Genomic DNA, 65,251 nt, shown 5'->3' on the forward strand with positions numbered 1-65,251 from the left:
AGATAAATATTCATGCTCAATGAATAAATATCTTTCCATAAACTTAATCTCTCCAGAACATTGCATTTGGCATACACCACAGTAGTTACGAATGAATGACCAGTTTCTAGGAAATTTAACTGCAAAGATAATTATTGCTCAGTATCAGAAATGACCTCCACATGGACATGCTCCTAATGAAGATCCATATATTTCCATTCTGATTGTAGTTTGCATATTGCATACCCAACCTCCTCTTGTAATTCTGGATTTGATTAACATCTTGAAATGGCTCCATCAAAGCAATAATAGAGAATTTGTGATATCTATGAAGCATTTGAATTCTGTGGAATGAATTTTGGGTCCTTACAGACCTCATTTTCCAAGATAAAACTTTTATCGTCATTTAGAACTAGTTCACACACCCCTCGCAGGATTTACCCTTGTAGGCAATGTCTCCCCTTTATTTTTACCTTTAGAAGTCTTTGAACTTGTTTGTGCGGATAAACCGACCTTCTTAAACACTTTCTCTACATTCTGCATATTACCACTTTCCTCTCTATCTTCCACAGTCTATATTTGTTGTAACTCCTCTACCTTTTTAACCTTCTCCTGCACTTGATGAGTAACTAAATCATGTAGTGTTCTAACATGACTTAATTTTATACAGGGAACTGCCAAGTCCTGAGTTGCATTATTTTTCAACCCTGTTGATGTCAATAATAACAAGTTACTATTTTCTACATCTGGGTAAAGTCCTACACCCTGTTTATCTGATTGAAATTCCAATAAATTATCAATCTGTAATAGCTCTTCATAAGTTGCTTGTGTCAATTGTTGCTGAGTATCCATCCTCTCTTGTTGGACCAAAAGATCTTTATTTTCTGAATTATTGATCTTTTCCTGAAATATTACAAACACTGACTCCACAACATTTGTGTCATCATTAAAGAGAACCTCCCCATCATACTTAATTAATTCTGCCTCTACTCCTCTCTCTTCTACTTCCTCACTCTAACTTATACTAGCTTGATCTTCACCAGGTGATATCAATTGGTTGCTACTGTTGCATGTTTCCCCAGATGTGGTCTTTTTTAGAGAGCTGTTGCCATGAATTGTTGCTGTTGTTGTCTTTGTTGCGGAGGAATTACTACTGTTGCTTGTGTTTCCAAGTGTTGTAGTTTTTGCTAAGCTGTTGGAAAGAGATGTTGCTGCTGTTGTCTTTATTACTGAGGAGTTGTTATTGCTTGTATTTCCAGATGTGGACTTCTTTGGAGAACTGTAATAGGAGCTGCTGCTGCTGCTGCTGATGTTTTTGTTGCTAGAGATCCATGTTGACATAAAGTTCTATGGAAAGCCTTATCTACCCAATCGTTAGCGGTACCTGTTTTCTCAATATCTTGATCACTTACCCCACCATCTTTTTCATCATTCTCTTTCTCATGCTCTCCTTGTGTCAACACCTCAAAAGGGTTTTTTATGTTGATGGAATTACTTATCTCAGTTGCTTTCTCGTTTACCTCTATTGCCTCGTCACTGATATATTCCCCCTTCTTCTTTGTAAAAAATCTATTGGTAGGGTTCCATCTACTAATCATAATACCTCTCTTGCCTATAGATTGATCATGTTGTTGTTCTGATGGTGCGTCTTTATGCTTCTCTTATTCTGTAAGCAATTCCGGATGTAGGAGTCTACATTCATCTTGGTTATACCCTTGTAACTTGCACATCATACAGTAAGAAGGAAGGGAGTTATATTATATTTTTACTTTCACAAATCTTTTCACTGGACTAACTTCGTTTTCTATCTCCATTTGAATAAACTCAAGTTTTTTAGCAAGTAGATCCAATTGTAACTTCACTCGTTCATAGCTAGGGTGAGTCTTATTTATAGTTGCAAGATCCAAATGTAGTGCTTCCCAACAGATGAAGCCAACGAAAATAGATCTTCTTTTACAAAGAAAGTAGGTAGAAGATCAGGGAAGGAAATCCATGCAGTAGCTTAGGATGTTTCTTCACTTGCTTTGAATTTTGCATCATATATGAACGGGCGCATTTGATATGCATACCCATCATTGGCAATTGTGTAATAAGCATTCTTAGACATGATATTAATGAAATCTTCCATCAGCTCAAACCTCATTAAAACAAGTCTATTCCTTAAAAAACCAATTACACAATCTCCTTTGATGCCACATTGTTTCCGAATTAAATACCTTAATTCAGAAAGCTCAGGCCATCCGTATAAGAACTTGCCTACAACAGCATATTATAGGTTTTCTATTATATTCATTCTATTAACTTCTTGTTCAGTTCATTTAACAGATGGAATACCATCAACAGAGGCTGCTTTCTTCAGTGAAATAGGTTCTACATCAATCTTTGCCTTAAAGACTTTACCCTTACTACTATTTGTAATGATGTCTGCATCATTCCACAGTGAAGATGATTCAAAATTGATGTGGCTTGGATTTTGTGAAGGAATATTCTTGGAAGGTAAGGGTGGAAATTGAGATGTGGATGTGGGAGGGTGGCTGGCCGCCGGCCAGATTCATACATGTAATTGATCGAGAATTTTAGGTTAAAAATATTTATTTAAATGGCGAGATTCATATTGGCTTTCTTCATTTCTGAGTTTAACTGTATAAAAATTTGCTCATAGATCTATCAGTATCAAACCATTTTGGAGTTTCCAAGGATCGATTAGTTTATTGTGCGAAAATAGGCGATTGAGCTTTTTCTGGGAACCTTGATTATGACTGAGTTCCGCCACGTAGTGTAGAGTCTGGCCTTATCCTTCGCAGTTAACTTGATAGCGTCCTCCTGAAGATCGATTTGTTCTTCATTTTGGAGAGAAGCCAGATCTAAGTATTGATTGAATGAAGATGGAAGCTTATTTCGAAGTGCTTTGCTATACGTATTCTTTTGGGGGTTATCAATTGCCATTTGGCAACCTTGTTCGTCAGGGGGGGTCTGTGGTGGGGAGGGTGGTGGTGTTTCAACTGTCATGGCACGTGGTCATTCGCAGTCAAATTGGTGGATTTAGAGAGGGACGGGTTTATCTCTCTTCTCGATTTTTTGTTGGAAAAGTTACAAATTTTTACTCCATCTTCAACTTGAACTTCAAAAATTCTAAATAAAGTGAATAAAATATTTATAATATCATGAAATAGATGTATTTGAGATCTAATTTATGACTATGTATTTGATATATCAGAGTTTTAAAGCGGTTGTGCTTGTATGTTTGGAATAAATTAGTTATGGTTTTCCTAGTTTTTAAAAACTTAAAAGTATAATTCATATTAAGAAGAAGTACAATAAGACTAAATATTTTTTGGAAACAGTATGGCCAAACATATATTCTACTCCAACTTCAACTTTGAAACTTTTAAATAAACTGTATTTTTATTTTCATTGCTTCATGAGTATTTTTTAATAAGAGAGCTCGGATCAAATCGTCATTTATAAACATACTTGATTTGAACTCTTGGAATTGAAATAAATTCGGGAGCGAGTAGCGGTATCCTGATGATTCTTTCTATATAATGAATAAGAAGACATTTTTTGACATGTTAAGTGAGAAAAAAAATTCATGGTGAAATATCATGGTGTATGTTGTTTACAAATGACAAGTTTCTGGTTGAAAAGATTCTAGTCAGTGTAAACGCTACGTTGGAGGTTTGAAAACGGATTAAGGTTTAAGGGGTTCTGATTGAGCATGACCACGATAAAATACTTGAAGTGTAAATTTAGTGATATGACGCATGAGATGAATGTGGAAGTGTGGTATATAATGGTCATTCAAAGGAAAGAAAGCTTCAAGCATCTATTATCCAAGGAAATGGGAAAAATTGAGGAGATGTCGATAATCTCTATTAGTGTAAGGTGAGGTGAAATGGATGCTCAAATCTGGAGGTTTATGTGATAGAAAGGTGCCACCTAAATTTAAAGGCAAGTTCTACAGATAGGTGGTTAGACCAACTTTGTTGTATGAGACAAAGCATTGAACTGCCAAGAAATCTCATATTCTGAAGATGAAAGTTGCAAGAAATAAGAATGCTCCAATGAATGTGTGGTCATACTAGTAAGTATAAATATAGAATTGAGGATATTCAGGATAAGGTAAGAGTGATATCGGTGGAGGAAAATATGCGAGAAGCGAGACTGAGATTGTTCAACAATATGAAAAGGAGGTACACTAATGTCCAATATGGATGTGAGCGAGGTTGATTATGGATGAATTTTAGGAGAGATAAAGATAGACCAAATAAGTATCGTGGAGAGATAATTAGAAAGGACATGATGCAATTTTAACTTATCAATGACACGATCTTAAATATAAGGGTTTGAAGAATACATATTAATATAGAAGGTTAATAGGTAGCAGGGTGTTGTCTTATTGTCTGTTAATATTAGTATTTAGTAGTCATAGAATTGCTCTTATAATTTTTTGTACTTCGATTTCTGTTAATATCTTTTATTTCTTGTATTTCATAATCTATTAGTGTATTATTTTGTTGTTGTTTTTGTTCTATTACTATTTTCTATTTTTGATATTATTTATTATTTCTTGTACTTTCATTACTACTTTTTTCATATTGCATTGGACTATTTTTTTTTTTTAGCCAAAGATTTATAGAAAGAAGAAAAAAAATACAAGTAGCAAACATAAGTCTATAATTAAGCTAAATAGCAATATTTTTATAAAATTTTATAGCAAAAATAGAAATATTTTCAGTGGGGCCAAGCTATTACAACCTTTTTACAGTTACCATGTGTAACTTCTTTTTTTTTTTTCACGGCACTACATTTATCCCTTTTCTTTTTTTAATTTATCTCTTATTTTTTTTCAATATTTCTCCAATTTTTCAGATTTCAATTTCAGCTATTTTCTATGCCTACACAGTCGAAGAAATTAGTGAGCGTTGAAGAGGTTAGGTCAAAGCATCATAACGATCCAGAAAAGATGACCCAAATTATGAAAGAAGAAGAATTGAAAAAAGTTTCTTCTCCAAAATCCCTAAAAATTCAAAAATCAGGGAAAAAAGAAAAGCTAAAGAAATCGGAGCAAGCAACAAAATTTCACGTCCAGTTGAAAAATCTTCTAAAGATGATACGGAAGAAGATGAAGAAGAAGAGGTATTATATATGTATTTTAATGCGGTTGTATTTTGTAATGTATGAGTGTTTGTATATTTTACTAATGCATTTAGTTGGTGGGTATTGATTTGTATATATATACAAATCTTGTTGTGTAAATATACATATGGCCATGTAAATGTATTTGTACTTACATATGTATATGTATTTTTGTACAATGTTAGGTGTGTATTTAGACGATATTGTGTCCTTTGAAATGTGACATATGCATTTGCATTATTTTTTCTACAGTGTCAGATATGTATTTTGTTTATTATATATTGTATATGTATATGTATATAGTTTCTGGGTATTGTGTAGTACAACGTTAGATATGTATTTTGTTCAGTGTTAGATATGTATTTTATAAATTTTATATGTATATGTATATGTAAGTATATGCATATTGTATTTTGTTGTGTATATATATTACACTCGAAATATACAAAGTAAACTCAAAATATACAAATAAACTTGAAATATATAAGTACACAAAAAAATACAATTACACTCTGAAAAATATGCAAATACACTAAAAAATATATAATTACAATCTGAATAACAAAATCGACACTCTAAATTGAATATGTAGCAAAATTGAGTTTGACCAAAAAATAACTCTGAAGTACATTGAAAATACACTTTGAATTGAATAATTTTAAATGTAGCAAAAATGAGTTCGAACAAAATAATAAAATTGACTTAATCTAGTGAAATATATAAGAAAGATCTCAAGATTAAGTTCGGACTTGAATATTTATATCAACAAATATGATTTATTTTGAAGATCATGAGGGAAAGAAAATATACAGTGAAATTAATTTTGAATTTTGAATTGAGTTGTTGAAAATAAAGTATGTATTCATTTAATAAGAATTATTTATGAAAAAAGAATCTTTAAATTTAAATTTATTGCGTAATTGTAGTGGTTAAATCATTCTTTATTTATCTCAACAGATTTGAGAAAAAATAAAGAGCATTAATCTATTTGTATATGTATGTTATGGTAAAAAAAGCCTAAAATACAAAATATAAGTTACTATATCAGATAATTATGAAACTGTTGCTATGAAGCGCCTAATTATTGGCTTAAGTTCTCTACTTTTGATTTTTTTTTCCTAAAAACAACCTTTGAAATAGTAGTAAGCTTTGCTCATATTCTACCCTCCACAAACTTTACTCTTTGGGAATACATTAAATATAGTCAATCTTTTCCGAGAAAATTGAAGGAAAGGTGTCATTTAAGTCTCGAATGAAAGATTAGTGACATTAACCAACTTAAAAGGTCAAACATAATTAGGAAACTTGATTAAGTTAATTGTGGACTTGATTAATATTTTTAAAACTTTCTAATCTTTTCAAAAATACAAATCAACCTATACCCCTCTCCTCTTCAAATTAACCGTCTCTCCTCTCTCTATCTCGACAGTTTCTCCCAACCAATAGTTTTGCAAATTTCTCCTTTCAATCTCCGGCGACTTCAACCTCCGACGATAAATAGTTGGATTTTGAGTTTCTTTTTGACTTTCAACCGTTAATCGACGTGACAACCTTACTCTCCGGCCACAACAACTTTGAGTTCTTCATTGTCCCTTTTCTTATTTCACAGATAAAAAATTATGGCCTTTTTAGTCTTAAAGAATAAGAGGAACTTGAGTCAACTTCTCTTCTAGTATTGATGAACAATTTCAATATTTGTTGCTTTAATTTGAAATGCGGTCTAAATAAAAGCCTAATTTTTAGTATTTCTTCTCTTCTCTTTTCGGAGTAAAATATGAATTTTCGTTGTTTGTTGCATTTTTTGAAGTTTGATTTTTATTGTTTGTGTTTGTAAAAATAAAATAATAATGTTGGTATTTTTGGGGTTGCCCTCGTTGCTGGGTTAATTTGTTCTTATTCTTGGTAAAAATGGTGATATTGTTGTTGTTCTGTTGAACAAAATCATGCTACTATTTTTTTTTGCAATAGATTAACCTTCTGATGCAACAGATTAACCATCTAATGCAACAGATTATCCATCTGATGCAACAGATTAACCATCTAATGCAACAAATTTACCGTATGATGCAACAGAGGAACCATCAGATAGAAAATATAATGCAACAGATTAATCATCAGATAAGAAATCTAATGCAACAGATTAACCATCTGATACAATAGATTTACCTTCGGATTAAAAATCTGATACAACAGATTAACCATATGTTGCAATAGATTTAACATTGGATGCAACAGAGGAACCATCTGATTAAAAATCTAATGCAATAGATTAACTATTTGATGCAATAAATTTACCATCTGATGCAACAAAGGAACCATCGGATTAAAAAATCTAATACAAAAGATTAATCGTTTAATGCAACAGATGAACCTTTTGTTGGATAAAATCCTATAAACTATTCAATAAGACTTGTCCAAGACTTAATTTTTCCAACTAATTATTCATCTGTAACGATAGAAAACCCTTCTGTTGGAAGAAATCTAAATAATATTGACCGTTGATAACTGTTCTAACAGATCACTCATATGTTGCAATAGATGTGTGATCTGTTGCACAGACCAATCATCTATTTCAACAGATGAGTGATCTATTTTTATTATTTCCAACAGATTACTCATTTGTTACAGCAGGTTAGTTATATGTTGCAACAAATAACCTACCTAGTGCAACAGATGTATAATCTATTGGAACTGTTATTTTACTATTGTGTATGTTAGATTTATTGTTATCCTTTTTAATGATGCATTAATCAGTTATAATCTATTGTATGTTCCAGTTAATTTTAGATAATATGGCTCCCAAAAGAAAAGAAACTGAATCAAGTCCAAGTAAAGGAACAAGTGAAGCAGCTAGGCTACATCCACTATTCTATGAGCTTACTTTACAAGCGTTATCTCAGCAGGAGCAGAAGATGATGAACACGGGAAGGAGGAATGTTTCAAAAGAGATGATCCAAATGCTAATAGCCCTTTTACCAAAGAGTTAGTCAAAACCTTCAGCATTGATAGTTATCCTATGAGAATATAGTGCGATGGTGCCACAGATTTAACGGGTGATTTTGTGGTTAAGTCAGCCATGAAAAAATCTTTTAACGCCTTTAGAAAAATACTTTGAGAATAAAATTTGGATGCTTATTTTAGGGACAGTTGCTTTTTTTAATATCTTGATTTTTTGGAGGACAATAATTCTCATTTCCAAATAAAAATGATATATGATTTTCTCAAGCGTAGGTTTATGTATGAAAACAAAGATACGATGGATGAGGTGTGGATAAACTACTGTGGCATGCCTATTTATTTTGGTTAGAAGTAGTTTGCCATAGGTACTGGACTAAAATGTTATCCTCTTTTTTCTTCTCAATTTATACATATTCTAACCCAAAAAAGCACCCCACATACCTAAAAAAGGCAAATGCAAGTTGAGTGATCGTGAAGACTTGGTGTCCATTTTTGGTCCAAGCTTAAAAAAGAAAATTTTTATAGAAACGTTTAAAGGTAAAAGACTTTCAAAGAAGCATAAGCAATCATTTTGCTTGGTTTGATTTTTACATAATATTCTTTGGGCGAGAGATGTTAACAAAAATATACCACTTGGTTTAATAAAGCTCTCTGGGGATCTTGAGGCATTTAAAAACTATCCTTGGGGTTATAAAAGCTTTAAAATGACTTTTAAATATTTGTTGACTCCGTTAACGCCAAAGACAGACAACTTATATGGCTTTCCATGGGCTTTCATGGTAAATATTTCTTTTTTTATGATATGATTTGTATTTTTCATTCAATAATTCTTTTGATTTATTGGTGTTATTTCATAGGCTTGGGCATTTGAAGTCATTCCTTATTTGAGACAACAAGTGAACTACCAGGAAGAAGTTCCCTATCCAAGAATTCTAAGATGTTTGTCGGCCAAAACTGATAAAAATACAAAAAATTATTGATCTCTTCAACTCCATCAAAGGAAGAAGTAAGTCTAATTCTAATTAAGTTATTATTTTAATTAATAATTTTTTAAAATGATTTCATCATCATTCTAATATATGTACTGATTTACTTTAGATTGTCCATCCGTGGCTTGTTCCGGCCAATAGAAAGTTGAAGATGCTATTTTTTCTTACTTTATGGTCTGTGCAAACTTTATCGGATCCTAAGGTCATTGATAGAATAAAAAAAGAATTGTTTGGAGCAATAGCCATCACAATAAAAATAATTTTGGAGGGTGAGCTTGTTGTTGTTGATGATGGTAGTGGTAGTGGTTTTGATGTTGGGGCTAATGATGCTACTCTTATAGTTCTTAAAATAATAAACCATTATGATTATGATCATACTAGTTGTACAGATGTTTCCCCTTCTAGCGAATGTTTTGCATGCAAATGTCAAGACTGCAAAGCGAAATATTATAGAGTGATTAATACTATTAATACATTAACTGCTTCTGTAAAGAAATTGAAATCTAAGAGAGGTGTCATTCTATCAAAGAGAATTTCATATCCATACCCTCCATTAGAGATTAAGGTGGCTAAGAGGAGAAAGAAAGAAATTTCCAAGGCATCACCAAGCATCAAAAAAAGTAACATTGCAACTCTTCTATCTTTGTCTTACACATTTGATCAATGTACAAGATAGACACATATCTATTTCAACAGATGATATATCTGCTAAAAATTATCAAACAAATATTTTCATCTGTTGCAACAGTTGTATAACCTGTTGCATCATATATGTTATCAATCGCAACAGTTGTCTAACCTATTGCATCAAATGTGTTATCTGTTGGAACATATGTTCGTCTGTTTAAGCAAATCAAACAGGTCTTCGTACTATTTTAATTTGTACCAACAAATGAGTCATATATTTCAGCAGATGGGTCATCTATTCGAAATTATCATACAACTCCTTCTTACCTATTTGAATTTGTCCCAACAGAGAATCTATATATTGCAATACATAGATAATCTGTTGTATATCTGTGATTAGAATTGGAAATTTTATCTTTTTAAGTGGATGTCACAGTAGAAGCTACTACTGAACAGCATAATATCACAGTTGATAATGCATAAACTGCTTCCAAAGAAGAAGAAAAAGTGGAGCCTGTCCATTCGAGAGAACAGAAGAATTACCCATTTGAAGGGTTCAACATCTCGGACGAGGCTCTAAAAAACTAACAAAGTTGATCAACGACTATTCAGAATGGATTACCGATGGGCTATTAAAGCATTATGTCGACAGGTACATAAATCATTTTAAAGATATTGATTTATACAATTCTTGTTGTAAAAACATGACATTAACATATATAAATCATGTAAAAAATAAATTAACAAACACTATAAAGTAAACAAATCGAGTCTTAGTTTTGATATGTTCGACTTTGTTGTTGCACATCCCGGAATGAAGGATTAGTTCTATTTGATGTCACAACCCCAAACTTGTTGGAATGATGAGGTTTAAATGCCATACATATAACTATTAATTAATACTTTATTTAATTGCATCTGTGTATTAATTTTATTATCACGTAATCTAAAATATTTGATAATATATGCAGCACATCGATGTTATTTTTTATTACCTCTAAAAGAAGGCCAAGTTGCAAACACAAAAACAATAAAAATACACGACAGATAATTATTTGTACAAAGTTTACATCAATAATGCCTACGATAGGTATTGTCAACAACAACCAGAAGTTTTCTGAATTGAGGAATGCTTGATCAACATCATTAAAGGTTTTAGTATTCCAGCTAATTTGGTCGATGAAGTGTACATCCCAATCAATTGTGGTGATGAATTTCATTGGGTGTTGGCTATCTTCGTTCTAAAAGAGAGGTGCATCTGATTTTATGACTCGATGTTGGGAATGAGATGTTCTGGGCCGTCGTCTGAGATACAAAAGCTGCCTAAAATATTCCCTACTTACCTTGATATAAGTGACTTCTTGGACCTAAAGGTTTGTACTAATTAATCGACAATTGAAGCATACCGAGATAAAATGAATAATCCATTTGATGTAGAATATGTTGAATGAGTTGCTCAACAACCCATTGGTAGCCTATAAGTATCATGATTTAGTTTCATTTCTCAAATTTCACAATGCTTACAGGGTCAACTTTAAACGAGTATAAATTCTAGTATATCTAAAATTTTGGGGCTTAAGACCCACCAAATTATAGATAAATGTGTTCTCTTTCTAACGCATCCGATTTTGCCTTAATTCAATACTCGAGAAAAAGGTTATGAGCAATTTCATGATGAGACAGTAAGGGTTCGTGATAGTAGTACGACACGGAGCTTATCGCAGAGATTATCCTCCGCAACGTGTTGATGCTTTAAATTCGGCCATTTTTTGTTTTTTTACTTAGGAGGAAGGGTATTGAAGTATTTTCACCTATAAACAACTACTAAACACTATATTATCTTATTTTCATCTGTTTTCACAACATAACATCAATTAATTTACTCTAAAAAATCCTCTCTCTCAAATTTTCCTTTTCAAGTCAAGGATAAGGTTCAAGGAGGTGGTCATCAAGGGTCCAAAGGGAATTTTATTCTTCCAATTTTCTTGTGTCTAAGGCATGTACCTCTTTCCCTTGAATTTATAATTTCATTAATGGCATAAATTGATAATAAATTCATGATTTTGAATGTGGATTTTGGTAAAATTGAGGGCTTTGACATGATTGATCTTTTAATTTATTTTCCATGGTTATTTATGTAATATTCTTGTTGATTAATAATTTTAAATATTGTGGGATGAATATGATTGGTGATTAAATTGAGGGGTCATAGTTAACCCCTAATTTGATGATTTTGCCTTGATTATGGTTTTGGAAATTGGATGCCCTCAATGTGTTTGTTAAATTGTCAATAAAAAGGCTTTAGTCACATAGTTTGGTTTATCCACTTGTAATAATGCATTGACATAAAAAGGATAATGAAGTATGCAAGTTTTCCTTGAACAACCTTGGTGGCATGGATAAATGGTGGAATTTGAACCTTGTGGGTTAATTTGATTAAGTGGGTTCGAGTCCTAACGATTGATTATTGAATACCTTTTTGACCTGTGGGTTTGAGTCCCAAGTTAGTTGAATTGATAACATGGCATGATGATCATAAATTTCAAGTGGTGTTGGTATGATGATACAACTGGGATGCCATGGTGTGTAATTGGTTTGATAAAAGAAAATATATGTTAAAGATTTTAATTGGGCTTAAAAGAGGGTTATGTAGCTAATCATAGAAGGTGGAGGTCCCAGAGGGATCGATACTGGAAATCGTGCTAGCCGGTGCAGGGGTCGCTGTGGCTTGAGATTTGAGTCCCCTAGCCAATGACTAGGTGGTTCGAGTCCACCTTACTATTACAATTATTATGATCAGAGGGTTCGAGTCCCACATATCACATTCATGATCGGGTGATTAAGTCACCTTAGTATATGTTGGAGGGTTCGTGTCCCTCATACATATATATATAATCTTTCTCTGATTCGTGCGGCTACATGCATTGGGGCCCGACCAGGGGTTGAGAACTGGGGTTCATATAGCTCGTGGGTACTATTATTATAATGGTTAAGCTACACAGTTCATGTTTTAAAGTTCATGCTAAGCCTCATTTCTTTTCCTGGCATATCATATGAATAATTATGTACGTATTACATATGATGTTGTGCATTTGGTTTTACTGGTTTTCATAACATGGATCATGACATTATTTTATTTCCTTATCCCTGAGGTACATGCTAGTGCTCCAACCGCTAATCGTCTTTAAATGTTGTATCGCTACGTGATGCAGGGACTGTCCATACTACTACTACTACTCCTGCATAGTGACTAAGTGATCATGGGATAGCTCGTGAGTCAGACTGGAGTGTGAGCTTTCATACTTCAAAACCCCATTTCATGATTTGGTTTCCTAAAGTCATACACTTTTCTTTAATCTAGTTTTGGATTTTGTCAGGGGCATGTCGCGACACTTTATTTGTACTCGATTTTTTTGTTAGAGGCTTTGGGGATGCTATGGGCTTGGGTATTCTGTACGTTTCAGATGTTGATCCTTTACATAACCTTCTTGGATGTCTTATTACATTTGTCTTATATTGATGTTCATCCATTGCTAGGTGTTCTTAGTTAAATTGAAATAGGCTTAGGGGACGATCTCCGGTCCTCAGTAGACTTGAAATACCCGTCACAGCCAAGCCCTAATTTGGGTCATGACACCAAATATCTAACTAAGCATCCAAATGGTATCATCCCCATTACATTTTCCAATTCCAATTCCAAGGCTGACACCAATATCGACACCACCCATGCCCAAAGTAGTCACACAAAGCCTCTAACTGAAATCCAAGAACATACAATCGGGACATGCCCCCGATCATAGCCAAAACCAAAGTCTAAGAAAGAAACATAAGGATGAAAAGAAGTCCATAGCATGATATAAAGTATTTTAGAATATGGAAACTCACTACTTCAATCCAATACAAAGTTGTTTCTGAATCCAAGATCACTCTGCAAGAAGGGAGTAGTATGGCCGATTACTGCATCGAGTGGGGATACAATGCCTGAAGATAGGTTAGCGGGTTAACGCTATCATGTACTCAGGAGTAAGGATAAAATAATGCCATTATTCAAAATTAAAGTAAATAGTCATATGCAATCACGTACACACATATATATATATATATCATGCGAGGAAAGAAAATTGGGTTGTAACACCCCGTACTTTTACCTAGCTTAAATTTATCCCAAAAATCTCAAAGACTTGATTTAAATATGAACACATGTTTATACATGTGTAATTTTCAAGATTTTGACTTTTCATTGTGTAAAAAAATTGAATAAGCTTTCCATCTATATAAAATTCGCCCAAATCCGACACCCGGTCGAAGAGTTATGGCCATTTTAATAAGACAGTGTACCAAGCCATCAGCGCGTCGCAGAGCCAGCCAAAATGGAAGTAGTCAAAAACCAATGAGCCTCCGCAATATTGATGCTTCGTGCCACAGCTTAATTTCAGAATTGTCCTTTTTCAGTGTTCCAACGCGCTACCACCGCGTCGTACTGAACTTCTAGGTCTCAATAAAAGTGGTAATATGATATTACAACATCGCACCACATGCAACTTTCCAGTTGTCATTTTCCAGTGGCTTGGTGCAATAGTGGCGCATCGCACTAGGGGTCCAGATTGGGAAATTTCACGAAAAATTAAAGTTGCGTCGAGGGTTAAAATAGTCTTTTCCCATGATTTTATGTCTCCCAGATGTGGAATTTAAGCCCTAAAAATGTTTAAACCCTTCATTATTCACTTTTCCCCAAAATCAAATGGTATTTCTCTCTCTAGATGCAAAAACCCTAGTTCAAGAAATCAAGAACAAGTCTAAGGATTTCCACCAAGAACCTTTAAGAAAGAATCATTCAAGGTATGCTAGATGTTCATCCATGGATCCTTACTTTCCATAGAGCCCAAGAATCCTTTTTCAAAATACAAGTTTGGATTTCATGAATTATATGTTTGAATTTGATTGTATCCATGTTCATGATGTTGTTTAGGTTTTAATTCATGATTTAGATTACAAGTTCCAAGAACTAATCCCAGTATGTGTTGAATTATATGATAGTCATGATAAACCCTTCAATTTGCAAGTTGATTGTTGTAACCACGTTAACCTTAAGTGTTTATGATTTAATGAACTAAGTATGTTTCTTATGTGTTTGATTAATTGACTATGAGAATGAAATAATGCCATCAGAGCATGCTAACATATATTCCCCATCCATATACAAGTTAATGCATTACAAGTGTTTGATGAAATGTCTCTATGAATGAATTATGACCAAGTGAACATTGCTATATTATTCAAGATTATTCTTTGCTTTACTTTTTATGCTATCGAGTCTTGGGGGTATTTAATACCCGGCAATTTAGCTGTTTATCTGGAGCCAGTGTCAGTTACAAAATAGTATCAGCCATGTCACAATCAGTAGTACTCTCATTCCATTACAGAACTCAGTAGAAATTAGTTAGTTATAGAACTTAGGAAATCTCAGTAATCTCTGTATTAGTCCAGTCCATTATACTCAGTTCAGTCTCTTTCAATTGGGAGTAGGATTAGTATCGAGCGAGCCTAGGGATGGGGGCACACCTGTTAGTTAGGTCTGGGTCCCTAAAATCAATCACTAAGTTTCAAAACTACGTAGCCAGTGTAGGTTATGAGATGTCACCCGTTAGATAGAACCGACATACTCAAGGATCACCCGCTAGTTAGGACTGACTCCATAACAGTTTTCTTTACCAGTGGTACGGTACTGACACCTTTCCAATTGGGGTTACAGATTGGACCCCAACTAAGTTACCTTATCTTATTTGGGGCATGTTGGTTAGATGATTACCTCCCACAGTTTAAGTTTCAGTCTTCAGTCTAGAACTCAGTTCAGTTCTATAGGATCAGGATCAGGACTATCAGATACAGTCAATCAGTATCAGTAATTCAGTTATTAGTAACTTCAGATATCAGTTTTACAGTTATCAGAAATCAGTACTTAGCTTAAAAAAGGCTCAGTTATAGTATGCACGTACTCTTATATTCAATTACTCTATACCACTTAGTTATTGTTCATGCATATGAACCCTTGTATTCATCCTTACCTCATTTAGCGTACCAGTATATTCCTACGTATTGATCGCATACCCGTTTCTTACGCTATGATGTTTTATATCATAGATTCGGATGCTCAGGTTCCTGACCGCGCTTAGCCAGATTTAGCCAGCAGTAGCAGATTTAGCAGTGAGTCCTCGTCTATCGAGGATATGCTTTTTAATTCATTATTTTAGTTTAGCAGTAACTCAGTAGTCGGAGTTAGTTGGGGGCTTATCCCATCAACTCCACTTACAGACAGTTCAGTTAGAGGCTTTTTAGACTAGACTTTCAGACAGTTTTTGATTTTACAGATGTTATATTTTATTAGTATTTCAGATATTTTGAACGTTATGGCATTTTAGCCTATTTTTCTGCATTAATTATAGTATTATTATTCAGTCCTTACTACAGATATCATTCATGGGTTAGCTTATGGTCCTTCGGGGTTGTAAGCATCGTGTGATGACTAGGGGGTAGTCCTGGGTCGTTACAAACTTGGTATCAGAGCCAAAGGTTCAACAGTGTCCTAGAGAGTCTGAAAGCCATATTTAGTAGAGTCTTGTGCATGAGTGTGTAGCATGCCACACTTATAGATAGGAGGCTATGAGATGTTTTAGGAACAGTTTCCCTTCTTTCAGTATTAATATTGTGCAAGTGAGCATGAGCTTAAGTTACACTCTCAGTCTAATTTGCTTCTTTCTTTTGGCCATTCAGGCAGATCCCCTGGACGAGTATGTATCTCATGTAAAATTTAGAGCCGTATTCACTACTCTAGCCAATTCAGTCGCATCCCAAAATAAATGGCCAGTTGCTGTTTAGGACAACACAGTGGCCAATACTGCTGCAACCAGGATTTGGGACTTTACCCGAATGAATCCTCCTTTCTTTATGGGATCTAAGTCAGAAAAGGATCCACTGGAGTTCCTCGATCAGGTTCAGAAAGTCACAAATATCATGGGAGTGACTTCCAGTGAGAGTGCTGAGTTAGCTGCCTATCAGCTACAAGATGTAGCCCATACATGGTTTAAGCAGTAGAAGGTAGATAGGGGTACAGATGCAGAGCTCATAGAGTGGGAAGATTTTGCTACTGCCTTCCTAGATGGATTCTTTCCCTTAGAGCTGAGAGAAGCCAAAGTATTAGATTTCATTAATCTCAGACAAAGTGGTATGAGCGTAAAAGTGTATTCCCTCAAGTTTACTCAGTTAGTCAGGTATTCTCCCCATGTAGTACCAAACAATAGGTCTAGAATGAGCAAGTTCATATCTAGAGTATCAGATAGTGCGGTTAAGGAGTGTAGAACAGTGATTTTGATTAGAGAGATGGACATATCTAGGCGTATGGTCCATGCTCAATAAATTGAAGAGCAAAAGCTTAAGAAGAAAGAGAAAGAATAAAAAGGCTAGAACAGGTAGCTTTAATTTCAGTCAGCCTAAGTTAGAAGGCGGTAACCGTTCCCAGTTTTGTCCAAAGTAGTCAGTTCTAGCTTCATACTCAGCCAGTGCTTCAATCCCTAAGTTCAGGAATGACAGTCATGATGGGGCGCCAGGCGCCAAAACCCAGGGTAGTGTGAGCAGTAGTAGTACCCATCCACTTTATGAAGAGTGTGGTAGACATCACCTAGGTATATGTAGAGCAGGCAGCAAAGTGTGTTTTAGATGTGGTAAGCTAGGCCACAGGATACGGGAGTGTAGAGTAATGGCTCAGAGGGGAAAAGATTTGGGTTAGCAGGGCATCACTTCCAGTACCACTAGTGGTCAGTGCAAGGACATATTTTATGCACTCCAGTCTCGCTATGATTATGGAGGTTCTCCTCATATAGTTACGGGTACATTATGAGTCTTTCATCTGTATGTTTATGCTTAGTCAAATTTCGAGGCTTCTCTTTCTTTGTAACCGTTATATAGTTGTCAACTCGGTATCAGACCCAAAATATTAGCAGAGCCCTCCTCAATGTCTACCTCAGTCTCTAGAAGTAAAGTGGTGGCAGTTTCGTTTAGAGTTGTTGATTAAGTGGTTCACAACTTTAGAATAACGGTTTTAAGCTAAGAGGGAGATGATATAACAAGTAACCAAGTCAGGCTTCAAATTTTAGTAGTAATGTCAATAATGTTAGTACTCATGCCTTATATGTCAGCTCTATGATCGTAGATCATATTCGTGCACATTATTGAAAACCATGCATGCTTACAGTTCAAAGTATAAGGAGTTTCAATTCACACTGTATTCAGTTCCAATACAGTTTCAGTTACAGTGTCAGTCCAGTAATCAAATCAATAACTCAGTTCAGTTAGGTTTGCTTAATCCTAGCGTACAATCATCAGTTATTTAGTTACCAATATTTCAATACTTCAGCTTCCAGACTATTTCAAAATTATGTTATACACTTGGTCTTGCATTTTTATATAATACAGTTTTCGCGAATTCATGCTCAATTATCTCATGTTACTCAGTCAGTCCTTATCTCATATGCATAATACTCTATAGTTTTGGTCTAGTTATTTAGACTAAGTATAGTTCAATCTTACACGCCCAGTATTCAGCTATCAGCTATTCAGTTAATCAAATAAGTTAGTATGTTTAAGCATTCGTGCTCAGCTCTCATATGAATATTTTTAGTAGTTGCAAGTGAAGTGTTGTACTGATGTATAGTGTATTATTGAGAGAGTATTTGAAGAATATGTCTAAGTTTGAAAATTTATAGTTACAGTGTATAAGTCTTAGTAACTTTATTTTAAGATGGTGTTTCGTAGGCCTCACCTCATGTTACAGAATTTTAGCCAAGTTATAATTTTGACCCAGTTTATGTATCATGCCTAAGATTCAGATCCTAGATATTTAGTCACGATTTAATCTGTAGGTTCCCCGTGCATTGTCTTATGCTTTTTCTTTGTATCTCAGCTAAGTCAGCATTCCCGAGGGATATAGTGTCCCAAGGGGGAGATGCACAATAACCCCCGAGCTATCATGATTTAAACCTTCTATTTTCTTTCCACGTAACTAATCCAGTTAGAATAATGGGTCCTCATAGTTTACCCTCTAGTTCCAGTCGCAAGCTATGTACTCAAGGGCTCTGTTCAGTTAACGATATTCAGTTCGTGTATCATGTTTCAGACTTATTCATGTTCTTATATTCCTATTCATACATGTTCAGTAAATGATCTTAGGCTTATCAGTGTTCTCAGCTTAAGGTAACATTCTTCCTTAGATCTACTCAGTTCCATGTTTAGGTACAACCATAATCTTATTATCAGTTATCGTTGTTTATTCAGTCACGACTTCATTAATTAGTTCAGTCATGTATTCCATGCATCATATATGTATGTCCAGCATATAAACTCAGTCTATCAGTAGCCCTCAGCTTAATGAGTTTCATTCGAGGATGAATGTCCCCAAGGGGGAGATATTGTAACACCCCGTACTTTTACCTAGCTTAAATTCATCTAAAAAATATCAATGACTTACTTTAAAGATGAATACACTTTTATGCATGTGGAATTTTCAAGACTTTGACTTTTCATTGTGTGGAAAATTGAATAATCTTTTTATCGATATAAAATTCATCCAAATTCGACACCCGGGTGAAGAGTTATGGCCATTTTAGTAAGACAGTGTACCACCTGAGCCATCAGCGCATCGTGGAGCCAACCAAAATGGAAATTGTCAAAAACCGGCTAGTGAGCCTCTGCGATATTGGCTCTTTGCCCCACGACTCAGTTTCAAAATTGTCCTTTTTCCAGTGTTCCAACGCGATACCACCGCGTCGCAGTGAACTTCCAGGTCTCAATCAAAGTGGCAACACGATATTACCACATCGCTCTACCATGTAATTTCCCAGTGGCTTGGTGCGATAGTGGCACGTCACGCCCTGATCAGGAAATTTCACGAAAAATTAACCTTGAGCCCAGGGTTAAAATAGTCTTTTCCCATGATTTTATTTTACTCAGATGTTGGATTTAAGCCCTAAAAATGTTTAAACCCTTCATTATTCACTTTTCCCCCAAATCAAAAGGTATTTCTCTCTTAAGAGGCAAAAAATCTAGTTCAAAAAATCAAGAACAAGTCTAAGGATTTCGTCAGAGAAGCTTCAAGAAAGAATCTTCCAAGGTATGTTAGATGCTCATTCATGGATCCTTACCTTCTATGGAGCCCAAGAATCCTTTTTAAAAATACAAGTTTGGATTTCATGAATTCTATGTTTGAATTTGATTGTATCCATGTTCATGATGTTGTTTGGGTTTTAATCCATGATTTACGTTACAAGTTCCAAGAATTGATTTCAGTATGTGTTGAATTACATCATAGTCATAATAAACCCTTCAATTTGCAAGTTGATTGTTGTAACCATGTTAACCCTAAGTGTTTATGATTTAATGAACCAAGTATGTTTCTTATGTGTTTGATAAATTGTCTATGAGAATGAAATAATGTCATCATAGTATGCTAACATGTATTCCCCATCCATGTACAAGTTAATGCATTATAAGTGTTTGATGGAATGTCTCTATGAATGAATTATGACCAAGTGAACATTGTTATGTTATTCAAGATTATTCTTTGCTTTACTTTTCATGCTATCGAGTCCTGAGGGTAATTAATACCCAAAAATTTAGCTGTTTATCTAGAGCCAGTGTCAGTTACAGAATAGTATCAGTCATGTCACGATCAGTAGTACTCTCAGTCCGTTATAGAACTCAGTTAGTTACAGAAATTAGGAAAACTAAGTAATCTCAGAATCAGTATCAGTCCAGTCCAGTCCATTATACTCAGTTCAGTCTCTTTCAATTGGGAGTAGGATTAGTATCGAGCGAGCCTAGGGATGGGGGCACACCTGTTAGTTAAGTCTGGGTTCCTAGAAGCAATCCCTAAGTTCCAAAACTACGTAGCCAGCGTAGGTTATGAGATGTCACCCGTTAGATAGAACTGACATACTGAAGGATCACCCACTAGTTTAGGACTAATCTCAGGGGTCACCCGCTAGTTAGGACTGACTCCACAACAGTTGTCTTTACCCATGGCACGTAACTGACACCCTTCCAATTGGGGTTACAGATTGGACCCCAACTTAATTACCATATCTTATTTGGGGCATATCGGTTAGATGGTTACTTCCCACAGTTTTAGTTTCAGTCTTCAGTCTAGAACTCAGTCTAGTTCTACAGGATCAGGACTGTCAGACACAATTTATCAGTATCAGTAATTCAGTTATCAGTAACTTTAGATATCAGTTATACAATTATCAGAAATCAGTACTTAGCTTCAGAAAAGCTCAGTTATTGTATACACATACTCTTATATTCAGTTACTCTATATCACTTAGTTAGTTATTGTTCATGCATATAAACCCTTGCATTCAACCTTACCTCATTTAACATAGCAGTACATTCCCACTACTGATCGTATACCCGTTTCTTGCACTATGATGTTTCATATCATAGGTTCGAACGCTCAAGTTCCTGACAGCCGTTAGCCCGATTCAGCCAGCAGATGCAGATTTAGCAATGAGTCCGCATCTATCGAGGATATGCTTTTTAATTCATTATTTTAGTTTAGCAGTAGCTCGGTAGTCGGAGTAAGTTGGGGGATTATCCCATCAACTCTACTTACAGACAGTTCAGTTAGAGGCTTTTCAGACTAGATTTTCACACTACTAAAAAATGCCAAAAAGTGACGGCCGGCATCACTTTTTTGGGCAAAAGAGATGAATTTCTGTCGCTTTTTTTCCGTCTCAAAAAGGGGCATTATTTTTCGGAAAACGACGGCCTTCGTTGCTTTTATTACAACGAAAAACGTCGCTTTTAGAATTTTTTTTGGTTATTTTTTGAAAAAGCGACGTTGTGCGTCGCTTTTTATTCTTCAGGTGAAGAACATATGCTGAACAAAAGCGACGTCGTGCGTCACTTTTTGTTCAACACATGAATAAAAAACAACGCTGTGCATTGTTTTATTGAAAAAATAATAATTTTTTTGAGAAAAATTGACACCGTCTGTTGTAATTTGAAAAAAGTAAAATATTTTTTTTTAAAAAAAGCGACGTTGGTCGTCGCTTTATGTTCTTCATAATGAATAAAAAAACGACATTGGTCGTCGCTTTTAGTTCTTCATAGTGAATAAAAAGTGGCGGCCGTCGTCGCTTTTTGTTCTTCATAATAAATAAAAAAGGATGTTGGTCGTCACTTTTTGTTCTTCGTAATGAATAAAAAATCTACGTTGGTCGTTGCTTTTTGTTCTTCATAATGAATAAAAAATTGTCTCTTTTCTACTTTTTATTTTAATGCAGAAATCTGCATTTTCTGCATCCCACCTTCCAAATAAAAATGCAATTGAATATATACATCCCTCAGGCAACACACATTATTACAATAATTATACAACACACTACATCAACAAATCATTTAAGCAATTCAAATAAAAAACACTTAAACAATGAATCCAACAACATTCAAAATACTTAAATGCTCCTAAAGATTTTTCACTAATTAAAAGCTAAGTTCAAAAATATCTAAAAATTATCTAAAAGTCAAGTTCAACAACATAACACTAAGGAGTAGCTCCAACAAGCTCCTCATCACTCTCTATTTCCTCTTCGCTACCTGAATCAGGAGTAGCGGCTTGTGTCAAGGCACATCTAAAATGTGCAATCTGATGTGACATAGCAGCATGTCTATCAAAAATTGCAGAAATGGCCTGATCGTGCTTTGCCAACCAACAACACATTGTCTGAAAATCAATTGACTAGTGTTATATGATTATATATATATATATTAAAGATAACAAAATAATAATTAAATCTAATATATCTTAAACTCTTGAAATATGGCTTGTTTAGAGACTATTGGAATGTCCCACCACTCGTGGCAAGGATATGTAAAATGTCTCATAACGCTCTCCCTTATAGCCACATTAACTTCTTTTGATGCGGGATACCACCTGTAAATAACATAATAAGTATGTAGGCTTGAATATTTTATTTATGAAAAAAATAAACCTATGAATTGTAAAATAAACTTTCGAAGATCCATCAAGCTCGATAAACACTCTACCAAGCATGTCCGTATCTCCAGGAATTAGACCAATCAAATCTGCATCAATATCTTCTTCTACATGAGGAGGTGCACTAATTTCAAGTCATGAATTCACATTGTCAAATGATTACACTTTACTAATTTCAAAACACAAGTTCATCTTTCAAGTAACTACACTAAGCCATTTTCAAGTCACTAATTCACTTCTCAAGTAACTACATTTGATTAATTTGAAGTCACTAGTACATATTTCAAAACATTAGACATAATCATTTTCAACTCGCTATTTAGTTCTTAAGTGACTAAACTTAACCATTTTCAAGTAATGAATTCACATTTCAAGTATCAACACTAAACCAATTTCAAGTCATGAATTCTCATTTCAAGTATCAACACTAAACCAATTTCAAGCCATGAATTCACATTGTCAAGTGATTACACTTTACAAATTTTAAAACACAAGTTCAACTTTCAAGAACTACACTAATCCATTTTCAAGTCGCTAATCTATTTCTCAATGACTAGTACACATTTTAGAACACTACAACACTTAACCATTTTTAACTCTCTAGTTCACTTCTCAAGTGACTAAACTTAATCATTTTCAAGTCTTGAATTCACATTTCAAGTATCAATACTAAACCAATTTCAAGTCATGAACTCACATTGTCAAGTGATTACACTTTACAAATTTCAAAACACAAGTTCACCTTTCACGAACTACATTAAACCATTTTCAAGTCGCTAATACACTTCTCAAGTGACTAGTACACATTTCAAAACACTACACTTAACCATTTTCAACTCTCTAATTCACTTCTCAAATGACTAAACTTAACCATTTTCAACTCATAAATTCACATTTCAAGTATAACACTAAATCAATTTCAAGTCATGAATTCACATTTTCAAGTGATTACACTTTACAAATTTCAAAACACAATTTCACCTTTCAAGAATTACATTAAACCATTTTCAAGTCTCTAATACACTTCTCAAGTGACTAGTACACATTTCAAAACACTACAACACTTAACCATTTTCAACTCTCTAATTCACTTCTCAAGTGACTAAACTTAATCATTTTCAAGTCATTAATTCACATTTCAATTATCAACACTAAACCAATTTCAAATCATGAATTCACATTTTCAAGTGATTACACTTTACAAATTTCAAAACACTAGTTCAACTTTCAAGAACACTAAACCATTTTCAAGTCGCTAATCCATTTCTCAAGTGACTAGTACACATTTCAAAATACTACAACACTTAACCATTTTCAACTCTCTAGTTCACTTCTCAAGTGACTAAACTTAACCATTTTCAAGTCATGAATTCACATTTCAAGTATCAACACTAAACCAATTTCAAGTCATGAACTCACATTGTCAAGTGATTACACTTTACAAATTTCAAAACACAAGTTCACCTTTCAAGAACTACATTAAACCATTTTCAAGTCGCTAATACACTTCTCAAGTGACTAGTATACATTTCAAAACACTACACTTAACCATTTTCAACTCTCTAATTCACTTCTCAAGTGACTAAACTAAACTATTTTAAAGTCGCTAATCCATTTCTCAAGTGACTAGTACACATTTCAAAACACTACAACACTTAATCATTTTCAACTCTCTAGTTCACTTCTCAAGTGACTAAACTTAACCATTTTCAAGTCATGAATTCACATTTCAAGTATCAACACTAAACCAATTTCAAGTCATGAACTCACATTGTCAAGTGATTACACTTTACAAATTTCAAAATACAAGTTCACCTTTCAAGAACTACATTAAACCATTTTCAAGTCGCTAATACACTTCTCAAGTGACTAGTATACATTTCAAAACACTACACTTAACCAATTTCAACTCACTAATTCACATTTCAAGTATCAACACTAAACCAATTTCAAGTCATGAATTCACATTTCAAGTATCTTATCCATCCCATTTTTATTATTATTATTGTATCTTTCTTCATGTTAGCTAAGTAAAATAATATGTACAAGGTATACTTAACGATCCAAATTATTATATTCTCTTTAATAAGTATTAGCTTTTGTCTCTAATTCACATCAAGAGAAAATTTTGATTTAATCACCTTTTCTTAGTAATTTTCATTTTCAAATCTTCCAAATTCTTTCAAGCAACAACTGTTCTTTTTTATAGATCTTCCTAAAGTACTTTCTCAATGATCTAACAAATTCACTAGTTAACAAATAAGGACCTTGTTCCTATTTCCCAAACTTAAGCAATCAAAATGTCATCTAACATAGCATCAAACTTAATTAACAAATAGAACACAACACACATTCGTGTACACAGAGCATAGTCGATACTTTAATTGTTTTCTAATTTAATGGCAAAAGTGTTTCCAATTTTTGCAAATTTTGTTTGTTTACAAAAATAAAAAATTTTGAAAGAAAAGACACTTATGCAGTTGATTCAAATTTCAGCAGAGACCCCCAAAAGAAAATGGACTAGATGGTGCTCACGGAGGCGACGATGGTGGACGGAGGCAGCGATGGTGGACGGTGAGATGGTGCTGGTGGCGCTGGAGGCTGGTTCGTCGCTGGCGTGCGGCTAGTTGTTGTCGGAGGGGGAGAATGGAGGGAAATTTGATGTGGCCATGGCGGTCACCGGTGAAAGTGTTCCGTCCGTCGTTGGCCGGAGAGGACGGAGAGAGAGAGGAGGTGTGCAACTGTTTTTTAGAGAGAGGTGTTAGGGTTTGTGTTTTGATATAAATGGAAAGAAGGTGGAGATTTAATCTCAGCCGTTTGATCAATTTTGATCAACGGCTGAGATTTAAAATTATGTGAAATTAAAAAAAGTGTGGCTAGAATTGTAATTGAGTCCAATCAGGCTAAAAATTGATAAAAATTAGGCTAGAAAATAAATGAATTGAAAAAATTGAATTGAATTAGGTTTGCTATTTTAGTAAATGTAATAATGACGAGAAAAATAGTAAGACGCCGATATTAAAATAACTATGCATGTAAAATTGATGTTACGTCAAAACATTATATTAAGTTATCGATAAATAATAATTAGAGGAATAATTAAAAATGAGAAAAATAGTAAGATGCCGATATTAAAATAAACTAAGCATGTAAGAATTAATGTTACGTAAAATTACTATATAAAATAGCAACCTTAGAGGGGTATCATGATGTCAAAATTGGGTGTCAACACAATTCAACAGATTTAGTCTCACAAATTCGGTCTGTGGAGGGTACAGTCTACGCAGACCTTCTCGAAAACCTATTCAAGCTTGAAGATTCTTGTAAAATAAAATACATTATTATAACTTCAATAGTGTATTATTACCTCGATCATATGATGTTAACGTATTATTCAAAATATTTGGATATATAGATTCAGTTAGCTAGCTTTTAACTGTATACCTCACATACACGAGTATATTACCTCGTAATACAACGTATTTTATTTCTACGATGACGAATTATCACTTAATTTAGCTTACATTATTATATTATAATTTTAAAAATATATTATTACCTTGATCAATCGATCGTATGACATCAATGTATTTGATATATATAGTTGATTGACTATAAAATTCACAATATGTACTAGATACTTCACATACACATGTAAATTAACTTGTAATACAACGTTTTGTATATATACAATGATAAATTATCGTTTAATTTAGCTTATATTATTATATTATAACTTCAACAATATATTTTATTTTTATCTATCGATCATATGGTATTAATGTATTCAATATATAATTGAAAACATTTAACTTTTTTATAGTATAAAAATTATTTATTTAATAGTAAATTCAAAATCAAATATCGAAGGACAGTGTCGTTTTCATAAAGTTAATTTATTTAGTTTTAACCATAGCGATGTTGTCCGTCGCTTTTTAAAAAAAATAAAGAAAAATTAAAAATATTTACAAATTTTGATGGACGACATCGCTTTTCTAGAATTAATATTTTAAAAAATAAAAATTATAGTGACATTGTCCTTCGCATTTAATAAAAATAAATAAAAATAAAAATTAAATTTAAAAAGCGACGGACAATGTCGCTTTTCAAAAAAATAATTTTTATTTAGTTTTTAAAAAAACGACGGTTTCCGTTGCTTTTTCTAAAAATAAAGAAAAATTAAAAATAATTACAAATTGCGACGGACAGAGTCACATTTATAGAATTAATATTTTTAAAAAAAATTATAGCGACGTTGTCCGTCGCTTTTAATAAAAATAAACAGAATAAAAATTAATTTTAAAAAGCTACGGACAACGTCGCTTTTTTAAAAAATTAATTTTTATACAAAAAAGACGTTGTCAGTCGCTTTTTTTAAAATAAAGAAAAATTAAAAATAATTGCCAATTGCGACGGACAGCGTCGCTTTTCTAGAATTAAAATTTTAGAAAATAAAAATTATTGCGAAGTTGTCCGTCGCTTTAATAAAAATAAACAAAATAAAAAATAAATTTAAAAAGCAAAGGAAAACGTCGTTTTTCAAAAAATTAATTTTTATTTAATTTTAACAAAAGCGACGTTGTTTGTCGCTTTTTGTAAAAAATTAAAAATAATTACAAATTGTGAAGAACAACGTCGATTTTTTAGAATTAATATTTTAAAAAATATCCGTCGCTTTTAATAAAAATAGAAAAGACAAAAATTAAATTTAAAAATTGACGGACTTCATCGCTTTTTTTAAAAAAAATTATTATGTTTTAATAAATTACGACGTTGTCCGTCGCTTTTATTAAAAAAAAAATGTTATAAATTATTTTTTAATTAATTGGCACAAAAATCAGCAAAAAAAAATGACGGATATTAAGACGTTGGTCGTCGCTTTTAATAAAAAATAAATAAAAATTAATATTAAACTAAAAAAGCGACGGCCAACTTTTCTCGTCGCTTTTTAAAGCAACCCTGTCCGTCGCTTTTTGGCAGTTTTTTATTAGTGTCAGACAGTAGTCAGTTTTACAGATGTTATATTTTATCAGTATTTCAGATGTCTTGAACCTTATGGCATTTCAGCCCTTTTTTCTGCATTAATTACGATATTATTATTCAGTACTCACAACAGATATCATTCATGGGTTAGCTTGTGGTCCTTCGGGGTCGTAAGCATCGTGTGATGACTAGGGGTAGTCTCGGGATGTTACACGGGTTTAGCATGCATTTAGAACTTTTAACTTGGGTTGTATAGCTTTACCGTCATAATCCACCCATGGACTATATGGGCATAGTGTTACCCCCTAAATGGGCTCCAATGCGTGTAGCCGCACTAACCAGAGATATCATATGGGCCGGGGATTCCTGTGTATCCTTCGCCCTCCATGATACATATATACGTATAACTTGAGGGATTTTCACGTACCCCACAAGCATATGGTCACCATGACCGACCCTCATGTTGACAAACATGAGTTTTCAGTGTCCGTTCACCGAACTCACACCTCACAGTTAGCTATTATAACCCGACATTATTGTCCAATTAAAATATTTAGCACATAACTAAACCACCAATTCCAAGAGTCAATTATCAAGGCATTATGAAGTGGTATCGTCATACCGGCTATAGCTTGCAAGCAATGTCATCAGCCAACACTTGGGGGATTTCCATGTACCCCACAAGATCTCCAATTAAACCAAAACTATGGACATCAAGTCCTTTCCAAATCATTTTGAAATCAACCAAGCCAATTTAAGTTCCATTACCATATTATACAATGCAAAGTTTTCAATAGTAGTCAAACTATGTGACAAAATTATTCTCATAGGCATTTTAACAAACAAGTTGAGGGCATAAGATTTTCAAAACTAAAATCAAGTATCAATTGACCATTCCCATGTATCCAAATTTTCAAACCACAATTATAACATAAAAACCATAAGAAAAACATGAGAAGACATTATCCAACCAAGAACAACCAAAATTCCCAACCTATATTTTAAAACCCAAACATTATCACAATAGTATCATAAAAATCATTCATCAAACATACTTTCAGTTGAACTAACAATGAGGTAGGAGTAACATGCCTTAGACAACAAGGGACACGGAGAGAAACAACCATTTAGATACTTAATTGATTGCCTTGAAGAAAACCCTAGCCTTTCTTGAACCAAGAGCTTGAGAGAGATTTGAGAGTGTTTAGAGAGTGTTTGATTGTGAATAATAGGTTAAGAAAGCCTCCAAAGGTGTTTTATATCATGGGGTCAAAAGGAGTTATTAGGGGGAAATGTCAAGAATACCCCCAACTTAAACTGTAAAAATCCCACAGGTAGGTATGATTGGATCCCTCAAATTGTATTCACACTATACGAGTGGTACCCTCCAATCATAACTTGACCAGAAAGTTGAACACCACATTCTGTCCAACATATGACTCCTTAGCCTAACTCGTACCATCACCATACGACAAGTACCCTTCAAGTAATATCCTAATCAGAACATCAAGGCTAGACACTGGAAAATATACTGTTGGGCCTATACTTCTCGCATCATGAACATACGACTCATCACCACCAGCCCGTAACCACAATAGAAACCCAACCACCAGACACTGGACACCTTATGAGTTGGGTCACCTAACCCATACCCACACCATACGACTAGTACGGTGAGTCATATGATGACCAGAAAGCTCAAGACTCAAGAAATTTACAAGGACCAGAACCCAGGGTGTTTCAACCTACTCCATCAGAAACCCCCTAGTTATCATATGTTATGGTTCTGACGGTAAATCCACCGCTGGTTCTGACCAAACTCACATCGAACAACCACTTTCATCCCCATTTTTTGATCAAATTCCACCAGAAATAACAAAGTCAGTGAAAAAATCAACCAAAATTGATCCATTTCAATTGATTCCGGTGAAGTCCCATCGAAAAACAACCAAAATAGAAATGGGTCAGTTGGATTAATTGGGGTTTTTTCAAGCAAGTTTGAGATAATAGGGTTCAAGGTTAGTTGAGGTTACATTGTTCGTCGAGCTCCGGTCTTGAGAAAATTATCTCCTCTTCAAAAAGGTCCATTCTCTCTCTATTAACTTATTTTTCTTTGAATGTTGCTGGCATTAGCTCTATGATTTTGGCTATGAGCAATTCGATTTGGTGGTGTTTGATGCCTTAATTTGATGTGGTGATTTAATTAGACAATTCAATGATTCGGGAGAGGGTTGAAAATTGATTAACTCATAACACAAGTGGTTTCATTTAATTTGTTATTTGCTATTAATTTGCACTCGATAGTATCATGTTTAGGTCAAAATTGGTAGGCAAATGGTAGGTTGGGTAGGCAATCTTAGGATTTATAGATTGCCGAATTATTGATTTGATTTGCTTGGTTTAGTTTATTGCATTCACTCAAATGTATTCATTCTATCTGGGGATGCTCCTAGATAAATTGTACTTATTCTCCCGGGAATGTCCCGAAGTATTATGTACGCGGAGGATGTTCATGACAAGGCCCAAGGCATTGGGTAGAGCATAGTTTAGGGTAGTTTTTAAATTAGTTTAGGGTTTTATTTCAGTACTTTTTTTTTTCATTTTTGGGACTGTATTAATTGGACTGGACATTATTTTTCGTAACTCTATTTGTTGTTTGTTTGCGTATGTGTTTCTTTGTGAGTTTATTATCTCATAGTGTCATATTAGCCGATATAACCTAACAGAGCAGCCATGGTCGAACCATGGGATCGAGTGATGCCTAACACCTTCTCCCCGGTCAACAAAATTCCTTAATCGAAATTTCTATTCGTCGATCAGTTTTAAGTGTCAACTGGTTTTGGAAAAGAAATTTAAAAAGGTGACTTGGCATACCAAACAATGTCAAGTGGTGACTCTGGAGTTTAATTGAAAAATCCTTTTTCGAAACATTCTCTTTTAGTTACTTTAATAATAAAATTCCCTTTTTTTCGTAAGAAAAGAGTGCGACACTATTATTCTTCTAATTTTGAATCTCTGTCCAATAATTTAAATGTGATCTTGGTGAATTTTCTTTAAAGTATTTCAACATAACCTGCATTATTTCTAATGATTCTTTTTCTTAGTCATTTCTCGTTGACTTTGATTTTGTCAAAGTCTTTGCAGTTTGATGGGCACATTATTAAAAAGAAAAAACTATACAATTGTCAACGTAGTCGATAGTATCATCTAATCATGCCTCATTGTCATTCACAATCATAATGATCAGAAAAAGAAAACAAAGTTCCGTTGAAATTGTAATTAGTTGATTAGTGACCACTAGGAATTTTATACTAGTATCTCACGGTCAAACGTCATTTTTATCTTAGTTCTATATATGAAACCCCTCTGCTCAATTCATGCTTGCCATTTCCATTACTATCTTTAAAAAACAAAACATGCAGCTTAGGCAAGTAGCTATGTTTTCTTTCCAACTCCCCTTTTTTATTTCCTTTGCGCTCATTGTTACATTAGCCACGGCCCAAATTATCCCCACTAACACCACTTCTCCTCCTCCCACCACCACTCGTCCTCCTCCCACAAACACCACTTCTCTGCCACCCAACGCCACCCCGACAATCACTAAAGCTGCTACAATCACAAAACCAGGATGTCCGCAAAAGTGTGGGAACCTTACAGTTCCGTACCCTTTCGGGATTGGCTTAGGATCTGGTTGTGCCTTAAATTCGAATTTCGAAATCAACTGTGTCACTAATACAACAGGTTTTTCGACACCTTTCATATGGAACATTCCAGTCTATGAAATCTCGGATGCTGAAATGCGCATATCAAGTACCATAAATCGGAGGTGTTATTCATCTACAGGAATGTTGCTTCAAAATGATCCTGCTTGGATGAGTTTAGGAACTTCAAGTCCTTACAGTTTCTCTACTCTCAACAGGTACATATTGCACACCAATATATATGGCTTTGGCTTTCTGCTTGAATCATATATGCTTATACAAAATGTTTTACTACATGTATGGTTACAGCTGCCTGATTATGATCGAGAACATTTTTGTAATTGAAAATTTTCATTTTAATTTAATTAATTATATATTTACAAATTATGTAAAGTTTTTATAAATTATAATAATTAATAATTTAAATTATTTGAAGACACATAAAAAAGTTTGATTGACTCAAAATTCTATCAGTGCAACATAAATTGAGATATATTATTTAAAATTTTTGTGAAAACTATTATGGAATAGAGGGAGTAACATATATTACTTGAAAATTATCTTGAAAGTCGTATAAATTATAATAATCAACAGCTTAAAATATTGAAAACTACATAACAAATTTGATTGATTCTTTCAAATGTTCTATCAAAGCCACATAAATTGGGTCAAATAGAGTAACATATAGTAACTGAAAACTATGTCATATAAATCAATAATTAATAATTTATAATATTTAAATATCATACAAATAATTTGGTTGACTTTTTAAATTTCATTTGTGCCACTTAAATAGAGATAAAACAAAAAGGGACATATGTTGGCCTGTGCTGTCATAGACACCAATATCTAGTATATATAATAATTGCACGGTTTAAATGGTCATGTTGGGTCAAATATGTCATACTCCCTCCATTCCTTTTTACTCCCTCCGTTTCGGATTAGTTGACCCCTATGGATTTGACACGCCCACTAAAAGATCAATAAATAGAGATGTATTTTACACAACACACAAACACAAGAAAATAATGAAACGAAACAAGTACGGATAAAACAAAAGATAGATAGATTGACACAAAGAAATAAAGAGAAGGAAATCAAAGGGTATATCAAACTCTAAGACCTTACTATCATTTACCATAAGCACCAACCTCTTACGAGAACCTCACGGGAATGGAATCCCGAGCAACCTACGTTTCTCAACAATCCATAAAACTCCCAACAAGTTTCAATAAACGCACTCGCAAATGCATGCATTCATCCAAGATCATCTTTCCTAAAATGAAGAGAGTCCTAGCTATTTATAGGCCAAGGGTCATTTATTATAATTGGGACGAAAAGTAACCCTAAATGCTAATTGAGTCGCAAAGTGACCTAAAAGCTATCCAAAGTCAAATATTCATGACTACGGGCCCAAAGGTGACCCACAAGCCCAAATTAAATCGCCATATATTTGCGCCTATGCTCTCCGAGACCCAAGCTATTATTCAAATATGATGTTGCTCATTATTCCGTTGGAAGATATGATCAAACATAGCTTCTTCCCAAGCCATCCTCCAATCACGTATTTGTTTCCTTAGGATGATCAAGTCGGGGATCCTTAGATTTGGTCCTTGAAGCATAGATCCCAAAAGAGTGGAGTCAATTTGTCTTGCATCATCCTCCATTTCTTAAAGAGGATTTGTCCTCGAATCCAACTCTTTTATCAACTTGTCACCATACCTCCCTAGCTTGAAATCATTTGGTAAGAACTCCGTTAGGCTCGTCTTCATAAGGAATCCTCCTTGCATCATTCGCTGAGATCATTTGTTCATGAACCTGCACAAATGAAGGAGTGGTACTAGGTAAAATGCTAGTATCATGGTAACTAGTGAGTAATGCAGGCCCAATGTTGGAATTGTGTTTTTCAATTTGGATTTGGAGTGGTCATACAATAGTTTGTGAAACTTGTGTCGTATTTGGTAGGTTTGATAGAGTTTGGCATGGGGTTGAGGAGTAGAATAAGATGTCTTTAAACGCTCTCCAATATTTGCCATCCTACCCTCCATCCTTTCTAATCCACAATCGATGATCGACAACTTCTCATTCATGTTTGACATTTCCTTAGCCATTTGTTTCATATCTTGTCGCATCCCTAGGATTACCTCCAAGAGGCTATCAAGAGTTGTTTCATCCATAATTTTTTAGCACAATTGAGAAAAAATGAAGCAACTATTGATGGTTCATTTGAAAGTTAAATCACTTGACTCGATGATGTTGACAAAGAAAGAAATGATAAAACACACAAAAAAGAATAAAAAGGAAAATAGACTCAAAAACTAATTAATCAGTAAAGAACTTGAATTCAAAAGTTAAACCAAGAAAACAAATGAACAAAATGAACAAAGAAGTATAACACGAAGAAGAACCGACAAAAACTAATTAAACAACTAAGTAGATTGAGTAGGTATTGTTAATTAATGTTAAGAATCAAAGAGATGAAAGGAGAAATTAAGAGATAAATTTAATGGATTTAACCTTAAAAAAATGAAGTCTAGAGAGTTGATATGTGTTCAATAGGATTTGAGCTGTGTTTGAGGTGTTCTAGGCAACCTTGGCACACATCAAATGCATGCCAAACATAGAGGGGACTGTTTTGAGGTGTGGCAGCATGTTGGGCGCAGGTTGAAGGCAGGTTGGATGCAGCTGGAAGTTCCATTACTGGTTTGACCTACTTTAGATATATGGAAGCATCCCAAACGCAGGTCTAAGGTAGCAAAGGCAGATTGACTGAACAACTTGCAAATGGGGCAAAAATTGTATCATTTTGTACTTCCAATGGTCCCCCTGTGGCCTCTTCTTTGGAATATTCTTTAGGATCTTCAAAAGGTGCTTTGTAACAACGTTTTTGTACACTTTTTCTTCCTCCTTTTAGGATCAAACACCAACTTTTTGAAGAAAATACAAGATGAAGATTTGAATCTCCTCAAGAACACTAGGAACTCAAAAATCTCTAACTCTTCAACCCTTACTTGGAATGCGATGAAATTTTGAACCTAAACTTTTTTCCACTTCCTAATCACATTTCAAACCTCATTTTGCTCAAATTCTTAAAAATTTCAGATTTCAAAATCCACTTTCAATCTTCAAACTTGAGCTTCTCAACAATAGTAGATTCTCCGATTTAACTCTGATTGAGCTCAAATTCGAGACCCTAATAGTGTTAGGGAACAAGAATCTAACTCTAAAAATAAAACAAAACAACAAAATCAAAGAATCAAAATTTGACCTAGATCTAAAAATATAAATAGTGAATATTTTGATTTTTCGACATAAATAGATCCAAGATTGACTTCGTGGAAACGTAATCAAGCTCTGCTCTTATATCAAATGATACAAGAAAAAACTACGAAAACGAAAACAACACGCAAACACAAGAAAACAATGAAATGAAACAATACAAGTAAAAATAAAAGGAAAGATAGATTGACACAAAAAGATAAAGAGAGGAAAACCAAAGAGTATATCAAAACCCAAGACATTCCTACCAATTACCACAAGAACCAACCTCTTACGAAGACCTCACAGAAATCAAATTTCGAGCAACTCACGTTCCTCAACAATCTATAAAGCTCCTAACAAGCTTCAATAAAACACTCGCAAGTGCATACATTCATCCAAAATCATCTTTCCTAAAATGAAGAGAGTCCTAGCTATTTATAGGCTATGGGTCATTTATTACAATTGGATCCAAAAGTGACTCTAAATGCTAATTGGGTCTAAATCTGACCCAAAAGTCAAATACTTATGACAATGGGTCCAAAAGTGACCCACAAGCCCAAATAGCCGCATGGTTGTGCCTATGCTCTCCGAGGCCCAAGCTATTATCCCAATGCGATATTGCTCATTATTCCCTTGAAGATATAATCAAATGTATCTCCTTCCTTAGCTATCCTCCAATCACATATTTGCTTTCCTAGGATAATCAAGTCGTGGATCCTTAGGTTTGGTCGTTGAAGCATAGATCCCAAAAGAGTGGAGCCAATTTGGCTTGTATTACTTGACACACCCATTAAAAGATCAATAAATAGAGATGCATTTTACATATTTACCATTGTATGCCTTTTAAAGTGCAACAATTAATGCAATGAATAACCATTGAAATTTGATACATATTACTCCATTCCATGCATTACGTCTAGAATATTGAGTATTTATAATTGAAACTAGTAATAATCATTTAATTTTGATTTGAGAATTGAAATCTCATTTGTGCACAATTCAATAATTTTAAAAATTGTGGATGTATTAAGTATTCCTATCAATGGCAAAAAAAACATATGTATAAAATACTCTTGATTTTAGAATTTGAACAACTAAATTAAAACAAACAGTTTTTGAAAGAAGATCAACTAATACGAAATGGAGAAAATATTTGCTTCATTGGGTTGGACATACACCTTAATAAAACCTTTACTCCTATAAAGCAAAAATAAATTTTGCCAATATATCCCTAATTAAATTTTACACTCCCTCAATTTAAAAAAGAATGACCTACTTTCCTTTTTAGTTTGTTTAAAAAAGAATGACCCTTTCCTTTTTTGGCAATGTTTTTAATTCAACTTTCCACATGGCATTTTAAGACCATAAAATTAAAAGACATTTTGGTACATTTGACATAATTTTAATTTAGAACCATAAGATTCAAAAATATTTTTTATTTTCTTAAATTCCGTATTTTTAATTCAACTTTCCACATGACATTTTAAGACCATAAAATTAAAAGGCATTTTGGTACATTTGATATAATTTTAATTTAAAACCACAAGATTCAAAAGTATTTTTTATTTTCTTAAACTCCTTGTCAAGTTAATCTAGGTCATTCTTTTTGAAACAAAGGAAGTACCTTTTTTTCAAATCAATAATGATTATATTTATTGAACATGGACATAATAAAAAAAAATTGTTCAAACTATTATTGAAAGATTCAAGGAGCAAGTGTTTATGAATACAAATACAACCCAAATGAAGCAAATAAAAAGAAAAGAAGAGAGTATCAATAAATGGAAAATGACTAGAGTTAAGTTTGCTTGGGTTAATGTAAGTTTGGATTCTCAAGCAGGAAATTAAATGTCCTTGAAAAGGGGTAGTTCTCCGTAGACAAATTTTCAAGATAAAAATTGAAGTTTGTGGAACTTGATGTTTTCCTATGAGACGAGCGGAGTCAAAAGCTTAAGATCATTCAATTCCCGGGATAATCTTGTAAATCACCTAACATGAGTTACAAAAATGACCTTAAAAAATGGATAATTTATTATTTCATGACAAAATTTCAAGTTTAACAAAGTTTACTTCGCGGATAATACATTTGACTTTTGGCCTGAAAGATTTGCCCTTTAAAACAAGCACGAGATCAAAATTCTAACACCAGCCATTTCAAGGTCATTGAATGTATTTTGTTACAATCAACACATATATAAAAGAGTGTGATTTCGTGAATTACATTTGATCTGCCGGGTTACACTATTTTGACCCCATAAATGGACGGTTCATTTCGCGTTCAGTCCATTACTAAGTCAACAAACTAGCCATAACTCAATCCATTTAAACTTCTGAGTGTGAGGGTTGCGTACTACAAAAAGAGTTGACTTTGTCTTCTCCTTGCACCCTAAACTTGCTGAATTTAAATTTTGAATTTGCCTATGCAGGTTCACCGTTGTTGGCTGTGATGAAGCTGCTATAATATTTGGAAGTGACTTTGCTAATGGCTGCCCCACAGTCTGTATTAGTCCCAGTAACGTCGCTGAAGGGAGATGTATGGGTGCTGGTTGCTGCCAAATACCAATACCAAAAGGCTTGAAATTTTTCAACACAACAATGCAAAGTTCGAAACAAAATCACACTGGAGTCTGGTCTTTCAATCCATGTGGCTATTCATTTCTTGGTGAGGCCAGTCGATTCCAATTCAAGGGTCTACAAGATCTTAGTGACCTTAAATTTGTAAACAAGATTTTGGGTAATGTCCCTATTGTGTTAGATTGGGCTATTGGAACTCTTAGGTGTGCTGAAGCACACAAAAGTAACGATTATGCTTGCCTGAATAATAGCCAGTGCGTTGATTCGGACACTAGCCTTGGTGGTTATAGGTGCAGTTGTAACCCAGGTTATGAAGGCAATCCATATATCGGGCCAGGATGTCAAGGTAACTTGATTTCTCTACTGCCTCACGTTTTTTAACTTCCTTTTTATTTATAAAAATTTACCCCTTTTCACTAACCATCATGGGGGAGCTGAAATTTCAACGAGGGGATATGAGTACAAAATTTAAAACAGTAAATACGTAAAAGGAAATTACTTTTTCTTTTCAAAATAGTTGACCATTTTTTTTAAAATATTCGTTTCAATCTACTTGTCTCTTTTATGAAATCACGAATATTTTTATTATATTTTTTCAATACAGCCCTTACCATTAAATGATTAAACGAAGTGCATTACTCAAATTTATATTTTCAAAGTATAATTAATAAGATTAATTTGATTAAATAAATCCATAGTAAATATTTTCTTAAGGGAGTGTCAAGTCAATTTTTGTAATATTTAAAAATTTAGTGTATAGTATATGTATGCATAAAAAGAATTAAATCATTGGGTGTGTTCGGTACGAAGGAAATATTTTTTAAAAAATATTTTTTTATTTTCTCATGTTCGTTTCGTTAAAAATCTTGAAAAATATTTTCTCTACGAAAATAAGTTACTCCAAATAAGAAAAATGACTTCCTTAATCAAAGTTGGAAAAACAAATTGTAATGTTTATACTATTCTCAAAATCACCTTCCCCCCATCCTTCCTATCCCCTATCTCAAATCCCACCCCATTATCATGACCCTATACCAGGCCACCCTCCCTCCTCCAATAAAACAAAATATTTAATTTTTTTAAATTTATTTTTCAAATAAATTTCAAAATTTTTTTCTTACCCCATCTCTTGACCCCACCTCAAATCAGCCACCCTCCCGCCCCCTCCAAAAAAGAAAGTCGTAATTATTTATGTTTGTTTTTTAAAAAGAATCAGTTTTTTTTTTCTTGCTACACCTTCTTATCCTATTGCTCTCATTGTTTATGTTAAATATACATATATTTTTTCTAAAAAATATTTTTTTTATGTACGTAATAAAAAAAAAAAAAAAATAAACACAACTTTTTTCGTAGAAAAATTTGCCAATATTTTTCTCGTACCGAACAAACACTTAATCTGTATATATTTTTTTTAATGGAGTCCTAAACATCCCCCTTTCTGCCTGGTTTGACTTGAGATATTTAAATTTATTCTTTATTCTTTTTTCTTTCTTCTTTGTTTTGGGGGGAGGGTTTGGGGGTTGGTGGAGGATCTTTTCCATCATTTGTGAGGAATTTGTTATCGCACTTATAGTCCTTTAAACAATAGTACCTGAAAATGAAACCTTGCTGCACTAATTAATATACGTGTTGAATATATTATCTGCTTTTTTTTTCTTTCCCAGGAGCTTTCATTTTTGCTCCTTTAATGACTCAAATTAGTAACCTAAGAATAGAAGGTGAAGAGTGGTTATTGTGTGAGCAACCATATCTTATATATATACTTTTCTGTTCAAATACTAATCCTGGACGTAATTTAAATTAAATCTTTTGCTCCTTCTTCCTCTACGACGACATATAGGGAAGAAGAGGTGCATACATAATTTCCTTAGCATAATGAGGTATAGATGCATCAAAATTATTTACCCGTCCAAAGGTTATTTGAGCTAAAATAAGGATTATGTTGGCGAAATTAAAATAAAATTACAACTGAAAATTACAAGTGAAGAAAATAAAGAAATATATCTTCTTTTATTCTTCGGTTGAGGCGCGGAAATCTCAATTTCTTTAAAGAGATTCAAGCCCACTACAACAAATTGTTTCATCGATCCAGCAGTAATCTTCTTGACTTGTTCCCTCGATACAACAGTTCAACAAAAAGAACACCCCCCTTTAACTAATAAATTCTCTTTTTACTAAATTTTGTAAATTCTATATTATCTTGTACTAAAAAAACATGCAAGGTCATCACTATTTATAGGTGAGGAAATCTTTCATGCAATGATAGGAAGAATAAATAAATAATAAAGAGGGAAGATCAATGACCTATATGTTACAAGAGTTAAAAAAGTAACGAAGAAAATAATAATAGAAGTAATAAAAGTTATAAAAAATTTATGTCCACATTCTTACCACTAACTCACAATGAATAATTGTCCTAAAAAAAAAAAACTAGTGGGATTAAAGAGGTTGCATGCTGTGGCAGTGTAAAGGTTAGAAGAGAATGACACATATTGCATGCCTCCAAACGTCCAAATTATAGACATAAATGGCACAAAATGGATGTGCAACTGATGGAGTTATACCACACTTACTGACACTATCTAAATCATTATAATATATAAATTAAGTTAATATTAAAATGTTTAAAATCGTTAATTCTCCACTCAATTTAATATTAACAAGAGAGTCTACTAATCGAAGAAAGACTATCATGCATAATGATGGTGTGCTCTGCATTAAACCTTTACTTAGTAAAACAATAATTTTTACTCCAGAGTCATAGTGATCTCAGACTTGAAGTCTTGAACTATGACTGCTTAAAGAAAATAAAAAATTACTGCTTACACATAATAGTTAAGGCGTTGACATGATCTTAATAGACAACACATTACGGCCTTGTGCTATCCCGATTTCATGAGTGTCTTTAAGAATGAGCCTAGTTCTCATAGGAAGTCGCCTACCTCCACACTCACATAGGAAAAATCTGTTGAGAGTGCTCCTGTAATTTTAGCACCCCACTCATACGAGCTACAGATTTTCATCAAGATTTTTCTAAACTCAACCTCACAATCATTACAGGTAAATGCACTCACGCTATAGGGAGGGATAAATAAAATAGTGCATTTTTCATAACAAGTCATGTGTGATTCGTTTTTCCCATTGAACCTGGTTATAAGATCTTTAGTCACCAGACTGGGTTTTCTGGCATACGACTTAAGAATTTATAGACTTCAATCTCATTGTTGGGTTATTGGGCTTTTTTCCTTCCTATGTGGATAAATGAATCCCAATTTGGACCAACCCATTTTTGCCCATGGGCCCATTACTATGAGGCATATATATTGATCTTTTTAGATCTTATTCACCATCACAAAAGAGAGTTTTCAGCAACTAAAGAGAGAAAAACAAAGGTGTTGCTTTATGTTGATGACATGCTTGCTGTTGGTCATAATGCTTGCAGGATTCAAAAGTTGAAGCAAGAGTTGAGTAAGTCTTTTTCTATGAAAGACTTAGGATCAGGAAAGCAGATTCTTGACATGCAGATTGTCTGTGACAGAAAGTCCAAGAAGTTGTGGTTATCACAAGAGAAGTATATTCATAAAGTACTTCGAAGGTTTAACATGGACAAGGCTAAGGTTGTCAGTACACCTTTAGTTATGCACTTCAAGTTGAGCATGAAGCAGTGTCCTTCCAGTGATGATGTTTGTAATGGTTTGCACAAGATCGGATATTGCTCATGTTGTTGGTGTTGTTAGCCGTTTTCTTTCTAATCTGGGAAGAGAACATTGGAATACTATGAAGTGAATTATGATATATCTTTGTGGCACTTCTAGTCTGAGTTTGTGTTTTGGTACAGGAAAGCCTATTCTTTGTGGTCATACTGATTCAGATATGGCTGGTGATGTTAATACTCCCAAGTCTACTTTAGGGTATTTGATTACTTTTATAGGGGGAGCTGTGTCTTGGCAATCTAGGTTGCAAAAATGTATTGCTCTATCTACTACAGAAGCTGAGCTTATTGCTGTCATTGAAGCTTGTAAAGAATTACTTTAGATGAAGAGATTCTTTGGGGAACTTGATTGTGCTCAAGAGAGGTATGTGCTTCATTGCGATAGTCAAAGTGCCATACATCTTGTCAAGAATCCTATTTTTCATGGTTGGTCTAAACACATTGATGTGAGATACCATTGGATTCGGGATGTGTTGGATTCTAAGTTGCTTGAACTTGAGAAGATTCATACAGATGATAATAGTTCCAACATGATGACTAAAGTTTTGCCAAAAGGGAAGTTTGAATATTGTTGCATGATCGTCGGGATGGCGGTCTCCTCCACATAGTCGGGAGGCGGAGAATTGTTGGGTTATTGGGTTTTTTTTTCTTGCTATGTGGATAAATGAAGCCTAATTTAGATCAACCCACTTTTGCCCATAGGCCCATTAATATGGGGCATATATATTGATCTTTTTAGTTCTTATTCACCATCACAAAAAGAGAGTTTTCAGCAGCCAAAGAGAGAAAAATAAAATTGATTTTCGCACCTAAATTTCAGCCACAATTGTCAACTTCAAATTGCGATTCCCGCTTCGTTTCTTGTCCGATTGAGCTGATTTTTGGAATGATTATTTATCTCATCTCAATATTTGATTAAGAACTGACATAGATTGATTTGGTAGCCTGTATCTCCTGTTCTTCATTCCCAAACAGTAGCTGCATTTTTTATGCTTTCACTCCTTTATTTCTCTAGTGTTTGGTGCTGTGGTTTATGTATTGTTTCTTGTTGTTTGGCACTTTTTTGGTGGCCATTTTGGAGGACAATATTGTAACTCTTTGGTGATTATATTGGAGGTTTGATCCCGCGGTTTTTTACTCTTTACACCGAAGAATTTTCCATGTAAATTTGGTGTCTTGTGTGATTGCCTTTATTCTTGCCCTATTGCATTTGTGTGGTAATTCATTTGATGCCATATTACTTTTTTTTTGCTTGGTTGGCTTGTCTTCTCTTGGTTCAAGTTGAAAGGGAAAGTTTAGTCTTGAATATTTTTCGCTGCTACCTCATCGGGCTCTTTGATTGTGTACCCGTCTTTCCTAATAAGTTGTATCAGAGTGTTGGTTGTAGTTGATTGTAGATTTGAATGATGAAGACAAATATGAGCAAGATGGTGTGTTTGAATAGCAGTAACTATCATACTTGGAAAGGCAAGATGAAAGATCTTTTATTTGTCAAGAAAATACATCTACTTGTGTTTGCATCTACTAAACCTGAATCCATGACAGATGAGGATTGGAAATTTGAGCACTTACAGGTTTGTGGCTATATTAGACAATGGGTTGAAGATAATGTTAGAAATTATATTGTGAATGTTAGAAGTTTGTGGGACAAGTTCGAGACACTTTATGCTTCGAAGACTTGCAATAACAAGTTGTTTCTGCTTAAGCAATTGATGAATATCAGGTATAAAGAGGGCAGTCCTATTTCTGATCATATTAATGATTTTTAGGGTGTCTTTGGCCAGCTTTCTGGAATGGGTGTAAAGTTCGATGAAGAAATTCAGGGACTTTGGCTTTTTAATACTCTGTCTGACTCTTGGAAAAATCTTCGAGTTTCTTTGACTAATTCTGCTCCCAGTGGTATTGTAACTATGGAATATGTTAAGAGTGATGTCTTGAATGAAGATATGAGAAAAAAATCTCAGGCCTCATCTTCTTCATCTTCACACTCTGATGTTTTGGTTACTGAAGAAAGGGAAAGAAACAAGTCCAGAGATTCAAATAATAGAGATACAAGTAGAAGAAAGTCAAGGTCCAAATTCAAGAATGTTACATGTGACTATTGCAACAAAAAGGGGCATATCATGAAATATTGTTACAAGCATAAGAGAGATATAAGACGACAAAAGAAAAAAGACGATAATGAAAATCGTGTTGCTGTTGTTGCTAATGATGCTCTTCTTGTTGCTTGTGGTGAGAATGCCACTAATCTTGTTCGCGATGAGTCTAGCTAGTTTGTGAATTATGGTGCTACATCTCATGTTGCGCCAAAGAAGGAATTATTTTCTTCTTATACTCTAGGTAATTTTGGGATGTTGAAAATGGGCAATAATAATGAAGTTAAAGTACTTGGCAATGGCACGATTTGTTTTAAAAGTAACAATGGTTCCAAACTAGTTCTCAATAATGTCAAGCATGCTCCAGATGTTCGCCTGAATTTGATTTCTGTAGAAAGTCTTGATGATGAGGGTTATGTTAATACCCTTGATGCTGGCCAGTGGAAGCTTACTAGAGGTTCGATGATTATGGCTCGAGGTGAAAAGTTGTCTAACTTGTACGTATTTCAGGGCTCTACTTCTAGAGGCTTGATAAACTTGGTGGAGAATGATATTTCATCAGAATTGTGGTATAGAAGGTTGAGTCATATGAGTGAGAAGGGGATTGATAGTTTGACTAAGAAAAATTTTCTTTCTGGAGTAAAACAAGCAAAGTTAAAGAAGTGTGTTCATTGCTTAGCCGGTAAACAGAAAAGAGTTTCTTTTCAGAGTCATCCGCCTTCAAGAAAGCTCGATTTGCTGGAGTTGATGCATTCTGATTTGTGCAGTCCTTTTAAAGTAAGGTGTCATGGTGGTGTACTTTACTTTGTGACTTTTATTGATAATCATTCTTGCAAACTCTGGGTATTTCCTTTGAAGTCCAAGGATCAAGTACTTGATGTGTTCAAGAATTTTCAGGCCTTGATTGAAAGACAGACAGGGAAGAAATTGAAATACATCCATTCAGATAATATTGGTGAGTATATTGGTCTTTTTGATAGATATTGCAGAGAGAACGATATTCGGCATCAGAAAACTCCTCCAAAGACTCCTCAGTTGAATGACTTAGCAGAGAGGATGAACAGAACACTAGTTGAGAGGGTTAGATGTATGCTTTCAGATGCTAAGCTGCCAGATTCCTTTTGGGAAGAAGCACTTAATACGGTTGTTTATGTTATTAATTTATCTCCTATTATTGCTTTGAATGGTGATGTCCCTGACAGAGTTTGGTCTGGTAAAAATGTTTCTTATGATCATCTTAGAGTCTTTGGGTGTAAATCTTTTTTGCATATTCCTAAGGATGAAAGGTCAAAGGTGGATGTTAAACCTAGGCAGTTCATCTTTATTAGTTATGGTCAAGATGAATTTGGCTATCATTTCTATGATCCAGTTGAGAAGAAACTTGTTAGAAGCCGTGATGTTGTGTTCTTTAAAGACCGAGCAATTGAAGATTTTGACAAAGCTGAGAAGGTTGATTCTCAGAGTAGTGAAAGTCTAGTTGATGTTGATCCAGTTCCTTTGACTACTACTCCCGAAGAAAATCTTCATGATAATGAAAATCAAGTTGATAATAAAGATGATAATCATGTTCAGAATGACCAGTATGATATTGTTAATGCTCCAGTGCAAGTTGATATGGTTGATCAGCAACCAGTTGTTAATGTTCTAGAGAGTTCTCTCAGATGATCTATTATAGAGAGAATACCTTCATCTCGTTATTCTCCCAATGAGTATGTACTCTTGACTGATGGGGGAGAACCTGAGAGTCTTGATGAGGCCATGGAAAGTGAAGAAAAACAAAAGTGGTTTGATGCTATGGAAGATGAAATTAAATCTTTGCATGATAATCATACCTTTGATTTGGTTAAGCTTCCTAAAGACAAAAAAGCTTTGAAAAATAGGTGGGTTTTTTGGGTGAAGAATGAAGATGGTAATCCAATTCCATGGTACAAAGCTAGATTGGTTGTGAAGGGATTTAACCAGAAAAACGGAGTTGATTTTGATAAGATATTTTCTCTGGTTATAAAGATGTCATCCATTCGTGTAGTTCTAGGCTTAGCTACAAGTCTAGATTTAGACATTGAGCAAATGGATCTTAAAACTGCTTTTCTCCATGGTTACATAGATAAAGAAATTTATATGGAGCAACCCGAAGGTTTTGAAGTGAAGGGAAAAGAGAATTATGTTTGCAAATTGAATAAGAGCTTGTATGGTTTGAAACAAGGTCCTAGGCAGTGGTACAGGAAGTTTGGTTCCTTTATGAGTCAGTAGGGCTTCAAGAAGACTACTTCAGACCATTGTATTTCTGTGCAAAAATTCTCTGATGGTGACTTTATTATTATGTTGCTTTATGTTGATGGCATGCTTGTTGTTGGTCATAATGCTTGCAGGATTCAAAAGTTGAAGCAAGAGTTGAGTAAGTCTTTTTCTATGAAAGACTTAGGACCAGCAAAGTAGATTCTTGACATGCAGATTGTCCATGATAGAAAGGCCAAGAAGTTGTGGTTATCACAAGAGAAGTATATTCATAAAGTACTTCGAAGGTTTAACATGGACAAGGCTAAGGTTGTCAGTACACCTTTAGCTATGCACTTCAAGTTGAGCACGAAGCAATGTCTTTCCAGTGATGATGAGAAAGAAGATATGAAGAAAGTTCCTTATGCTTCAGCTGTTGGTAGTTTGATGTTTGCACAAGACCCGATATTGCTCATGCTGTTTGTGTTGTTAGTCGTTTTCTTTCTAATCTAGGAAGAGAACATTGGAATATTGTGAAGTGGATTATGAGATATCTTTGTGGCACTTCTAGTCTGAGTTTGTGTTTTGGTACAAGAAAGCCTATTCTTTGTGGTCATACTGATTCAGATATCACCGGTGATGTTTACACTCGCAAGTCTACTTCAGGGTATTTGGTTACTTTTGTAGAGGGAGCTGTGTCTTGGCAATCTAGGTTGCAAAAATATGTTGCTCTATCTACTACAGAAGCTGAGCTTATTGCTGCCGTTGAAGCTTGTAAAGAATTTCTTTGGATAAAGAGATTCTGGGGGAACTTGGTTGTGCTCAAGAGAGGTATGTGCTTCATTGCGACAGTTAAAGTATCATACATCTTGGCAAGATTTCTACATTTCATAGTCGGTCTAAACACATTGATGTGAGATACCATTGGATTCGGGATGTGTTGGATTCTAAGTTGCTTGAATTTAAGAAGATTCATATGAATGCTAATGGTTCCGACATGATGACTAAATCTTTGCCAAGAGGGAAGTTTGAAAATTGTTGCATCATCGTCGGGATGGCGGTCTCCTCCACATAGTTGGGAGGGAGAGAATTGTTGGGTTATTGGATTTTTTTCCTTCCTATGTGGATAAATGAAGCCCAATTTAGACTAGTCCACTTTTACCCATAGGTCCATTACTATGGAGCATATATATTGATCTTTTTAGGTCTTATTCACCATCACAAAAAGAGAGTTTTCAGAAGCCAAAAAGAGAAAAACAAAGCTGATTTTCGCACCTAAATTTCAGCCTCAACTGTCAACTTCAAATTGTGATTTCTGCTTTATTTTTTATCCGATTAAGATGATTTTTGGACTGCTTGTCCCTCTTATCTCAATCTTTGATTATAAACTGACGGAGCTTGATTTGGTGGCCTGTAGCTCCTATTCTTCATTCTCGAACAGTAACTGCATTTTTGGTGCTTTCACTCTTTTATTTCTCTAGTGTTTGGTGCTGTGGTTTATGTATTGTTTCTTGTTGCTTGGTACTTGTTTGGTGGTCATTTTGGAGGACAATATTGTAACTCTTTGGTATTATAGTGGAGGTTTGGTCCCGTAGTATTTTACTCTTCACAACAAAGGGTTTTCCACGTAAATTTGATGTCTTGTGTTATTGCCTTTATTCTTTCCCTATCACATTTGTGTGGTAATTCATTTTCTGCCATATTACTTTGTTTTTCTTGATTTGCTTGTCTCCTCTTGGTTCAAGTTGAAAGAAAAAGTTTAGTCTTAGGTATTTTCCGCTTCTACCCCGTTGGGCTCTTTGATTGTGTGACTATCTTTACGAACCCTCATCCCTTTGATGTGCTCCAGACCTTTTCTCTTGCTAAATCCTTAGTCAATGGATCTGCAAGATTTTCACAAGATTAACATAATCAACATAATGGTACCATTTGTCAAATATGATGACATATTATTGTGTTTTCTCCTTATAAGTCTGGATTTATCATTGTAATAGTAATTTTGAACTCTATCAATTGCAGCGATGCTATCACAATAAATTAAAATAGGAGGAATTAATTTTTCAAAATAAGATATTTGAGATAACAAATCTCTCAATCAATTCTTTTCCTCACTAGCTGAAGCTAAGCAATTAGTTCAGCCTCCATGGTAGAGTTACCAAAAATAGTTTATTTTTTAGATTTCTCACAAAATAGCACCATCACCCAAAGTAAAGAAAATATAACCAGTCGTAGATAAGGAATTATCTGATAAAGTGTTTTAGTCAGCATCACAAAAGTCTTTAAGTACAACAGGATATTTTTTATAAAACAAATCACAATTTTTTGTTCCAATTAATTATTTCATTACTCTCGATATAACATGCCAATGTCCATTAACTGGCTTGCTAGTAAACCTGTTAAGTACTCCTACTGCATATGCAATATCAGACTTAATGCAATCAATCACATATCTCAAACTTCCAATTATGCTAGCATATTTCTTTTGATTTATAACATCATTTTCACTTTCAATAGAAAACAAGTGAACACTAGAATCAAATGGAATTACAACATGCTTGCAATCAAGGAAATTATATATTTTTAAAATTTTCTCAATATAATTTGACTGGTCACGAAAAATTCTATCACTTGTTCTAGTAATTTTTATTCCTAGAATTAAATTTTTCTCACGAAGATCTTTCATATCAAAATGATGTCTAAGAATGTTTTTAGTCTCTCCAATAACATTTCTGTTAGAGCCAAAAATTAATAAATCATCAACATATAAACAAATAATAACATGCGAATTATTTCAAGACTTAAGATATATGCAATTTCTACACTCATTTGTTTTAAAGTCATTATCAATCATGCAACAATCAAATCATGTCATTGCTTTGGTACCTGTTTCAAGCCATATAGAAATTTAGTAAGTTTGCACTTTGCTTTTTCGGCCAGTTTCAATAAAAATGCTCGGTTTATTTTATGTAAATCTCTTCATTTAGGTCTTCATTTTAAAAAACAGTTTTTACATCCATTTGATGAATTTGTAAATAAAATATTATAACAATAGCAACTAAAAGTCTAATAGATGTAATTCTAGTTACCGTAGAAAAAGTATTAAAAAATTCTAGGCCTTTTAGTTATTTAGAACCTTTAGCCGCTAGCCTAACTTTGTATTTATCGACAGATTCATTCAATTATAACTTTTTACGTAAGATCTATTACATCCAATTGTTTTACCACCCGGTGGTAAATCAACTAGCTTTCAAGTTTTATTGAAAATTAGTGATTTCATTTCATCATTTACAACCTCTTTTAAAAAATAACATCATGTGAAGATAAAGCTTCTTTTAAAGTGATAGGGTCATCTCCAACGTTAAAAACATAATAATCAGGATCAAAATCTTTTTCTACTCTGGCTCATTTACTTCTTAACTCAAAATCATCATTCTTCTTATTTTTCAACATAGAAGTAGAAGTAGGTAGTGATAAAATATTTTCTTGAATCCTCTGACCCCCACTATTTTTAGAATCAAATAGAAATTTATTTTCATGAAAAATAGAATCACCGAATTTTATTATCATACTATTTTAAAGATTAAAAAATCTATAGGTTATACTATTTGAAGCATAACCAAGAAAAGTATAGGTAGTAACTTTTTTACCCAACTTAGAAATTTTAGAATCCATTAACCTTACATAGATTAAACAACCCCAAACTCTTAAATATCCCAAACTTGACTTATGAACTTTTCACAACTCAAAAGGTGTTAATTTGGTCTTTTATGAGGCACACGATTCAATAAATAACAAGCAGTCAAAAAAGCTTTACCTAAAAAAATTTAAAGGTGCACTAGACTCAATTAACATGGCATAAGTCAACTCAATCAAAGTTCTATTTTTCTTTCCGCTACACCGTTAGATGCAGGTAAATAAGGAGGAGTAGTTTCATGAATTATGCCCAATGATCTAACAAAAGAATTAAACTCATGTAACTCATATGCACTGCCTCTATCGCTTCTTATTCTTTTTATTTTTCTACCAAACTAATTTTCAACTTCATGAATAAAAGTTTTAAAATTCTCAAAAGCATCAATTTTATTTTTCATTAAGTAAATATATGTAAATTTAGAAAAATCATCAATGAAAGTGATAAAATATCTATTTTTTCCATGAGTTAAAATTCCTTCAAGTTCACAAATATCTGTATGAAATAATTTTAATAAATCAGTTTTTTTTTCAACTTGAAAATGAAGTCTTTTTGTGATTTTGTTACTTTTCAAAATTCTTTTTGATCATTGAAATTAATTCTAAACTACTCATGATTCTTACATAACGATCATTTATATGACACAAATGAGCATGCCAGAAATTAGTAGAAGAAAACATATAAACAGAAGTAGATGTTTTATTCATTTCAACATTCAAATTGAACATACCATCACAATCATACCCCTTTCCCACAAAAACATTATTTTTCAGAATTACATATTAATCAAATTCAATAATCTGTTTGAAGCTTGCTTTATTAAGAAGAAAATTAGACATCAATTTTTTTCTCATTGAAGGAGTATAAAGTACATCTTTTAAAATTAATACCCTTTCAAAACTAAAACTCAACTCGACATCCCCGTTCCAAGCACTTGATTTGTGTGAGAATCTCCAAGTATGATGGTTTTGAGCTCCTCAAAACTAGTATATTTTTAAATTAGTCTTTGTCATAACAGATATGATGATTTTCAAAATCAGCCCACCATCTATCAACATTCTCCACCATGTTTATATCTGTTATCACCGTCACAAATGGTTCTTCGATAACGTTTGCCTGAGATGTAGACCCATGTTTTCAAATTTTGCAAAATCGAGCAATATGCTCACTTTTGCCACAGACAAAGCGCGATTCTTTTTCTTGAATATGTTGATTTTTTGCTTGGTTATTTTCACTATTATTGTCCTTGAGATGTCTACCATCATTTTTCTTGAATTTTTTCTTCTTAAGCTTCAAAATAGTATTTTTGTTAGTTTCAGGAGTAGCTTTATTTGAAGTATTAAAATTTACCTTCGGTGTAATGTTGTTAGCTTCTGTTTGTAAAAGTGCATCTTGGCTCCTTGCCTCTTCTTCCATTCGAATTTTCATAATCGAAGTCTCAGGAGAAGTTTTCTTTTACTTGTGTTGCATAGTTTTTTTAAATTCCTTCCAAGCAGGAGGAAATTTATCTATTATGCCACAAACAATAAGGTTATCTCCAATTTTGACTTCCTCGGTCCTGAACTCACCAACAATCATTATGAAGTCTTGAGCTTGGTCTACCACTGATTTATTGTCCACCATTTGGAAACGAAAAAATCTGCTAGCGGCATACTTTTTTGCTCTAGCCTCCTCAATGTCATACTGATATGAGTACGATCACGTAGATGAGCTTATGTGGGTTTGTATTGAAGTTGTTTAAGTGTGTATGAAAAAGAAGTGTAATTAAGGACTTAAAAATACACACCAAAACAGTCCACTCCAAACACTAAAGGGGCGGCCCATCAATGAGGGGCCTTTTTGGTCATTTTACCCTCTATCTTGTAATATACTATATAAGGAACAACTTAGGATTTTTGTAGGAAGTTTTTGCATATTGAAGATTGTATAACACACTTGAAACACACAAGTTCTCTCTTCCATAGAGACTTGACCGAAACTAGGTAACAACATAGCTGTGAAATCACTTTTGTTGTTTGTTTGCTTGGATTATTGGGTGCTAGACGGATTGAGTCCCTCTTGTGTCCTCTGAATAGTGTAGGTATTACTGCTACCATTAGTAAGGGTCTTTGTGTGTAACATAAACATAGGTTCTTAGTCTTTGTAGTAGTGTATAGCTACCTATCTATCATTTACATTGTGTAATCTTGTAGCTGTGTGGTGTATTATTTCTTTTGTAACCCGTGTGTTGTTATTAATACATTGTTGTAGTTCATCTTGTTCTTCATATATTTTGGTTAATCTTAGTGTGGCCTGTTGATTTGGTGTCAAATACATCAACGTATCTTGTAATTTTATTGTTGGTAGTGAATCCGAGAGTGGTCTCCATCTTGGTCCTCAGATCCTTAAGATTTATGGACTGATTTGGGATGTGTTTCGTGCCTTCCTTGTTTGTCTTGTATCACATACTTACTCTGCAATACTTTTCAAATTTTTTTTGCACTAGAGTAAGTTCTCTCATAATAATCATAAAAATTTTCAGATAGACAATTAAGAAGAAAATACTGGGACTTGTAGGAGTCACCATTGTATTTTTTAACTTTCTCGAAGAGAAATAAGTTCATCATCGGTCATGGAAGAATTATCTACTTTGATTAGATTATTTTACGTATCACATAAGAAACATTGAGAAGACTTAAGTAGAAAAATATTTTATCCTTCCACCTCTTGAAATGAGTATTGTTAAACCGGAAGGACTAGTTAAGATCTTTTATCTTGACATTCGTGAATTTTTCAGTTGTTGTCATTGGAATCTCCTTAAAATTGTTGATGAAATTACAATAAAATTACAAGTAAAGAACATAAAGAAATATCTTCTTCTTCGGCTGAGGCACAGCTATCTCGCTCTCTTTAAGGAGATTCAAGCCCACTGCAGCAAATTGTTTCACCACTCCAGCTGTAATCTTTTTGATTTGTCCCCTCGAGGATATAACAACTTTTTCACAAAGGATAGCTCAACAACTCTGGACAAGAGTTAGTTCAAGTTTATCTAATAGTGTAGAATATTTTATAACTGACGATGCACAAAATTTAAATTCTTTTATAGATAACTAATGTTTAAAAATTCAAAGCTGCATAAATATTGGGCAGCTTTTAGTATATTTAAGTTACCACTCCATATGATAAAGAAGTATGGTGTAACATCAATTAGTCTCGTCATCGCAAGGGGAAATTGTCAAGAAATATTAGAAAAAAGAGTAACAATGCTAATTAAATGCTCCTAGTTGCCATTACTTAACAAAATAAACTGGACCTTAATTGAAATTTCACAGCTTACTATATGGTATAATCACAACTTCTGCAAGTAAATATGTTAAAAAGAAAGATAAAAAAGACAAAGTACTAGGACTTAATTTATTCGATCCACCAACACACATAATAAATAATTATGGACTGTGAAACTAGCAAATATAAAGAAATTACTTAATATCATGATTTTCATCACATTTTATTGAGAGTTTGGTCATACTTATGGATGTTTAAGCGTCATGAATCAGTATGTATGTATTTTCTTTGCTTTGCATGCTAGATATTGATGAATGTGCGGACCCAAATACCAATTCATGTGAACACAAATGCATAAACACACAAGGGAGTTACAATTGTTCCTGTCCGGAAGGATACACTGGTGATGGCAGAAAGAATGGTCGTGGTTGTATTGCCCCAAACTCCAACTCTGAGTTTCCATGGATCAAGTTTTCTGTTGGTAAGTTTCTCAGAATTTCAACTTGTCTCTACTCGGATATAGATAAATTAGTCTCTGAAAACGTGCGTGGTACATTATTCCGAAATTCTTGATGCAAATTTTAATTACAAATGATAAATTTTAAATGGTACAATTGTAGGACTTTCCGTGTGCGATAAAATAAATATCAAAACCTACACACACCAAAAGTAACAATTCATAAGCTTAGGTTAGAAATTCTCGCAAATTTGATGTTACTTCAATGCAATAAATAAAGAAATTGTATTTTTTGAGACATAAAATACGCAAAATAAACGAACTTACATAAAATTAAACTTTAAAGAGAACATATATCTACTACCAATACTCTCGTCATATAAATTAGAAACAATTGAATAAAAGTTCATGAATATTTTTTGAATGAGAAAAGTAAATCTCATTTGCCGAGCCTTAACTCTTTTTTCAACTGTAAGGTAACTAACAAAAATTATATATTGTATTTCCGCTTCAAACTATTGTACTTTAATTCTAAGTTAGAGTAAAAATTAACTTTGTCGACGAATCTCCACTAGGTAGCCCACAAATATTGATAGCCGAAGTCACGCCAATTTGTTTTTCTCTGCAAAGACAGCAAATGGAAAATGAAAGAAAAAAAAAGATAAACAAATAAGATGTAATCCGTTAAAATGCACCCAAGAAGCTATCAAGCTAGAAAGAAAGATTTGAGGGACATGGAAATTCATTCTTGCCTTTTTATAGCTGAATCCACATTCTTTTGTCTTCCTTTTCCTGGTTTTTTTTTTTTTAAATACAATGTATAACTTTTCACATTCTCTTGATAGAGGTTATTTACGGTTCGTAATGAGTAACTTATTTAAATAGACAATAACGAGGAACTAGGAATACTTCCAATAATACTTTACTATATTAAAAATATTTGTTCAGTTTAAAAAATCAATTAATAATTTATCAATTTTTGTTTATTTTATCCTTACTATTAAATACTATTCATTATTTAATTTATTTTTTAAAGCAATAAATTAATTACATTCAGAGGACGACATGACAAAATTACCTATATTATTTATTAATTCTTAACCTATATGTTAAATTAATGGTGAACAATTATTATTAGACGGAAGAAGAAAACAAAAAAAAAGAGATCACGATTGCAGGAATGTCCTCACCTCTAATTAGATTCAATGAATTGTGATTTGTGAGTGTAAATTATTAAAGTACTATAATTAATTCTACCAAACATATGTCTTCTAAAAGTTAGTAAAAAACAACCTCAATCTCAATGCTTCCTGATCCCCCCGAAATGATATACAAAGTGCACGTCCCAATAAAATTTGTAAGATGCATGCTCGCATCATTCGTAGAAAATCCCAAAAATACACCCTTTAAATTTAGTAGGTAGATCATTGCACTTGTGATATCCAACTTAATATTTGGGGGTAAAGCAGGAGGAATAATAGCTCCTGTATCACCAGGCTCAACGTACCCCATATCCTCGTCTTCATCATACGACTATAGATACTGATACACTAGGATCACTCGAGATCTACCACCTCTCGCTCCCTCTATCGGCCTTGACTAAGCTAGTTCTACTTGCTGGGCCAACCGGACTTCCTCAGCAGTCTCTGGTAGTATTTACTCAGTTTGTCAATTAGAAACATTTCGTGGGTCACTAGGAGTAGGAGGTATGACAAATTGATCACCTTGAACCCTTTTTGGAACACCATCACGAACTTGCTCCGTCACCTTTATTGGTGTTTGGAGAATTCTTTCAGGTTCCGAATCAATATAGAGTAAGGAATTTTCTTGACTTCTAGTGCTAGGCATACACCGGTGTATACCCAACCAAGAATAGAAAACAAAATCTCATGAACTTCACCAACTTTAGTCAACAATTCACACCATACTCCCTGGCAACGATGTCAAAATTTAATGTCTCCAAAAAATTAACCTCCAAAAAAGTATGTTGCAGCCGATGTCAAATGTAGTAAATCAAATCAGGTTGGGGTCGAACCCACTGGGAATATGTGAAAAAGTTTCTCAAACTTGACAAAATTTATGAGCAGTGCAGAAAAGTAAATGTGGGGAGTTAAAGTTAAAAGTAACATGTAGCCAAACTTGAATGCTTGAGTTTGTAAAAAATAAGAGACGAACACAAGGAATGTGTTTTTCCTGCCTTTTCAACTCCGTAAGTTTCTCGTGCTTGATTCACTTAACCCACTGTTCTTTATGCAAAGTTGATAAGCTAGGTATTATCAACCGTTTTGTGAACGCATTGATAAATATCACTCTTTACCTTGTGAGTCTCATGGCGTAGCCTTATTGTCTCTTGTCCGTAACCTCAGTACAACTCTCACCTTTTGAGTCTCAAGTTGATTAGATGAGGGTTATAGCCTCGAATCACTGTCGTAAGCTTCTTTTTCCACTCTCAAACTCCTTTGTGAGAATATTCTTAAATACTTGCAATTCCCTAGCTTCTGCAGTATCTTGGGATACAATTAATATGAAGAAGATAACAATACACGTAACTGTAAATAGAATAAATGAATCTCCCACTTTTCTTACGTTGTTCATCCGCCAGGGTCCCACAACCTTAGTCAAGAAAATTAGCCGCCCATGCTCATGCAACAATTCATGAAAAATCAATAAAGAAGACATGTAATTAATTGCACAATAATGAAAGACTAAAGTCCAAAACTTTCACTTGAATATGAAACCAAAAACTTAAGGACAATTTTACCTCATTTTTTCCAACCCATTCTTGTTAATATTAACGGCAACTTGCATAGGATAGTCAAAGTCAATGGGGGCAAAATCATACATTGGACTTGATTCTGCTGAGTTTTTCCGTGAAGTCATAATTTCTTCAAGTCTCTGCTCGTCGTTCGGCTCCGATTCCATTCCTTGATTTCTTCGTTCCGCTCTAATCCAATCTCTAAGGCAAACTAGAACATTCATTGCATTGCTTCCCAATGAATTTCGGTTGTCTCCAAGCTGCCGTCGTCCCTGACTAAAAGTGCTCTCCGATGCAACGGTTGACATTGGAACATTCAAGATATCTTTGGCTAATCTTGAAAGCATAGGATATTGTGTTTCATTATTCCTCGATCAATCCAACGCGTTGATCCATCGTCTGCGATCCTTGATCGGCATTCGGAGATAATATTTCAGCTCTTGCCGATAAGTTGTTGTGTGAACTCCCTCCTCAACACTGTTCCAACAAGGTAAATCATAAAAATAATCAGGAAAACCACTATGTGCCGACCTTTTAGAAGATGATGGCTCCTCGGGAGGATGAGGAGCGACAGTTGGAGTGATATTTGTCGGTACAACTAAATCAACTAAATCAACATAGTGGTTATATAATTTATCTATGTAAGCGTTCGCATCACCCATAGCCGCCCACAAATCGGGTTGTTCTTATTCTTCATCACCATAATCATTGTTAGTATTTATCTCTAAGTTAGTATAAATAAGAGTACTAAAGTGGCACATAGTATTATATTTTATGTATGGATTTAGTATAGCACCAAGTAAATAGGGGGAATACATTTTTATTTTTTTTAATTTTAGCAAACATGGCACCAACAATTTCTTTGTAACCTTCTTTAATTTTTATATTCTTTGAGCAAATTAGAAATATCGACTATATATGCCAAAATATTACAAACAGTAGGATCATAAGCACCGAAAAAATCAACTGTAGCTATATAAATTTTTTTCAAAAACTTAACAAGATCATTAATTACAGCTAAGTCAGAATCATGTAGCATGCAGTGGGCAGAATCAACAAACGAACCACAATGTTGGTTAAAAGATAGTGTAATAGGAACTCTATATTTATAACAAGTTTTTTTAAAAAATCATACGTAGCATTCCATCTAGTATCATATTCTTCGGGCATCAATATCGGTGCAAGTCCATTTTATTCACATTTAAGTTTAAAGTCTCTAATTCTTTTTCTACGATTATTTCCTTGAATAAAACCAACGGCAAGCCGAATTTTTTCAATATAAAGCTCAAAAAACTCAAGACGATCTCTTACTATTAAATTATATATATGACAAACACACTTAACATGAAAAATTTCAGGTAACGCCAGAGATTGCTTAGATTTTAACTTTGTTATAGCAGTCTTATTGTTAGAAGCATTATCAAAAGCAATGTATAAGATTTTATTTTCAATACCGTAAAATTCTGCAACTTTAGCAATCGAATCAGCAATAAAATCTCCAGTATGTTTACGATCTTCATTATATAAAAAAGCAAGAATACGCTTTTGCATAACAAAATTACTATCTATCCACTGACAAGTAATGGTTAAATAATCATTGTTATTTACAGTACGACCAAGATCAGAAGTTAGGGATATTCTACATTGAATATTATTTAACAATGTTGATAAATAAAAATAATATTGAGAATGAAGTCTAAAAATATCGGCCCTACAAGTACTTCTAGGAATACCATTAAACATAAGACTATAAATTGCTTGAATATAATGAATAAAGACATCAGAAGCAGGAAAACTAAAAGGCAAACAACCCACAACTACCATTTTTGCTATTTCTTCCCGGCCCTACAATTTATTATACTTCTTCATTACCTGATCGGTTGCTGGGTCCATTCTAGTTTGTGTTGGCCCACCAACATCCGCACCTCCTTGTGTAAATTTTAACTCTCTATCGTGATTATCACTTATATGTCTCATTAACATATCCGTACCCCTTGCTTGCCTCCTCTTTTATGCTTATATATTTGTTGACAAATATTGCATTGCACCTCAATATCTGATATACGTTCAAAAAATTGCCATGCAATACTAGTTGTTTTACGAGCTCTTGGGGCACGGGAAGGACGGGGAGGGAGATTAACCGATTCAAATCTAATGTTAGCATTTCCTACTGCGGGTGTCTCACTAATATTTTCATCATCTTCATCTAAATTAACTGCATCTACTTCATTTATAGGAATTTTTTTGGGTTTAAAAAAATATTTTAATTGATTTATTTTTTAAAATAAAATAGGCCAATTAGCCGTTTTTGGGGCCCAACATTTATATCCCGATAATATAGCCGTTGGGTCCAACGGTCAAATTGGCCCAAAGGGCAAAATCAATAATTTTTTTGTAAAAAGATAACCGGGCCAATTAACCGGCGGGCCTGGACTAGGTCTTGTCCAGACCGGGTTAACCGGACCCAAATTCAAAAATAACCCAGCCCGGGATCCGGTACCCTACAGCCCGGGGGTTGACCGGGCTGAGTCAAACCAGGCCGGGTTAGGTAAGTGGGCCGGTTCGGGCTGGCTGGGCCAACCGGCCCGTTTGACATCCTTAACCCATGTGTAGCAATCTGTTAGCATTGTAGCTTCCTTGAGTTCACATATGTGTATCAACCTATAAATTTATACAGTTGAATAATATTAGTTTGTTTCATCTATGTAAATTTATATAGTTGTAGTAATTAATACTTAACTTGGAGGGGGCGTAAGGTTGTTTCTGCAAAGTCGTTTGAATTTAGTATTGTTTTTGCATGAACAACAAACAATAGAATTTATAAAGAAGTATACATTTAATTTATACTTCAACATACCCCCGAGCTCTAACATAAGAGTAAAACAGTGGACGTACGGACTTATCGTGATCCTCTTATAGTCACTCTTCAAAAATTTCATTCTAACTTATTTAAATCTATGTCAAAGCAACAAATAGAAGGTCTAAAATTGTCACTATAATAACCAGTGGAGCTTTTCCCAGATTCACACGACTTGGGATGATTAAATCAAAATACTATGTTAGAGACTCAACAATATAAACTACTTACAAACATAAAAGGACGATTTATTATCTATGATCAATGAAATCAATGTAACAGAAAAAAAAAATCCAAAATTTGAAAATTAAATGAAAAAAACTATGTTAGAGACTCAATAACATAAGATACTTACAAATATAAAAGTAAAATTTATTTTGCTACAAAGATGAACAAATATCTTCAAAGATGAAGACCTTGTAGTTAAGCTCTCTTTCAAATTCTTATATATTAGATTAAATATTACGCATCCAAATACAAAAACAAAACTTTTAAAAAAACAAAACCATTTTCCTTTGGAAAAGTCTAATAAGTAGTCAAATACAAAAACAAACCTTAACAAAAACAAATCCTTTTTTTTTTAAAAAGTCAATTGATCCTTATATATTTATTTATTTATTTATTATTATCAATATTTAATATTATAAATTGAAAAAAACAGGTCAAAAGATGATTTTGTATATTATAAAGTTTTTTAATGAAGGACAAAAAGTTCGAATCATATTTTTAAGGATTTTTCACGCTTTTAATATAGTATAGATATAGATAAATATAGATTATAGATAGATGTTGAATGAAAGAGTTGCTATTTTAAGAATTAAACATTTTTTTTAAAACAAACTATTACAATGACCATAAGTCAAACAAAATTAAACAAAGGCAGTATTAAATCATCATGGCCTTTACACAGTAATAAAAAATGAATGAATCTACTTCAAGAAAAAAATTTAAAAGAAATTCATATCCCTACTCTTATATTTAAATATTACAGGTATGGGAGTTGGTTTTATGTCCTTGGCAATTGGGACAACATGGCTCTATTTCAGCATCAAGAAAAGAAAACTTATTAAACTCCGGGAGAAATTCTTCCAACAAAATGGTGGTTTGCTCTTGAAACAACGAATTTCTTCTAACAAGGGTGGTGTGGAAGCAACCAAAGTTTTTACAGCTGAAGAATTGAAGAAGTCTACAAACAACTATGCCAGTGATAGAATTCTTGGTCGTGGTGGAAATGGAATTGTCTACAAAGGTATACTACCTGATAATCGTATAGTTGCTATTAAGAAATCTAAATTTGTGGACGAGGATCAGATTGAACAGTTCATCAATGAGGTACTTATTCTTACTCAAGTCAACCATAGAAATGTGGTGAGACTCTTTGGATGCTGTTTGGAGGCTGAAGTTCCTTTATTGGTCTATGAATACATTTCTAATGGAACTCTTCATCAGCATATCCACAATCAAAATGGATCGCCTTGGTTGTCTTGGCAAAATCGGCTAAGAATTGCTAGTGAGACAGCAAGTGCACTTGCTTACCTTCATTCATCCACGCAAATGCCTATAATTCACAGGGATGTCAAGTCGGCCAATTTATTATTGGATGATGTTTACAATGCGAAAGTGGCAGATTTTGGAGCTTCAAGATTAATCCCTCTTGATCAAACGCATATTGCTACATTGGTTCAAGGAACATTAGGGTACTTGGATCCTGAATATTTTCGTACCAGTCAGTTGACTGAGAAAAGTGATGTTTATAGTTTTGGAGTAGTCCTTGCTGAACTTTTGACAGGGATGAAACCTATTTCGAGGGACAGAGATAACGAGGGCAAGAATTTGGCAGAATATTTTGTTTTGTCCATGAGAAAGAATCAATTGTTTCAAATTCTTGATCGTAGAGTGGTAAGAGAAGGAAGTCTTGAGCAGCTCCAGAAGGCCGCTGATCTAGTGAAAAGTTGTCTTAGATTACACGGTGAAGATAGGCCTACGATGAAGGAAGTGGCAATGGAACTTGAAAGTTTAAGAAAGTTCACAAAAAACAACCCTTGGGCTAATGGAAATGAAAATGGAAATGCAGGGAATGAAGATGTATCATCAGATCTTTATAAAATTTCAATTGACTCAAATACAGGTATCAACAATTCCGCCGGACAATACACTTCCAACTCCAACACAAATAGCAGCAACTTTTCTTCAGTGACGATATATGATACAAATATCCCACGGTGATCTAAAGAAGGCCAAATAATTCTTCAATGTTGAATTTTCTGATGTAAATTTGCTTTCCATTTGTAACTTTCTCTTTGGATTTTGGTTTGCACAAAAAACCTTTTTTTCCAGAATCTATTGCTTTAAGGGTCAAACTTCAAATGATGCTAGCTTTTATAGTTTCTCATTTTAATATGAGAAAATTTGTTGTTTATGTTAGTGTAAAGTCAATATTTTACTTAATTTGTTTATATTCAATTTAGTTCAGAAGGTTGATAAAATGAAGATTGATAAACGAAATGTAAACTGAATTGAACTGGGGAAACCAAAGCCGCGAATGGAATTAATCGTTTCTGCCACCAAAATGAACGCAAAACCCATTCCAAATGCTTCTAGGTCAAGGACATTCTATATTTTACACAGAGGTAATCCTTCAGTATCTTCAATCTTTGAGGATGACTAATGATGAAATTTACTTATTTCTCTACAATATTGCTGGGTATCTTTGGGTCATATTTTAATTTAACTGCAGAATTTATTCATCTTTCAAGTAAAAAGAGAACAATAATAGGAGATAAACGGAAAAAAATATAAACACTCCTAGCCTGCTAATAAAAATGTAAAACATCTTTTTATCAATTTACTACTTTAAATAAAATAATACAAGACCATTTTAATAAAGTTTAGCCATTGAAATCACGTTCGACTACTTATTAAACATATGAGAATCATTTATATACCTTTCACTGGGAGTAATATACCAATTCCGACATAGTAACAGTCAGCACTAAATAATAATCATCATAGAGACACGTATTTTACCCTACTTGTTTGGACGGTTTCCCGTAGTCCCTTACGAGTTGACTTAACCTCATTGCTTTTAAGTAATCATCACTTGCTCTCTCTGTGAGAAACTTTATCTTGCAACCTTAATTTAGCCTTGGAATGCGTCCCTACATCAACACATGTAGTTCCGTGAAAACAAACACAACATTTGAATTACTCTCAATTATCTCCATTAGTAACTCCCATTCTAGATCAGGAAGAACATGAAAAAATTTTCAACTAGGCTGAAAGATTTATAATAAAGACATCCAATGGACGCCTCGAGATGGATTTTCTATCTCACTTTGGTAAGATGCTTGAATTCCTTACAATAGCTCTCTTAAAGTTTAATTCATTGTCGACCACCAAGTATGGAGGGAAGTAAGAAACTTGGGAAAAGTTGGAATTTTAGATGCTTTTAAAACATAATCTAACAAAGAGACACAAATCTCAATTCTCAAAATAATTGAAAAAAGAGACTTTAGTTGGCCCACCAAAAAAGTGGCAACCTGACACAAAGTTTTAAAATGTGCACTTTTAGTCTCCGCTCACTTCAACCCATAAGTTTTATGTCCAAAAATTTAACTATTAGAAATTAAATTTGAAAAAATAAAATATATCCCAAATCTTTAAAAACAAGATGCTTTTTCCTCCTATTTCACGATATTCAGCTTATGTTTTAGGATTTTTCATCGATTTTTGTCGATTTTTTCGGCATCCATCGAAAACTCACACCAACCCCGATGTTTTTAGCCATTTTCAGTTGTTTTTATCCCTTCATTTTCAGCCATTTTGGTCAAAATCACTCCCACTTTTTCGAAAAAGATTCTATCTTTATTAGCTACATTCCAATACTCCTTAGCTTTTCTCAAAGCTATAAGTTGTTGCATTATTTAGGTGGTCGTTGGAAAAGCAATCAGGCTGATTTTGATCCAGTATTGTAGAGATTTGATCATAAAATATCGGCTAGAGTTTATTAAAGCTAGTAAGTCTAGGCGCATAGACCACTACTTTAGTCTATTTGATATTATCATCTATGTATATCATGTCTATTGTAGAATACCATGTTGTTGGTAAATCTTTGGGTGAATGGGAGGAGATTCCTAAATGTTGGAATCGAAAATTCATGTCTAAGGAGATAATGTTCATTTTCTTTCATCACAACGATTCATACAACGACATGATTGAAGCGTAAGGGAGAGCGGATTCAAGATATGTAATCATTAGTTACTTGATGAATGGGAGGGGGAAAAATCCATCCAATGTTCATAAAAAATGATGGGCACGTGGAATTGTACATTCTTTATGTTGATTTCGATCAATCTAGGCTTATTTTGAGGATTAAATAGGTCCTGGGAATAAGCTTCTGTATCAGTCTTGCTTCCACCTCAACCTCCACCCCCATACCCTCTACAGTGGATGATAACTTAATGGGATACGAGTGAATGGGTGATCATGCAACATATATAGACATGAAAGATTTTGAAGAATTTGTAAAAAAAGACTGCGATAGAGGTGTTGAGGGACAATGCAGATCACAAACAATACACTCTTTCTCGAATGGAATCTATCTCTATGTTGGATAAATATTCGAATATAAGAAAACATTGACGGTGTTATTACAGAAGATCTCGGTAAATAAGTCTTTCAATTTCACTACGGAGAAGCCTTGTAAGAAATACTACAAGATGAGTGTAACACCCCAAATCTGGTACTCGGAATGCTACACGGAGCCCATAACACTGAAGGACCACAAGCTAACCCATGACTGATATCTGTAAACTGAGTACTGAATAATAGTAATAATATCATAAATGCGGAAACATGAACTGGAAGGCCATAAGGTTCAATACTAGTAAATAACTAAAAAATATGGTATAACAATACCAAAATAACTGAGCTAATTGTCTGAACATACTGTAGTCTGAAAGCCTCTAAACTGTATGAATATGGAGTTGATGTAACATGTCCCCAACTAAGTCCAACTACTGAAATAAACTGAAAAATAAAATAGTAATGTGATCATCATGTCCTCGAAGGATGAGGACTCACTGCTAACTCTGATCGCTGAATTGGGATGCTACAGGTTCTCTAGAGCTCGTACTTCTAAACCTATGGTATTAGACACTATAGTGCAAATGCGTCAGTACTTTAAATGTACTGGTATGCAAGTGATGTAGGTTGAATGCAATAGGTTCATATGCATAAACAATACTAACTGACTGACTAACATGAATATGAGAATACATACATGCATACATAACTGTAACTGAGATCATGATAGGACTGGATATTGAGTTTTGACTACTGGGTCTACTGACATTGACATCTGAGTCACTGATGAGTGAGAAACTGCTACTGTATTACTGAATACCGAGGGACTGATGCTATGTTACTAATACATGGATAACTATGTCTGACAGTTCTGATTATGAAGAACTGGTCTAGTTAACTGTATCTGACAGTCCTGAAACTGAATGCTAATAACATAAGTTCTGATAACTGATATAACTGATAACATGAGTGACTGTATCTGATAGTTCTAAACCTGATGGAACTAGCTGAGTTCCATACTATATCTGAGTAACTAAATCTAAGATTAGTCCTTCTAGCGGGTGATCCCAACATCTGATGATACTGATACTGATTTACCATAGTTGAGATTAGTCCTGTCTGGTGGGTGATCCCGAGATCTATTTATAATGATAAGGATTGACTGTATTTGACAGTCCTAAATCTATACTAATGAGCTGAATTGACTGTATCTGACAGTCCTAATTCTGTAACTAAAATTATGGGATGTATTTATCTAACCGACATGCCCCATACTAAGCTAACTGAGGTCCAAGCCGTAACTCCAGCTGGAAAAGTGTCAGTACCGCACCACTGGTAAAGACAACTACTGTGGAGTCAGTCCTAATCTAGTGGGTGACCCTTAGGATCAGTCCTATATATTTAAATGTGCTAACGGGTGATCCATGAGTATGTTAGTCCTATCTAACGGGTGACATCTCGTTTCTACACTAGCTACGTAGTTCTGGAACTTAAGGATTGCTTCTAGGGATTCCAGTCCTATCTAGCGGGTGAGTCCCCATCCCTAGGCTCGCTCGGTGCTGAATCCTACTCCCATATAAAAGACACTGAACTGATTAACAGAACTGAACTGATACTAGTGGTATTGCCTAGCGGAGCTAAACTGAATTTACTAAGTTCCGTTGACTGACAAAATGTATTGAGTTCTGAGAACTGACGGAGAGTACTGAAGTTACTGAGATTGACTAGGAATATTGAGGTTACTGAGATTACTGAGCTACTGAAATTACTGAGATTTGTGAGATTTTCTGAGTCACATGACTGACTGAGTTCTTTGGATCATAGCTTGATTGAGGAGATTATGAAAACATGACATGGCTCTAGGCACACAACTAAATTGTCAGGTACACATTGTTTTGACAAAATTTTGACTTTTGAGAAGAGAGTCGCCACTTAATTTTGAAAAGGAATTAAGAAACCTTTAGACCCTTTAAACGATCCAAAACAGACAAATCGCTTAGGTTTTGAAGATTCTAAGTAAGTGGTTCTTATTAACGTTTTAGGAAGGTGTTAGGCACCTAAAATATTCGCTAACTTACGGTTATCCGATCTGTTTGAAAACATTCATTTGATTAACTTCGAAAAGATTTTGTCAAAAAGTGATTGATTTTTTGACAAAAAAAGCGACTTTGGAAATATTTTGGTGTTTATGTAAAACTAGTTTTTGGGCGACTCAACTAAGGATTGAACTAGGTTCACAAAGCACATAATAAAGACAAACATAAAGAAAGGGAGGGGGTGAGAGATTTAGGCCATTGGCCCAAACCAACAAAACATGTCCTAATTCTATGTTCTCGGGCCTTTGGCCCATTTCACCTGTCCT

General features: G+C 33.9%; 1 protein-coding gene across 1 annotated transcript; it reads left to right on the plus strand.

The window, feature by feature from the left end:
* The first annotated feature begins 30,990 nt into the window (after positions 1 to 30,990).
* On the plus strand, positions 30,991 to 60,672 carry LOC107854639 (wall-associated receptor kinase 2). The gene is made up of 4 exons (XM_047400867.1): positions 30,991 to 31,642; positions 37,112 to 37,605; positions 52,541 to 52,717; positions 59,297 to 60,672. Exons 1-4 carry the CDS (start codon positions 31,101 to 31,103, stop codon positions 60,529 to 60,531), a joined length of 2,448 nt encoding a protein of 815 aa, XP_047256823.1. The 5' UTR covers positions 30,991 to 31,100; the 3' UTR covers positions 60,532 to 60,672.
* Positions 60,673 to 65,251: the final 4,579 nt, after the last annotated feature.

This window comes from Capsicum annuum, chromosome 12, assembly GCF_002878395.1.
Source record: "Capsicum annuum cultivar UCD-10X-F1 chromosome 12, UCD10Xv1.1, whole genome shotgun sequence".
Taxonomy (NCBI): domain Eukaryota; kingdom Viridiplantae; phylum Streptophyta; class Magnoliopsida; order Solanales; family Solanaceae; genus Capsicum; species Capsicum annuum.

Coding starts and splice junctions, on each gene's coding strand:
- LOC107854639 (XM_047400867.1), top strand. CDS start 31,101: ATGCTTGCCATTTCCATTACTATCTTTAAAAAACAAAACATGCAGCTT. Junction 31,643..37,111: donor AGTTTCTCTACTCTCAACAG/GTACATATTGCA, acceptor TTGCCTATGCAG/GTTCACCGTTGTTGGCTGTG. Junction 52,718..59,296: donor ATGGATCAAGTTTTCTGTTG/GTAAGTTTCTCA, acceptor TAAATATTACAG/GTATGGGAGTTGGTTTTATG.